We start from the raw sequence: 72,089 nt of genomic DNA on the forward strand, positions 1-72,089 counted from the left end.
AATCTTAATGAATTGGGCTCTGCATGCCACCACATTGGATTTGAAGGTCGAATTCTAAATGGATTTGGAAATAAAATTACATGCCATATGAATGGAGGTATTGTACCCTAGAAGTGTTGCTTCTAGGTGAGAGTAGTTCAGTACATATGGCACCCAAGGCCACATATACAGCTCTGTACAGAGTGTGGAGTACATGGGGCCTACAACTATGTGCATTGAGAGCCATCTGCTGTAGGTAGTCTCTCTGACAGTGTCTGGACAAGCAGTCACATGCCTCGGCTCTGTGGTAGGTAGCCACCAGGGCTGGACTGGGACTTAAAATCAGCCCTGGCATTTTTAAGTACACAGGCCCACCGCAGGCCATAAGCAGCCGCCAGTGTTGGGCTGGGACCACTTTCAGCTATGCAAGACACGGGGAGATTTATTAAAACAGATGTAAATGAAAAGAGGAATAGTTCCTGATAACTCCAATGAATCCACTGCTTTTCCACGAGAATAATGAACATGCACATTATTCTAGAGGATTGCTTTCGCGGAGCCGAAAAAAATTGAAGCAGACTTATTTCCACTGCATGTGAATGTGGTATAAAATAGCTGATTGGCGGGGCAAGTCATTCTGCCCTGCCAATCAACGTAAGGCAGGTAGAATTAGTGCAGGAGGGGGTGGCAGCAGCTGGTTTCTGTGGTGCCGCCTAGGGCCGATTCTAGCTTTTCTGCAGCCTGAGGTGAAAATTTAAATAGTGCCCCCAGATCTTGATTGGCATCCCCCTGATTGTTCTACATTACTATAGGCCTTCTCCCTTGCCTTGTACTCCCCTGGCATGCGCGGTGCAGCGATTAAAGCTGGGCAGAGTACACCTCACTGAATGGTGCGTGCTCATGGAGTACAAGGCAATGGCGCATCCAAGAAAGTTGGAGGAGACTGGTAGTGATGTATAACAGTCAGGGGGATGTCAACCAAGCATGGACATGTCGGTTTGCAGTTAAGACTGATTCTACAGGATAGTGGCACCGACCCATGACCCTTAATAGAGTAATTCGCATATAGTGTGCACTATTTTATTGTATCGGAAACAAACATACAGGTCATGTATTACTGCATGGTGGTTCAAGGGGTTAAAACTACCTGACAGGTTCCCATTAAATATAAAATGAATTGCAACAATGCCATCTGCTCTGCAATTTTGTATTATAAATATGTCCTATATAATTATAGGCCCAGAACCAAGCTAGTTTCTTCAGGCATACACGTAGTTTCTTCAGGCAAATTTCTGAGCGTAAAAAACATGAAATACGCCTGGAAAAATGCTAGCGCCTACAAACCGCTTCCCAATTAATTTAATTTGAAACACTGTGCTGTTCACATGAGGTGTATTTTTACGCTGCTGAATTCAAAAGTTGCCTCGTAAAAAGAAGTACCATGTCACTTCTTGAGACGTTTTTGGAGCGGATTTTCCATTGACACTATGAAAAACGCCTCAAAAGAATGTGTGAACATACCCTTAGAATTGGGAATTTTTAGACTGCATTGCATTCAACAACAGGATGTGCACAGTGTATAGTGGCGAGAAACTGGCACTCTGCTTGCACAAGGTGTGCGAGTATTAATAAATCTCCCCATATAAATTTTTTTCCCCAAATCTTGTTCTAGTTATGTGCTATTTCTTCTCTCTTAGAAGGTCAAACAAGTTAGTCCATTATTTCTTCAGTGCGGTATTGTACATTCAAGCATGTCTCTTTTCCAATTAGAATGGACAGCCTAAACCAGGGCATGTTATTGTACGGACTGCAGTGAAGATCTGAGGCCTTGCTAATAGGAATCCTTGTGAGCAGAGGTTGGAATGAACGCTCCTACAGTTACATTAAACATTCACCACTTTTTAGTCGCTATTATAAGAGCAGGGGTTTGTCAGTGGCCTCACACTTCATGGTTCTGTGATTGTTCCATGGTCTTTATCCCCTGCTGTGGGCGAGTCGAGGGTTAAATAGACAGGAGCTGAAATACGTTCGTAAAAGGATTTCATACTTAACATTTCATGGGGAAAAGCAGCCCATTAGCATATTTTACAGGCAGGGATAAATTTAGTAACACTATGGGGAATAGAAATAGAATTTGGCAGCAGTATATATATATTTATGAGAGTTCTACAGTGTTTCAGGACAGATTGGGTATAAGTTTCCCCCATAAAAAAATGCTTCAACATTTAGATGGTTGCTGATGTCAGAGGACTGGTCCTGCAAGTCTCTGATCTGATGCTGCCATAACTGATCTGCTCTTTATCGGTCTCTTCTGACTTTCCACTTACAGGGGTTGCCCAGTTTAAAAAAAAACTTTTATTATACCCTATCAGGGAATTCTAATAAAGGGGGTCCTCTGTTCAGGGTTCTCTTATTTTCTGAGAGGAAAGCGGTTATAAAGAGCGTCTCTCGATCTGGAGGACATGTCCATGTCATGGAGGCACTGTGTAATGCTTAATTTCCCCTGTGGTGGCGCTGCAGGGAAATTGAGCAGTTTCTGGCAGTTGTCCCCACAGATTACAGCTGATCACTGGTGGTCCCAGCAGGGGGACACTTTGTGATCTGCTTATTGTCAAGGAACCCTTCTAACAAGTAGGCATTGTCAAAATCGGACAACCCCTTTAAAGAGGACTTCTGTTATGCCGGTTTTAGGCCGCATTCACATCGCGTTTGTGCTATCTGCCGGGCGTATATACGTTTTTAAACACTAAAAAAAGTATTGAAACCTATAGCTCGGCGTATACGTAGACTATAATGGGTCAAATGTAGACCAAAATAGCATCCGTTTGGTCTATGTTTGTCATGGTTTACGTTGGGATACTGTTTTTTGAAAGTACTGAAAAGTGTAGTCTGCTGCGCTATTCTGTACTTCAAAAGAAGGCATACGCGATGTAATGATTTTTTTTTAGTATTGATCTCAATGGATGACGTTTTCGAACGTAGTGCTATACGTTTTATATCCGTTTACATAATGTAAATCTATCTATTTAATTTTTTCCTATCAGTGTTAACGTATAGGTTTTTTTTAGGTAAAAAAACTGACAGAAACATATACCGACGTATGAGGATATGCTCAACGTACACGCTATAAACAGACGTAACAGAAAATGGTGCATGTTTTGTATACGTTTTCAATGGTCCACGTTTTTATAAAAAGAAGTATACGCCCGGCGAATAGCACAAACGCGATGTGAATGGGACCTTACTGACATGTCTGTTTTAGTAAATGCTTCTAGTAGCCTAATGGACTACTAGTGATTTGTGTACAAATGAACAAAAGAAATGCCTTAGAAGTCAAGTTTATTTTCTGATTTTATTACACAACAATAACACACAGGAACACTCTTTTTGAATATTATGAACCAAAAATACTTCACTTATATCCTGGGGAGTTTTCGGGTCAAAAATAGGGACAAAGGTAAACAACTGCTTAACACAACCGCGTGACAGGACTCCACCGGACTACAGTGTGAGTGCGGTTTTTATATCCCTTGACAGGTAGACTTCATAGCTAATGTCAACTTAAAACCAACACTAATATTAAATGTCTCTTATCTAATTTACTACTGCTCCTGCTGTTTTAAAAAACTGTAAAACCCACATCCTCTCGTTTGTCTTAAACTATCAAAAGAGGAAATTGCAAAACAATATCTCTTCAAAGCAATATTGGTGGCTGAAAACAGCGAGCTATAGCTTATCTTGTGTTTGCCTTAAAGTGTACCCATGCTTTAAAAAAAAGTTTGACATGTCAGAAGTTTTGATCGGTGGTGGTCTGAGTGCTGAGAACCCCACTGATCGCTAAAATGAAGTGGTGGAAGCGCTCAAGTGAGCGTTGTGCTACTTAGTTTCTGAGTGAGCAGTGTATGGACTCATAGACCTTCTATTGATCCATCAGAAACGAAGTGGCTCAGCTCTCACTTGAGCGCTTTGTCGCTTTGTTTTAGACATTGGTGGGTGTTTCAGCGCTTGAACCCCCAATGATCAAAACTTATGACATGTCAAAAGTTTTTTTTAAAGTATATTTGAAGCAGTTTTACCATAATATTTATCACCTATCCAACCGCTGGGACCTCCACTGATCCCAAGAAGGGGCTTAACTTGCCGTCCCTGTGAGCGCCACCGCTCCATTAATTTCTATGGGGCTGCGGAGCGCTATCTTCGGCAGCCCCAAAGAAATGAATGGAGCGGTGGCCGAGCATGCGCAGAACCACTCCATTCATATGGGACTCACAGGGACGGCAAGCCCGTTCTCGTGATCAGTGGGGGTCCCAGCGGCCGGACCTCCACCGATCAGATATCTATCACCTATCCTTTGGATAGGTGATAAATATTGATTATGGGAAAACTCCTTTAACCCCTTCAGGACCGAGCTCATTTTGGCCTTCAGGACCAGACCCATTTTTACAAATCTGACATGTGTCTCTTTATGTGGTAATAACTCCGGAATGCTTTTACCGATCCAAGCGATTCTGAGATTGTTTTCTCGTGACATATTGTACTTTATGGTAGTGAAAAAATTTGGTCGATAAATTCAATATTTATTTGTGAAAAACACCAAGATTTAGAGAAAATTTGCAAAAATTAGCATTTTTCTAAATTTAAATGTATCTGCTTGTAAAACAGATGGTTATACCACCCAAAATAGCTACTATTTCACATATCCCATATGTCTACTTTATGTTTGCATCGTTTTTTGAACGTCCTTTTATTTTTCTAGGACGTTACAAGACATAGAACTTTCTCAGCAATTTCCTACATTTTCAAGAAAATTTCAAAAGGCTATTTTTTCAGGGACCAGTTCAGTTGTGAAGTGGCTTTGAGGGCCTTAAATATTAGAAAGTCCCCATAAATCACCCCATTTTGAAAACTGCACCCCTCAAAGTATTCAAAACAGCATTCAGAAAGTGTTTTAACCCTTTTAACCATTTCACAGGAATTAAAATAAAGTAGAAGGGAAATTTAAAAATTTCATATTTTTTGCCAAAATTCATTTGTAATAGATTTTTTTCTGTAACACAGAAGGTTTTACCCAAGAAACGCAACTCAATATTTATTGCCCAGATTCTGCAGTTTTTATAAATATCCCACATGTGGCCCTAGTGTGATAATGGACTGAAGCACCGGCCTCAGAAGCAAAGGAGCACCTAGTGGATTTTGGGGCCTCCTTTTTGTAGAATATATTTTAGGCACCATGTCCAATTTGAAGAGGTCTTGTGGTGCCAAAACAGTGGAAAACTCCCAAAAGTGACCCCATTTTGGAAACTACACCCCTCAAGGAATTTATCTAGGGGTATAGTTAGCATTTTGATCCAACAGTTTTTTTGCTAAATTTAATGGAATTAGTCTTTGAAAATGAAAATCTACTTTGTTTCTGAAAAAACATAGAATTTTCTAATTTTTACAAGGAATAAAGGAGAAAAAGCCCCCCAACATTTGTAAAGCAATTTCTCCCGATTACGGCAATACCTCATATGTGGTAATAAACGGCTGTTTAGACCCACGCCAAAGCTCAGAAGGGAAGGAGCGACATTTGGATTTTGGAAGGCAGATTTTGCTGGAATTGTTTTCGGTGCCATGTCGCGTTTGCAACGCACTGGAGGGACCAAAACAGTAGAAACCCCCAAAAGTGACCCCATTTTGGAAACTACACCCCTCAAGGAATTTTTTTAGGGGTATAGTTAACATTTTGACCCCACAGGTTTTTTGCTGAATTTATTAGAATTAGTTTGTGAAGATGAAAATCGACTTTGTTTCTGAAAAAACATAGAATTTTCTATTTTTTACAAGGAATAAAGGAGAAACCCCCCCCCCATATTTGTAAAGCAATTTCTCCCGATTACGGCAATACCCCATATGTGATAATAAACTGTTGTTCAGACCCACAGCAGGGCTCATAAGGGAAGGACTGCCATTTGGAGCGCAGATATTGTTGGAATGGTTTTCGGTGCCATGTCGTGTTTTCAAGGCCCTGGAGGGACCAAAACAGTAGAAACCCCCAAAAGTGACCCTATTTTGGAAACTACACCCCTCAAGAAATTTTTCTAGGGGTATAGTTAACATTTTGACCCCACGGGTCTTTTGCTGAATTTATTAGAATTAGTTTGTGAAGATGAAAATCTACTGTGTTTCAGAAAAAACATAGAATTTTCTAATTTTTAAAAGCAATAAAGGAGAAAAAGCACCCCAACATTTGTAAAGCTATTTCTCCCGATTACGGCAATACCCCACATGTGGTCATAAACGGCTGTTTAGACCCACAGAAGGGCTCAGAAGGGAAGAAGTGCCATTTGGAGCGCAGATATTGTTGGAATGGTTTTCGGTGCCATGTCGTGTTTTCAAGGCCCTGGAGGGACCAAAACAGTAGAAACCCCCAAAAGTGACCCCATTTTGAAAACTGCACCCCTAAGGTATTCACCTAGTGGTTTAATGAGTGTTTGTACCGCTAGGTTTTCATAGCCAGAATCATGGTATTTAGGTGGTAATTTTTTTACCAAATCTATTATTTTTGGTACATGGTTGCCTTCCACAGCATATTAACCCGTAGAAGTGCATTTGCCAGTGTATGTAACAGGAATATTACATTTATATGAAATGATGCTGTCAAATAAAAATTTAATTTTTATCTCAAGTATGCTATTTCAGTGATTCCAACTGACATTATTTTGAAAACTCTACCCTTCAAGGTATTCATCTAGGGGTATAGTGAGAATTTTGTTAGGGGTTTTTCAAAAATATTTTAATTTTGTGTGACCAATTATAACGTGAAACCACGTAGGTATTTATCTAGGGGTATCGTGAGAATTTTGTTACGGGTTTTTCAAACATTTTTTAATTTGGTGTGACTAATTATAACGTGAAGCCACTTTAGGTATTCATCCAGGGGTGCAGTAAGAATTTTTAGTTTTGTTTGGGCTTCTTTTAAATTTTGTGGGCAAAAATTATTTGATATAAAATTACTCTGCTTCAAAAATCAATTTAGAATGGCCAATTTGTAAAATAAACGGGTGTATAAATAAAATAATCTAAAACTCAGTGGAGGTATGGTAAATTTTGAAGCATTTATTGATGCATAGGCTTGGCTTTTTGGGGCATGTCTCACACTGGTAGATAGTGTCTTTCCTAATGCCTTTTTTGGAACACACCCGACATCTTTTCTGGGATCTTGTTTTCTTGTCAGTGGGGGGATTTACTGAGGGAAAGTGCTGGCCTGGGATTATACGGCAACTATAATCTCCCAAAGAAGTGCCCTCGCCTCCTGGGTTGTCAAACAAAAGGGCCTTGATTATTGTCTCCTGAAATTGGAGAAATGTGTTTCGATTGCCTGCGTATCTGGACACCACAAATGCGTTATACATTGCCATTTGGGTGAGGTGGACTGCCAGCTTCTTGTACCAGGTCTTACTTTTACGCATGGCACTATACGGCTTTATGACCTGATCAGATAGATCCACCCCACCCATAAAGCGGTTATAATCCAGTACGCAGGCAGGCTTGGAAGTTGTGGTGCTGGAGCCACGAACTGGAACATTGATGCTGCTATCCTTATGGATGCTAGTTAGAATGTGGACATCTTTCTTGTCCCTATATTTCACTAGCAACATGTTGTCACTGCACATTGCTTTGCTTTCCCCTTTTGGCAAAGTCTGGCCCAGGAGGGTTTTGGGGAGGCCCTTAGAATTTTTTTTGATTGTGCCACAGGCCACTGTCGCTCTTGCCAAAAGGCACTTTTGGAGAGGGATGCTGTTATAAAAATTGTCTATATAGACATGATATCCCTGGCCAAGTAGCGGGTGTACAAGATCCCACACAATTTTTCCGCTGACAGTAAGGGAAGGGGGGCACTCTGGGGGATCGATTTTGGAATCCCTTCCCTCATAAATCCGGAAACAATGGGTGTACCCGGTGGAACTTTCACAGATCTTATAGAGCTTAATTCCATACCGGGCCCTTTTATTTGGGAGGTATTGACGGAAGTGGAGCCTTCCCTTAAAACTGACGAGAGACTCGTCGACCGCAATATTTTTATCTGGGGTGTAGATTTGGGCAAATTTTAAATTCAAATGATTTATGACAGGCCTTATTTTAAATAAACGGTCATAATTTGGATCATTGGGGGGTGGGCAGCGGGTATTATCTGCGTAATGCAGAAATTTGAGGACGACCTCAAATCTTCTTCTGGTCATAATGGTGCCATAAAGGGGGGTATAATATAGGACATCCGATGACCAGTAGTCCCTAATGCTGGGTTTCTTTATGAGGCCCATATTCAGTAACAGGCCCCAAAATTTGCAAAGCTCCTCAGAGTTTGTGGGGGTCCAATTTTGGTCTTTGGCATAGTAGGATGTGGGATTGTTGGCGAGAAATTGTTCCGCATATAAATTAGTCTGTTTGACCATTAAATTTATAAATTCAGCGGAGAAAAATAATTTAAAAAAATCGAACTCTCCAAACCCCGTGGTCTCCACTTGGATTCCCGAGGATGCGGTGAAGTCGGGAACCTGGGGGGCATAACTTGTAGCAGGCATCCATATCGCCTCACTATCGGGGGGGTCAGAACCAGCAACACTTCTGTGCTGCTGGGGGGGCTCATCAGACTCGCTAGACGAAGATGATGTCAGCACGAACTCCATTTCATCTTCGCTAGCAGAGTCTGTATCTGAGCACAGCATAGCGTACGCCTCCTCTGGGCTATAAAATTTCTGTGCCATATTGTAGTAATGGACACTACAATGTAACAGCTCTAATTTTATTGTAACCCTAAAATGTAACTGTCACTAAGAAAAAAAATTTTTTTTTAGAATTTTTTTTTTTTATATATTTTTTTTGTATTTTTTTATTTTTTATTAACTGGAAACAAACTGGCGCTCTCAAAAACGTAGGAGCGGGATGGAACGGACTGGGTCACTGCGTAAAACTGTGACTGTATGTGGCACGGCAACAGTGAATGGTGGCGATCTGTGTGTATCGGACTGGACGCTGACACGGATCAATGTTCTCTCGCTGGGCAGTGAGGGGACGATCTGGGGGTATTTAGGTTATTGCCTAACCTAATATGGCGCAGTATTTTCACTGGGGTAATGGGTGGGCGATTTGGGGATTATTTTCTAACTACTGGGACAGGAGAGATCTGAGGAGATCTGGGAGGATCTGGGGAGATCTGGGGAGATCTAGAAGAGATCTTTATTCACTGTATTTTAACTTTTTGTGTCTGACAGGGCTTCACACGACGACTCTCACAAGCTCTTTGACAGAAATGAGCTTGTCAGAGTCGGCGATGAGGAGAATTCTGTGTGTTTTGTTTACATATGCTGTGATTGGTCATTCATTTTTGAATGACCAATCACAGCCATCGACGTCACAGGACCACTTTGATTGGTCCTGTACCGGCGAGCAGCAAGTGTTTGTTGCTACTCGCCGCCGTGATCTGCCTGCTGTCACCATGTCAAGTGACATGGTGACAGTTTATCGTCTGGACGTAACTGTACGTGATAATGCGGGAATGCACCGCAGATTATGACGTACATTAACGTGATCCGGCGGGAAGGGGTTAAGCAGTTGGCAGTTTCAATAATAATAGCATACAAAATCAAAGGAGCCACACACTTGGTATACTCCACTATACTTCTCTTACATTCCCCATAAAACAACGATTATGGAGTATCTTTTCTTAGAACTCTGTATTGTGCTATCCCTCTGTTATTCCTCCTTGAAATGTATGAATAAATTAACAACTGTGACCATTCCTTTTGACACTGTCTAATCAGTGTCAGAGTGTGCAGGGACAAAAGGGATGATAATGCCAATTTAGGCATACATTTCCAGGAGGAATAATAGAGGAGCACTGCAATCGCAGAGTTTTTAGAAAAGATGCTACAGACTTTTTATTTCATATGGAATACAAGTATTTACTAAAACAGACATGTCAGGAGATATTTTGCCGCTCTAGCCACAAAGGAATAAGTTAGTCGAGCCTTAGCAGGTACGGCAGGGCCACCTGTGCTTCTACAGATTGACTATAACATGCCAGAAATTGGTGTAAATTATTGTGGAAATCATGACCATGGGATTCCAGAGCACATCCAGTAAATATGTTTTATATCCTATTACTGTTACTATGGCTCCCTTGTAACCCCAACTTACCCCACCAGTAAAACACACCTTGATATTAGGTTGGATAAACTTGGCCACAGCAGCCATTTATTAACAAAAACATACATAAAATAACAATTCTTTTGTATAAATAAAACAGAGAGAAAGGGGAGTCCTTGGAGCTCCAATAAATGTGGCGCCAAACTGCCCACCATATAGTATATTTACTACAAAACTCAAGACAGCGCGGTTAACTTTCCCACGAGCATTGCTGAGGCGCGTCACGGAACTAGCATGCCTCCACACTCTACAAGGGACAATTTCGGACCACACTACTATTACCCCGGGAAAACAGGACCAGAGACACAACAAATCGTACTTTATATCCCTAATAAATTCCCCGAAGGGGCGCGTACCCAGGTCATTACCCCCTACATGTAAAACCAATACATCCGGTGCCCTGTCTAGCTGGGCATAACTATGGAAGTCAGGGAGAACCCGATTCCAAACCATACTGCTAGAGCCCAGCCAATGGATTATGGCAGCAGACGTCAGAAAACCCAATTGTCGCCCATTCTGGCGGACATCAGCCCGCACAGCCACCCAGTGCACGTATGAGTGCCCTAGTATCCACACCAACCCAGGGGCCCGATCTACAATGAAAAGAAGAAAAAATTGAAAAGGGGGGGGGGGGGTGACACAAATATATATGTACTCCAAAACAACAGAAAACAAAAACTCGTGCAATCACACAAACTGAGGATGGACATAAGATTGAAACCGCCTGGACTCCCAGCGACCTATCCGTTTTACTACCTCGCCCTAACTCCCAAGCAGCCGCCTCAGTAGCGGCCGCAATACGGAAGGAGTGAGGAGCAAAAACAGACCCGTCCAACCCCATAGAAACTATGCATTTAAAAAAACCCACATAAACTAATAACGAGACAAAAAGGAACCATCCGCGTGACACAAAATCTACACCCCAGCACCACTCCTAACAGTACTATAGCAAGAAAAACAAGAAAACGGGCACATACGTGCTGCAGGAACCGCCTCCAACACCACCAATTTTCCCCTACCCCCTTGATCCGTCTTTGAGCGCCTAATCCATAACTCGACCCTCCTGTCGAATAACAGCACATCCGCCGCCTGCAACCCTCTTGCCCTCTAGTACTAGGCGCCACCACGAAAAGTCCAATCTGTACAAAACTACTTCAAACTCAGGGAAACAAACTCCCAGCAACACCTCCCATAACCGTTCCAACATCAAGAAAGAAACCGGACGACGTCCATCCGGCAAAACCCCGCCTCTACAGTATCCCCTCAGGGCCTGGACCACCAAGAAATCTTATGTGACATCCCGAAGACCTTAAATTTTAGAGCCGAAGGCCAGAGCTGATGCAAAATGAGTTACCTTAGACCCGGCCCAGCCCGTCACAGAGACCCGGCCCATGAACCCCAGCAAAGCCACTACACAATCACCGTCCTCCTCTACCCCTGACAGCCCTCCTAACCATGCCTCCCAGTCCCTCCACGCCACGTCGTACGCCGACCACGTACCAGGCGCTAGAGAAAACCGTATTAATCCTCCTGCTGCTCATAGACCAGCCCCCAAAGTCAGTGCGGGCAAGCGATCCCCTCCAATTCCACTTCCATAGCCAGCTGCCGGAACCGATCCCACTGTAGGCGAGAAAGAGAATCCGCAATGTCATTCTGCACCCCGGTCACATGTACCGCAATGATCCACGCATTAAGGGATTGGCAGTGCAACACCAACTGATGCAACAATCGCACCACCAGAGGAGAAGACGCTGATACATTATTAATGGCCAACACCACCCCCATATTATCACAATGGAAGCACACCTTGCTATCCTGGAACCACTCACCCCAAATCACCATAGCCACCAAAATAGGGAAAAGTTTCAAGAGAGCAAGGTTCCTCACCAATCCAAGTTCGACCCAGTCTGCCGGCCACCGTGCCACACACCATTGCCCCTTACAACAGGTGTCGAACCTGACACTACCAGAAGCATCGGTAAACAGCTCCCAATCAAAATTATCCACCACCGGGGACATAAGACGCGACCATCCATTGCAAATTTGCAAGAACTCCAACCAAACAGCCAAATGCTCCCTTTGCTCCCTGTTCAACCTAACATAATGATGTGGAGCACCTGCCGTTGCCCCCGCTAACCTCCTACAGAACACCCTGCCCATGGATATAATCCGGCACTCAAAATTAAGTTTACCTAGAAGGGATTGTAACTTCTTGAGCACTATCTTTCGCAAGTGTCTTGCTCTCCCAATATCAACCTGCAGGGACTCCAACTTGTCAACAGGAAGGCGACTCTCCATGTTAACAGAATCAATGGTGATCCCCAGAAAAACTAAGCAATTCCAAGAGCACTCCGTTTTGTCAGGTGCCAGCGGCACACCAAAACGAGCTGCTACCCACTCCACCGTGTAGAGTAGAACATACCGACGAACCCGCGGGGCCGATGCAAAGGAAGTCGTTCAAGTAATGAATAACCGACCGGACACCTGCAACGTCACAAACCACCCACTCCAGGAAAGAGCTGAAGGCATCAGAGTAAGTACAGGAAATCGAACAGCCCATCGGTAGGCGCCGGTTGACAAAATAAGCCCCGTTCCAATAACACCCCAACAGCCGCAAGCTGTCCGGGTGCACCGGAAGGAGGCGAAAGGCGAAAGGCTGACTCGATATCTGTTTTTGCCATCAACGCCCCCCTGCCACAATGACGTACCCACGCAACCGCCACATCGAAAGAGGTATTTACTACGGAGCAAAGCTCCAGAGCAATACCATCATTAACAGAGAACCCCCTATAGCAGGGGTCAGGAACCTTTTTGGCTAAGAGAGCCGTAAACGCCACATATTTTGAAATATAATTCCGCGAGAGCCGTACAATATGTTTAAAGGGCCATTGACAGATCAATCGCTCCAATGTTCACTTAGTACAGCAAGGAATGCTCCTCCCTGCTGTATAAAGCCACAACTGGACTGAAACAATGGTAATTAGCAGTAAAAAAATTAAATAAATAACTTACATTGTGAGCTTGCGATGCATGACATCAGTCCAGCAGTCTGGCTTCTTCTTTTTCCTGCGCATGATTGGAAGCTGGCATTCTTCCCACCTGATGTTGAGAGAATGCCAGCTTTGAGGCATTCGCAGAAGAAAGAAGCTGGAATGTTGGACATGTCACACAACGCATTGTCAGTTATGTCAATTATCTATTTTATTATTTTACAGCGAATTATTGTTTAGGTCCAGCGGTGGCTTAGTGCAGCAGAGAGGAACACTCCTTTGTGTACTAAGTGACCGCTGGAGCAATTGTATCTGTCAGTGGCCCTTTTAAAAGTGTTGGTCTTACAGAAAATGAACAAAAAAGAGAGGCTCAGACCCATAGGGAACTAAAGCATTTACTACTTAAAGTGGTACATACAAGCAGGCACACCCAGCGTAATAAATAATTGAACTTTATTAAATAGTCTCACTGTACATAAAGTGCACACATTGACTTGTATTTAATTTTAAAGAACAACAAATCTCCGAACTCTTTTTTTTATAACATAATAACGTTTTAATGCTGTTGCTAACCAACGATGAATAGAATACTTCCTACCGTTAATGTGACTTCTGGTGCTGCATGGATTTGCTGATGGCTTTGTAATCTGGTTCATACGTGGTGAGGTTTAGCTTCATGCAGGCGTTGAGACTTCCATCCGTTAAACGTGAACGTATGTTAGTCTTGATGTGCTTTAGATGTGAGAAAGACTGCTCGCATGCATAGGTAGAGCCAAACATTGTCAGTACAGCAATACCCACACGCTGCAGTGTTTGGTATGTGACAGGAAGTGCATTCCAAGTTTTGACAATCAGCTGGTCTGCATGTTGGAGTTGTTTCATTTCTCTCCACTTGTGTTTGCTTGCCAACTCTGCTTGCTGTCGTGCAAGTTTTTCCAAATCTTCATTAAGTGATTTAAACTTATTCACCCACATGTCTGAAGCCTTCAGGTCAGCAGCTTGTAGCTCAAAATCTCTGATGGAGACACCAGGGATATAACTCAGGTCAGTGCTGTCCAGTGCACACTCATGTGGATGAGTGATGAACTTAAAAAGACGAGTGTGCTCACGAAATTCTCCAAAGCGCGCTTTGAATGATTGCAGGAGATTGGATGTAAAGCCTGCTAGCTGCTGAATATCAAGATGTTGTGCAGGGTCATTTGCTGTGCATGCATCTTTAAACTCTCCCAGTTTTTCAAAGTGTATTAAACTACCTGTTTCAATGTCTGCGATAAACAGTTCCAGCTTATTTTCAAATGCAAACACAGCTTGTTGAAGCGATAAAACTGTATTACCAACGCCTTGCATTTTCACATTGAGCTGGTTCAGATGTTCAGTCATATCTACAAGATAGAAGAACTTCAGGAGCCACTCAGTGTTGGACAACTCAGGATGGTCAACGTTTTTCATTTCAAGAAAAGTTCGTATTTCACTCAGACAAGCTGTGAAACGGCTGAGCACCTTCCCTCTTGACAGCCAGCGCACGTTGCTGTGCAGAAGCAGACCAGGATAATTATTCCCAACTTCATCCAGGAGTGTTTTAAACTGGCGATCATTTAAAGCACGGGCAACAATAAAGTTGACCACCTGAATGACAAGTGACATCACCTCACCAAGCTGCTCACCCAACATCTGAGCACAAAGTGCCTCCTGATGTAGGATGCAGTGAAAACTAAGGATAGGTCTTTTTTCATGTTCACGAAGAAGCGCTACAAATCCTTTGTTTTTTCCTACCATGCATGGAGCACCATCAGTATACACTGAAATAAGTTTATGCATTGGTAGATTTTTTTCTTTAGTGAACTCAGTGAATGACTTGAACAAATCATCCCCTCTTGTTGTCCCTTTCAGAGGCAAAACAGCAAGACTTTCCTCATGTAACGTGTCACCGACAGCATACCTTGCAATGATGCTGAACTGAGATATATGGCTTACGTCAGTTGATTCATCCAAAGCAAGAGAAAAGAACAGAGCTGTATTTATGTCCTTCACTTGGGATGCCTCAATCTGATTTGCCATCATGATGGCACGGTCATGAACTGTTCTTGCTGACAGAGGCATGTCTTTTATCCGTTTGATAATCTTGGCTTTATCCGGAAAATCATCAAAAAGTTCATTGGCAACATCAAGCATAAATGTTTTGGCATACTCCCCATCTGTGAATGGTTTTCCGTTTCTGACAATTGCCAAAGCACCAACAAAGCTAGCCGAATTTAAGTCACCTTGTTGGGTCCAAACTCGAAGTTGCTGCTGACTAGCTTGCACTTTGCACAGCAGCTCTTGACAGGCTTTCTTCCTGCTGTCCCCTGCAGGATATTTCGATGCAAATGAAGCATGGCGTGTGTCAAAGTGGCGCTTTATATTTGACCGCTTCATGGATGCAATTTTATCATTGCATATAAGACAAACTGGTGAACCTGCTCTCTCCACAAAGGCAAATTCGTCTGTCCACTCCTGCTGAAAAGTACGATACTCCTCATCCTTCTTTCTTTTAGCCATCTTCTTCACTAACTAGTTATATTCGTTGTGCTCTGCAGCTCCGACTACCGGGTTGATCCCTGCATCTTACGTCACGCTGCTCCCTCTCTCTCCATAGAGGTAAATGGAATCTGCTGGCAGCGTATGCGCACCAGTGGCAGCACGACGTAAGATGCACGGTTCAACGCGGAAGTAAGAGCTGCGGAGCACAACGAATATAAATGGAGGGGGTTATGAAGCTCATGTCTCCTCGGTTCAGCAAGCGCCGAGGAGGCAGAGCCGGCGGCGCATGCGTGCTAGAGTGAAAGTATATGCAGCGATCCCACACAGATACGTCATCGGGTGGAATCGCTGCATTATGGGAGAAGGTAAAAACAGGGGCTAGCGCCCCAATAACATATAGCACGGGCGCCGTTCCTGAGCGCTTTATTACAGCTCTGGGAGACCTCCAGAGCTGTAAAGAAGCGCTCAGAACAGATTTTTGCCCTGATAGTGGTCCTTTAAATCAGTTTCTTATGCCCACAAGAGATTAATTTAAAGCCCCCAAGAGTGTAATATGGGTGGCAGATGTTTTTTAAGCACATATTTTTTTTTTTTTTTGGGGGGGGGGCTATATAATGGATTATGTGGGATTATTTTCAGGGGTCAAGTGGGAAGGGGGGGTTGGTGGGACACACTGTATTACACAGCCCCTTTATTGATGCAGCTCACTGCTGCTGACCATGAGGCTGTGTAACAATTTCCATGTTATAATGTTCACATTCAAAGCAGCAGCACAGCCAGGGGTTTCTGGAACGTCCAAGGGAGACACAAGGGAGGAGGCAGATGCCGCTTCACTAGGGGACGCAGGTGCGTGCTTGCAGACGGCGCGGCTATGCAGGGAGTTATGGGAAATGTAGTCCATGCTCCCTGCCGCTCACCACTGCCGCCAATGCTTATCAGGCCATCAAAGAACTACCAATATCAGCGTGCACCGCGGCCTGATGGAGCGCGGTGCACGGGCTGATGGAGCGCGGTGCATGCATCCTTCCCATAGACAGGTAGGAGCCCTGTCTGCGAGCCAGATACGGCCATCAAAAGAGCCATATCTGGCTCGCGAGCCATAGGTTCCCGACCCCTGCCCTATAGGATGAGATAAGTGGTGATTGAGCTGAAACGTATTCGGCTCCTTTTTAGGCACCACCCCGAGAGGGGACAAAATCAGATTGAAAAAAGGGATGGTCAAAAACGGGCCCGCCATCCTCCCCAACAAAACTTCCTGGAAAGGACTGACCGAACCGGACCGGGGCTATAACATGCAACCACATTCCGATATCCTTATTATCCCATATGCACTTCCCCGATAGCATCCATATAGCAGAAGAGGGCGGAACAATTTTCCCGCGCCTTCTCACCTATAACGCTCGCCAAAATGGCAATCGCCTGTAACCAATTGCCAAAAGTTTGTGGAATCAATCTATACCTATGCGTTTCCTCCTCTTTTTTGCTCTCTAATCGCTTGCTCTTATCCAAATAAAATTTCTCGAGGGGAGGAAGGGAGAATATCTCGACATATTCGTCCTTCCAAATCTTATCTCTAACTTCCTGCTTCAAATGAGCACCCAAAGAGCCCTCAAAACAAACACCTCCCCTTTGCGTTATCTTTCAACCGTACCCTGTTTACATCCTTATCCTTATCAGTCTGAACTGGGACAGTCACCCCTGCGTTCCTGAGAAGTGCCCCTGCCCCCGAGGGCTGACCACCTACTACAACGTGCCCTACCACCGGCGGCGCCCACGCCAGAACCAGCAAAGAAGCTTGCAACAAACCACCGTCGCAGCACGCAAGAAGTTCCTTTACACATGCCAGAAATTCATGCACTTCAAATCCACCCATACGCCGCTGCTAGCGCCTAACTCCTCCACCGTCCCACCCAGTGAGCCACACTCTACCCCTGGGGACCTAAATATAGCCGGAAAATAACATGAAGGAGATATAGACTCACCGGGCTGCGCAGGTGCTGTGTCCCCACCATCCTCGTCATCCATGTCGTCAGCCTCAACCGAACCAGCCTGGCCCGAATAGGTGTCTTCCACACGACATCCGCGACCCCTTGCAGCAACATCATGGACCTCCACCGCCGACCGGGGCCTTGCCACCCGTCCTCCAGGAAGCACCCGCTCCCCAGCAGAGTGCCAATTGCCGCCACCACGCTGCATCACCTCCGATTGCGGCCCATGCGCAGATCCAGGGACATCCTCCAGACGACCGGCGGGCCGCCGCAGCTCCACAAGTGGGTGGACGGGAGACAGAGGGCGGTCCCAGAGGCAAGAGAGCCAGCCACCCCCATCTCCACAGGACCAGGCCGGTTCCTAGGATTCCTCTCAGACTGGACCCTGCGACCCCGGGCGTTGGGACCGGGGGCCAGCCTGGAGGGTCCCAAGAGGGGCTCCTAATCCTGCGCCTGACCCATGGCTGCACCTCAGGACTCAGACGGACGAGCCCGACTATGGGAGATGACATCACCGGCAGTTCCCCAGCGGTGCGCAGATCAGAGCAGGAGGGTGTGGCCGGAGCAGAAGGCCCCGGCAAGTCCATAGACCCACCAGCCAAAGACACCTCAGACGACATCTCACTGGGACCGGTCCGTCCCAGTTCCTCCTCCAGCCATGCCATCCCCCGCTCAGCGACAGCAGCCCAAAGCTGCACCATCAGCGCCTTCATGAGGTAAGTTCAATAGCAGACAGGGTGATTACAAATTTCTAAACCGTCTGCCTGGTAATGGCGCTCAATTCCCCCGCTCACCCTATATATCCCCTGACCTCGCCCCTTAAAGCCACCCCCTCTAACTCATCCCTAGCTCACACTCCTACTCCTCCCTCTAAAAAGTTAACCCTTTCCTCCTTGGTCATGCCGGCCTCCCCTGAGGCTTTCAGCCTGTGTCCGGCCATTACTTTTCAGTTTGCAATGCACGGACACCCCAAGATGCAACAAATTTAATGAGACGCGTGCGCCTCTTAATAAATTTAACGCATCTTACTACAGCGAGCTTCTAGTTAAGACTGGCATATAAAACGCCAGTCTTAGTAAATCTGGGCCATAATGTCTATAGCCATCTTTTTTTTTTTAATTATTTTTATTCATTCTTATTGCTAAAATATTGACACTATTTTTGCAGTTTACACTGCACATATTCAATAGAAAAAAATAATCACTTTTAATACCTGTCCCCCCCCCACCCCACCCACTCACCCTCAAAGCTGAAAGAGAAAAATGACTTAAGGCCTCATTCACACGAGCATATCCGATTCACGCGCGTGAAAAACACACGTGAATCGGGTCCGTGTGTGTTGTGCTATGCATCAGTGTGCTTTGCGAGGGCCATGCGTTATTCAGACACTCGCAAAGCACACTTTTTTTTCATTTTTATTATTTTCAACTGAATTGATGGGCAAATCACGCACCGCACACGCATGTGCATCCGTGTGCGGTGCGTGGTTTTCACGCACCTATTGACTAAAATGGGCGTGTAGGTGCGTGATAACGCACAAATATAGGACACGCAGTGAGTTTCACACATGTGTGAATGGCCCCATTGAAATCAATGGGTCCATGTGCTGTGCGTTGTTTGAACGCACAGCACACGGACGTGATTCACGCTTGTGTGAATGGGGCCTAAGATCCTAAGGGGCTTTCCGGGAACTAAAACATTGATGGCCTATATCCTTATGTTTACGTCTTGAAATCGTTAAATAATGTAAATGTGAAAGGTTGTTATGATGGCACACATTGTGACTGGAAATTAATTATTTATGGCTGAAATACCCCTTTAAGGTGCCCATAAATGTGCCAGTAATTTTGATGATAACTAGAACAAGCTCTATCCCAAAAGCTGAATAATTTCTTTAACCTTCAGGAAAAAAAAGTCTCAGTCTCTGTACAATTGTTAGCTTTTACAGCATTCGGCCAAGAATTTAGGACACTAAGCGTAAATTTCACGTATCTTTCACCGTAAATATGTCCTTGTCGTAACACATTTTATATGTCCATTCATAGTCACTATTTATATATATATTTTTGTCCCCATACATGGTCATCTTATTATCACATATTCCTTTCCAATTTCCTGGCCCTACTCCCCACTCCTCCCCCCTCCCTTCCCCTTTCTTCCCTTTTTTCCTCCTTTCCCTCTTTCCTCCCTCCCTTGTGTAGTGTACGATATACATACTTGCATTATATAGCACGTACCAAAGTATCAGTATTTATATATTTTTATCCTTAAGGATTGTCATCCTAACATGTGTGTATATATATATATATATATATATATATATATATATATATATATATATATACTTGTTGCATTTATAAATGTTCTCACTGAGTCACTCTTTTTCCTTCCCTCCCCGTTCCCCTCCCCCCCCCCTTTCCCCCTCATTTCACCCCCTCTCTTTTTTTCATATATCATCATCGGTCTTCTATTTTCAGTATCCGTCTTATATAAACACACGTTTGCATACACTTAGGTTGGGTTCACACGACCTATTTTCAGACGTAAACGAGGCGTATTATGCCTCGTTTTACGTCTGAAAATAGGGCTACAATACGTCTTCAAACATCTGCCCATTCATTTGAATGGGTTTGCCGACGTACTGTGCAGACGACCTGTTATTTACGCGTCGTCGTTTGACAGCTGTCAAACGACGACGCGTAAAAATACAGCCTCGTCAAAAGAAGTGCAGGACACTTCTTTGGACGTTTTTGGAGCTGTTTTCTCATAGACTCCAATGAAAACAGCTCCAAAAACGTACGTAAAAAACGGCGCGAAAAACGCAGCGAAAAATGCGAGTTGGTCAAAAAACGTCTGAAAAGCAGGTTCTGTTTTCCCTTGAAAACAGCTCTGGATTTTCAGACGTTTTTGGTCACTACGTGTGAACATACCCTTAGGTTTTGTTTTGCTATTTCCTTTCTTCTTTTGTATATCACGCTAGATGTATTGCTGTTTTAACAGAAAAAACACACACTGACAGATCATAACACTCACTATATCTTCTTTTGTTTACTTCTGTTCGGCTGCACATATCGTTATTCCATTCCGTGGGTCCCGGAGAGGGGCTGGTGCGCTGGTTGAGGGGGGAGTGGCCTCTGCAGCTTTCGGGACGCTGTCTCCTATCAGAGTGGGATGTGGGTGGCGCTGTCAGACAGTGCCTACCCACAGCCTCGCTGATGACGTGGATCCGGAAGCGGGGCAGCGGCCATCTTTGTACCCTCGGCCTGTCGCCGTTGCTCCACCTCTTGGGCTCCCACGGATTGGATGCTATGTTTTAACATCCAACATAAAAGGGAGGGCCCCGTTTGGATGACGCCACCCCCGGACGAAGGCATCCGCCGAAACGCGCGTCGGGTCTGGCGTCTCCTGTATGTGGGATCACTCACTAATTTGGGTATGTACTTCATTACTTCATATCGATGGTACACAATCTTGGATGGTTAACAGCATTCTCCTTTTACAAGAACGTGTTTTACATTGTACTAATGTACTGGTGTTTGCTATATGTCCTGGCCTGCATCCATTTACTTCTTTATTAGTGCTTTGCATTTATATATCTCTCAGAGCACATTAGCCTCACTAACATACCATCACTGGCAAATTGCACTTTATATATATTCTCTTGGTTGCATATCAGGCACAACCAGTACATCTTATGCTCTCATCCTATTTTCTAGCACTTTGTCATCTATACCCTGTATGTATTATTCTGTGTCCCATAATCGGTTGACGCCATTTTTTAACATTGTATGACTGATAATTTTTAATCTTGTTTGTATCTGTCTGTGAATAAAATGAATTTCTATTTATTTGTTACAATTGCATTAGTTTTTTGACTACTCTCTTTATAGGTTCTCTGAAAATGTTATATGAGAATAATTCTTAATATGACTAGAACAGCTTTCCTGTAGTATGTGAAAATCATTCCAATCATATTAAAATGTTACTGCATGTATATGGTTTAAGGCTTTGTTCACACAGGTCGGATACGCTGCGTAAAGGTACACAGCGCATCTGCCTTGGGCGCTGCAGGGAATTCCAGACAAAAAAACGCACCAAATTGTGGTGCAGTTTTTTTACCGAAATGTCCGCTGCGGAAAACTACACGTTAAAAAAACAAAAACAACACACATACTTACCCTGCAAGCCGGCCTCCTGGGATGACATTTAATCCCATTGATCACATTAATCCCATGTGACCGCTGCAGCCTGTGATTGGCTACAGGCAGTCACATGGGATCAAACGTCATCCCAGGAGGCCAGCCTGGACGAAGGAACACAGAATTCTGGGTAAGTATAAAAGTTATTTTTTTCCTGAGTTGAGGTTTTTGCGGCAATATCTCTGTTTTTCCGCCGCAAAAAACGCAACATCTTCTATTTGTTGCGGGTTTACCTCCCCATTGAATTCAATGGGGAAAACCCGCAACAAAATAGCAGCAATTACGCAAATACAATTGACATGCTGAAGATTTTAAAAAAAGCACCGCAGGTCAATTTCTGGCCGTTTCTTCCCGCTTATTATTTACGCAGCGTGTGGATCAGATTTGTTCAGATCTCATCAACTCTGCTGCTACTGTGTAATGCTGCAAATTTTCCACAACTAAGTCCGTCGCGGAAAATCTCCAGTATTTACGCTATGTGTGAACGTGCTCTATGCATGTGTACATTCTTCATGCTACAAATGTAGTACAGCGGAGTTTGTCATTTGGCACACTTACTTGTGATATCAGGATGTGTTGTTATTTTTTTTCCGTAGCCCTGCTGAAACCTACGGCATCACCTTAAATTAGTTCTTACAATAAATGATAGAGGTTTGTTAAAGATATAAAAACAACATGGCTGCTTTCTTTGAGAAACAGCGCCACTCTTGTCCATGGCCTGTATCTGGTATTACAGCTCAGACAAATTCAAGTGAATGGGGCTGAGCTGCGATACCAAATACAGCCTATGAATAAGAGTGGCGCATTTTCTGTAAGAAAGTATCCATGTTTTTTCTAATCTCACACAACCACCATTGGTGCCTCAAAGAGGTAAATTACAAATTCAGCCCTGCTGCACCGCTCTCATCACTAAAGTTAAATCTGTATGCCTATATGTTGCCTGTTTATTTTCTCCTCGGAATATTAAATCTTTCATCCGTTTACATAACACATCTGCTTTATAATCCTATGGCTAGTGATTATTAACAGCAACTAATTCTGCTCCTAAAATTGCTTGTATGACAGAGCTCATTAGGTAAAACAATAATTGTGCTGTCATACTAATGCTATTAGTTTTAATAATTTCTCCTATAATTCGATAAAATGTCAAAGTGTAGGCTCTGCATCCAATAAGCCAGAAACACTTTCATCTATATGTTGTGGAAATGGTCTGCATATCTCTTGACTGTTCTAAACAAACGTAAAATTATCACAAGGTTTATTTCTTGGTCAGAAAATCCCTTATTATTATTATTTCATTATAAAAAAAGCAAAAAAAACATTAACTCTATGATCTGAAATCTATTATGCACTCTTTTTTCTACGGTGCCCCTACAGGAGGAAAAGTCATCACAACCCAATAATAAAATCAATAGAGCTCTATGGATTGCTAAATCTTATTATAGCCGATTCCTCTAGCAGAATCACATACAGACAAAACTGTCAGCTCCAGTTAATGGGGCACAGACCGAGATAGGACAAACCTTGGAGCCTTAGGCCTTATTCGGTCCGTGATATGGGGACCGTATGTCAGTCGTATTTCCCGGACCGACCACAGTTCAGGGAGCTGGGCTCCTAGCATCATAGTTATATATGATACTTGGAGTTCCTGCCTCCCCATGGGAACACTGTCCCGTACTGTAATCATGGTTCCAGTACAGGACAGGTTCGGGAAATATGGCCGACATACAGTCCGTATGTCATGAACCGAACACGGCCGTGTGAATCCAGCCTAATGCAGGGGTTTCAGAGTGCACCCCACCGCCATTGGTCCCTGAAAAGCAGCATGATAGTTGTCGAATGGACATTCAGTCATTTACTTAAGCCATGATGGCTCCCTTAAAATCAATTTCCTAGTATTTATAATACATACTGTACTCCCTATTTCCCTCGATACATGTACAGTTATTAATGCAGAGTCAATTGGCCATCCTACCCACTATCTGTAAGGGCTTGTCCACACACAACGGAATTGCTGCAGAAAATTTCTGCAGCAATTCCGTTGCAAAACGCAGGCATTCCACTGCGGCAAAAACGCACCATTTCCTGCGGTTATTATGGCACAAAATGGTGTGTATTTGGCTGCATTTTTCACAATGTTAGGAGATGGTGACATCTCCTCTGAAAAACGCAGCAATTCCGGCCACTTTGACATGCTGCAGTCCGAAAAATACACACCTCATGGTAATTTCTGCTCACAATTTTTACGCAGCATGTGAATGAGATTTATGAAATCTCACCCACCATGCTGCTACTGTATTCTGCTGCATTTTTTCAGTCCGAAACTCTGGCCGTTTACAACACGGAAATTCCGCAGAATGTGGACAAGCCCTAGTTGGGAACATAGGTTCCTGCAGCTCCTCTCCCGGCTGCTACAATCCCCATACAGTTAGGTCCAGAATTATTTGGACAGTGACACAATCTTCATGATTTGGGCTCTGCTGCCACCACATTGGATTTGAAATGAAACAACGAAGATAGAATTGAAGTGTTTAATTCAAGGAGTTGAACAAAAATATCCTGTGAAATGTTTAGGAATTGCAACCATTTTTCTACACAGACGCCTCATTTCAGGGGCTCAAAAGTAATTGGACAAATTAACATTACCATAAATAAAATGTTTTTTTTTAAAATACTTTGTAGAGAATCCTTTGCAGGCAATGACTGCCTGAAGTCTGGAACTCATGAACATCACCAAACGCTGGGTTTCCTCCTCTGTGATAGTTTGCCCGGCCTTTACTGCAGCGTCTTCAGTTGTTGCTTGTTTGTGGGTCTTTCTGCCTTAAGTTTTGTCTTAAGCAAGTGAAATCCAGCTGGATCGGGTTGCGATCTGGAGATTGACTTGGCCATTGCAGAATATTCCACTTCTTTGCCTTAAACTCCTGGGTTGCTTTCACAGTATGTTTTGGGTCATTGTCCATCTGTTCTGTGAAGCGATGTCCAATCAACCTTGCTGCATTTTGTTGAATCTGAGCAGAAAGTAAATCCCTGAACACTTCAGAATTCATCCGGCTGCTTCTGTCTTCAGTCACATCATCAATAAACACTAATGACCCAGTGCCATTGGCAGCCATGCATGCCTACGCCATCACACTGCCTCCACCATGTTTTACAGAGGATGTGGTGTGTTTTGGATCATGAGCCGTTCCAAGCCTTCTTCATACTTTCTTCCTCCCATCATTCTGGTACAGGATGATCATAGTTTCATGCTGTTCCAGAACTGGGCGGCTTCTTTACATGTTGCTTGGCAAAGTCTAATCTGGCCTTTCTATTTTTGAGGCTGATTAATGGTTTGCACCTTTTGGTGAACCCTCTGTATTCATGAAGTATTATCTTTATGGTAGACTTAGATACTAATACATCTACTTCCAGGAGAGTGTTCTTCACTTGGGAAGATGTTGTGAAGGGGTTTTTCTTCATCATGGAAAGGATTCTGCGATCATCCACCACTGTTGTCTTCCGTGGTCGTCCAGACCTTTTGGAGTTCACGAGATCACCAGTGCGCTCTTTTTTTTTTCCAAGAATGTACCAAACTGTTGATTTGGCCACTACTAACATTTGTGCTCTCTCTCTGATGGATTTCTTCATTTTTCAGTCTAACAATGGTCTGTTTCACTTGCATTGAGAGCTCCTTTGACCTCATGTTGTGGGTTCACAGCAACAGCTTCCAAATGCAAATGCCACACCTGGAATCAACTCCAGACCTCTTTACCTGCTTAATTGATGATGGATTAATGAGGGAATAGCCCATGCAGCCCATTAAATAGCTTTTGAGATAATTGTCAAATTACCTCTAGTCCCTTGAAAAAGAGGCAGCTACATATTAAAGAGCTGTAATTCCTAAACCCTTCCTCAAATTAGGATGTGAATACCCTTGAATTAAAGCTGAGAGTCTGCACTTTAAGCCCATATTGATTATATAACTGTATATTCAATATATTATGTTCAGCAGCTAAAATGGCAAAACTTGGGTCACTGTCCAAATAATTCTGGACCTAACTGTATTTATATATATATATATATATATATATATATATATATATATATGTATACATATATAAGGGTGGCTAGCACCATCCTTGCTTAGCGCTTTAAGCACAGCGCAAGAACACGGGCACCATCGCTCGGGAGCTCGACTCCCAAGCGAAAGATGAGGTGTAGTAGTCATGGCGATTATGTCAAGGACACTGCGTGCTCATGACTCACACACACTCCCACACAGAACGACAAAGCGAAGTCGGAGGGCGGCCCAGTCATGACGTCACCCGGAAGGGCGGGGGCGGGAAGTAGTGTAGGGAGAGAGGGGAAGGGGAGAGCATAGACGTGTGGTGAAGGAGACATGAGAAGGGGGGGTCATCTTGAATATAACAGGAGAGGGAGGCATCAATCAGCATCAGGAGAGAGAGACAGAAAGAGCAGCCAAGTATAAAGAGAGAGAGAGAGAGAGAGAGAGAGAGAGAGAGAGTCAAAGGGGTCTCAGCAGACAACAGGAGGTACCTCCAATCAGGAAACACCAGAGAAGACTCAGGTACTGGCCATTTGCAGTATCCTGCAACTTTACAAACGTTTTTACCCATATTACCCTGTCCCAGTCAAGATCACCGACTTCTCTGCCATGCTGTCTCTGAAGATAACCAGCAAACAGCGGTGGGTCAATACCCTGTGGCCACCACACACGTACATCAAAGCGTAACAGTTGCCTGTGTCCTTGGACTAGTGTCAAGAGAGAATATTGTCTGTATTTCTGTCGCTGTGAAACACATTTTACTGTTAAAGTGAGAACACCGTTGTAAAGTGGGAGCGGGTAGAAAAGCAGGGCAGAGTGACCGAGACTCACATGGGACTTATTGTCAGGACTGCTGAATAACTACACTCATCACCTGTCTGCTTGTTTGCGTGATAGGTGTGCCGAAACACTACGGCTGCCACCTGAGGTTGAGAGAGAGTTTGCCATGAAAGGTAGCGATTAGCATCACAAGGATCCATGGTGGTGTCTGTAGGCCAGGATAGTCCACTAACTCCCACGACGCAACCCAGGGCCGAGAGCGTGGCTCTTACCTTAGGGCTATTCTGGCGCTAATGGGTAGCTCCCACCGTGACTGTCAGAGATGTACGTGTAACAAGCTCTGGTAACGTGGGGGTTAGGCACAACCTCTCTCAGGGGGACTCCAGCAGGATCGACATCCCCAACCTCTGTAGTACTACCTGCTCCACTAAGAAAATACCCTGTCATGTTTTGCCGTTAAGTAAACAGTTAAACCAAGAGACTGTGTTATCTCTTACGCTGCACAAAAACGAGAACCTACCTACATACATACATACATATATACATACATATATATATATATATATATATATATATATATATATATATATATATATACATACATATATATATACACACACACACTGCCACCCGATGCTTGGTTTCTTCAATCAGCCAAAAGTCTATTCCTGTGGTTGTTCTCTCACTAATGCACTAATGGGAAATCCTCATCTAATTGGCTGTGCAAAGAAATATAAAGGCAGAGTCCTGTGGGTTTTTTCCCCCCATAAATTGCACCCCCTCTCCATCGGCAGCCTAGACAACACACCTACTTTGCCTACCCCTTACCCCGGTCCTCGACAAAGGACTCCCAATTGCCAACTGGTGGACTCATCAACAAGGTTCATAATTCTCCACCTCATGCCAACTTTTTTCTACGCCCAGCTCCCAAAACCAAAGGGGGCTGCGATCAGAAAAAAAAGATAAAATATACAGTAATATTACTTTCTCAGCAAAGTTTGCCCAAGCAACTAGCACCACATCTGAAGTGTAAAATTAGATGCAAAAATAGATCAGTTTGCTATATTAACACTACAGATGGACAGCTGACAGTGTGAAAAGTGAGGGGCGTGCATTTTCCTTCTGGAAAATATTTCTATGTGCATGTAATGGGTATATTGCTTATCCCTGCGAAATCTGTGGAAAAGGTTTTCTGCTCTCTCATATTAATGTTCCTCTATATTAAACATTGTGGCCCCCTGGTGATCAGTGCTGACGTGTGTTAGAATAGGTAAGGAAAATCAGTATTCCACTGAGCCTATATATTAAACTAAAGCATAGAGTATCTAGTAATAGAAAACGAAGAATAATGCTGTTCTAGTCTACATTAAAAGATGATACATAACCAGAACCAATGGAGACTGCGAGCTGAGGATGGAAGGACAGATCTCCATGAATAATCTTTTGCTGGTAAAGATGTAGCAGAGTTCAATTTTTCATAAATTATCACTATTCGAGACTAAGGAATATATTGTTTGAGTATAAACACTTAATAAACAAGCAGGGAAATCCAGGAAGGGGATGGTATATATTGTAGGAAGGGAAATCTCTCTTTCTCTTTTATTATTTTTTTCTCTTTCTTTTTTTTCTTCTCTTTTTTAATTCCCTCTTTCTCTCTCTCTTACTCCCTCTTTCTTTCTTTCTTGCTCTTTCTTTTTCTCTCTCTCTCTCCCTCACTTTTTCTTTTTCTCTATTTCTCTCTCTTTCTCTCCCTCTCTCTCTTTCTCTCTCCCTCTCTCTCTCTCTGTCTCTCTCTGTCTTTTTCCTCATTTTGCTATGGATCCCCATGGCCAATTATTATTCCCCTTTTTGGGAGGAACAGTTATCTGATTTTGATAAACTGGCCATTTTCACATAAGTTGTCTTTTTGCTAGGGTCGCAAATATGAAAATTGTTTCATTTAAAAAAAATAAATCCCTACTCATCACTATAATATTTTTCTTGTCCACATTTTAATGGGTGATGAGGACGTGCACATGGATGTGTCTCCACAAATATAGCAACAAAGTGGATAATGTACCTGTGTCATGAAAATGGGATGAAGACAAGAGGACCATCTGTCCAGGGATGTTCTTGGCCTTTTTGAGGCACAGGGCAAGGGATAATAGTGGGGCTGCCCCTGCGCTTCACAAAAATCACAATGTTTTGAGAATTCTATGGTACAGTGTAGGCAATGAAATAGATTTATACCATTCACTTTGCTCTGTTGAAGAATACACCAGCAAATAAATATTTCAATGAACAGTATAGGTGCCATCAATTACTCAACCAAACCCAGCGCCACACTGCCTAGACTGATCTCCACTAGAACAGGTGGACCAACAGCGGGGCGTCAGCTAATTTTAGGGAAAACCAGTTACCAGGTTACCTGGCAAGTCACTAGTTGAAGATTTGTGGAGGTGACCTCATGCTGTCTGTTGGATTTACTAATTTCATGAACACATGATATGTTTAGATACAGGTCCCCGGTAGATAGTATCATATATGATAGGATTAGATACAGGGCCCAGCAGACAGTATCACACAGGATAGGCTTATATACAGAGCCCCAGCAGACAGTATCACTGATAATAGGATAATATACAGGTCCCTAGCAGACAGTATCACACATGATAGGATTAGATACAGTGTCACAGCGGTAAGTGTCCATATACTTACCATCTACACTCCTGAGTCAGGTCCTCTTCAGATCCGGGGCGCAGCACTGGGTCCTCTCCTATTCGGGCGCATCGCTGGATCCTGACTCCATTTAGCATCATGACATTATGTGCATCACGCAGACAACGTCCTGACGCTGAACGGCGTCAAGACCTATCTCTTCGTCCAGAGCCGAAGAGGACCCACTGCTGCGCCCGGATCGAAAGAGGGCATGACTCAGGAGCAGAGAAGCTACGTATATAGAGATGTTACTGTAGTGACAGGGGCTCATGTAGTTTACTACATTTGCCCTAGTTACTATGGTAACTGTTAACAAACATGATGCTCTGCCTAAAGGATTGCCCTCCTCCTGTGGCAGGTCATTAGGAGTGTGGTGGTGTCAAGCAGCTCCTGAAAGGGGCTTCATTTTTATCTTTGCTATCATGGTTCTGTATGTACACCACTGAGGTCAGTTAATGATGAGATCCAATAGATACAAAAATTTTGTCCATTTCCATACAATAATTATTGATTTAATCCAGTATCCTCAGTCAGATCATGGCAGAAAGTGCTACTTATAGAACTAGCCTGAGGTTTTCTTTATTTACATGGTTTAAATTTCTACTAGAAACCAGTTGTTCTCACTGGTCTCACTTCAATTAAACTTCTGCCCTACCTTTCTTTAACACTCACTTCTACTGTGTAAAACTCCTGGTGCTCATGCTTAATTGCTTTGTTCTCGTGTTGTCTAACCTCTATAAACCTGATTCCCAAATCAGCCGTCTGGGACAATCGCACACCACGCTGAATAGAATCTGGCTCATTCTTCCAACACGGTTATATATTTGTCATTTCCTTAGACACTGCAGTTGAATTTCTTTTATATTCAATTCCCTGTTACAGTCACTTTCCCAAGACTTCACCGTGTCTTAAAAAAGTACAACAAAGTCATAATATATGAATTCCAAGTTTTGGGAGTTGTGTCTTTCACAGTAATGCATAATATCCTTTAATATCCATGTAAATGGAAGTATTTAATCATGACTCTCTCTTTCAGAATAAATGTATGAAAAATTATTAAATTAACTCTTTAAATTGTAGTGAATGGTGTGGTGCCAAATGGGAGCTCATCTAATTCAACGGTAGGCCCACCTTTGTAACAATTTTTTTTTTATCGTTCCAGTGCATCTAAACAGAAGAACAAAGTAACTTTGTAAATAGTCTCCTATAGTTTATGTTTACAACGCTTATGCAGACCTATGTGTCTCCATGGTAACAGATGAAAAATAAACCCATTGTAGTCTGACCCTGCAGTCATGCACTCTTACATTTTCTACCTTATTCTTCCTAACATACAATTGGTAGGCTAGCAAGAGAAGAGATGGATGGCAATATGATTGCAGGATCAGACTACACAGGGTTTTGCTTGTAGTCTGTTACAATGGCGACAAATAGGACTGCATTGGAGCTGTACATAAGAAACTATTAGAGATTTTTAATTAGGACTATTTAAAAAGTTTCTTCATTTTTAATTTTAGTTGCATTGGAACAATAAGAAAAATAAAATTGGTTGTGAAGCTTTGTCTGGGCTTATACAGAGTTTGCCAACTTTGTGTATTAAAAGGCCTTTACAAAGTTTAACCACTTTTACTGTAAAAAACACCTTCCTAAGATTATGATGATAACATATTTTCTCCAAATCATGTCCCTTCGCCAATTATACAGGACTTGGAAGTAACACTTGAATGACATGTTGTACTCATCATGTAAATATTATATTTCAGCCAATTGTTGTAAGAGACACCTTAAAATTCACTTGGGACAACACAGGTCCTATTATGTCTGGTGTCAATGGAATACAGCATAACTCAATAAGAACATTGTAGCTGCAGTCAATCATGGTGCTAGTAGTGTGATGGTGTGGGGATATTTTGCTGCCTCAGAATCTGAACATCTTGTCTTTATGGAAAGAAAACAACAATATTTGTACTAAACTAAAAAAGGGGTAATTCATTCATGGAATATCTCCAGATATGCCATAAATGCTTGATAGGTACACGTCCCACCTCGGGGGCCCTTCATCTATCTATTTATCTAATAATGTTCATTATTTGGACAACCCCCTTAAAAGGGATGTCCTATCAGGACAACTCTGTCCATATGCCCTATTAGAACATATGAATGTCATGGAGGGGGACCCAGCTTGTCTTCCAGAATGGAAAGCTGCTCTGTAAAAACGTCTTCCACTTTGGCGGACCCTGCGTGTCTATGTATTACATGGAGAGCCATTCATTAGCATCACCAACATGGATTGCTACATTTCCCCAGTGTGGCTGGCTGCAGCTCCCCCCGACAATAGCAGCTGATAGCCGGGAGTAAAAGAAGCCGGACAACCCCTTTTCAAAAATAGGCTTCTTTTGGAAAAGGGGTTGCCTTCATGAGACAACCCTTTAATGTCTTGACTTGAACCCAATAAAGATACAGGGGTAGGAAACAAAATGAGCAGGTCTGTAAAGAGGGATAATATTCGACAGCGGTGATTGATATCAAACTATAGGAAAAAACTTTCTATTATTTCTGCTAAAGTTATACATTTTAAGGGAATTACCTTCGATATATTTTTTATGGCAAGATTATAATATGTATATAGTAGTAGTACTACACATTAAACTGCCTATACTTTAAAGTTGGATGCTCTAGAGAGAACCTAAGAGTCTATGCCAAAGATCATAAAGAGCACAAATCATGAATGCTTCCAAAAGCCCAATGAGCCAATTTAAGAGGATTTAAAAGTATTTTACGAAAATATACAGAGCTAATAAAGCATTAAATAGGCAGAAAACAGCAAGTCGGACTGAGAAGTAAGAGAGGGACCATCCCGATAATCACAGTGATGGTGCGTATGGCTGTGTAGGCCTCTGCTGTAGGCCTCTATGGGCTGGGAAAGTTCTACAGTTAAAGAAGCAGCAGCTGGGATGTCAAATTGCAATTAGCTGTGCCTTCCAAAATCATATTACTCTGATTTCCTCAATTAGGAACTCATGCTAACCAAAAAGAGAAATGTGTTTCATCTGAACACTCTAAACTAACTCTCGTCAGGTCTTGTCTCCTGTGTATACAGTCAGTGCTTATCAGTTCTAGGCAGCCATTGATTTGACAAGCGTGGAGAAATATTGACTGCTCTTTTCGTTCTCCAGCTGTAGCAGAGCTGCTTGGCAAAGAAGATTATTTCTTACAACTTGCCGGCTTTCTAAGGGAATATGTATACGGTAAGTACGTAAAATACAAACAGAGATATGGGTAAGAGGAAATCTGGCAAAATGCTTAAAGTCTTTGCTGAGAGTTATGATTTGGCTTCTTCCAAATGGATTCATGATTATTATTAATGAGGACATTATTATTTTGGATTTTATAATGTAGCTGTATTTGAGGTAAAGATAGAATTTGTGTTACTGTGTCCAAAGCAAGGTTCTCCGTTAGCTGAGGGGAAGTAGCTAAAGGGGTTGTCCAGTTTAGGAAACCTATTTCGATATACCCTGTAAAGGAAAATCTAAGTTAATAGAGCGGCTTCAAAGATCTTCTCTTGCTCTGGAGTACCTGTCCTGCCTGCATTACACAGACAACCCATTGATATGAATGGACACTGTGTAATGCTTCATTTCCCCTGAGGTGGCACTGCAGGGAAATTGAACACTTACTGCCAGGTTTACCCACAAATTACAGACTATCACTGGGGATCCCAGCAGGTGAACACTTTGTGATTAGATTATTATCAAATGACCCTTCTTACAAATTGAGATTGTCCAAAGTTAGCAACCCCTTTAAAAAGTAAACTTAATTAGGATTCCACAATTAAAGTATTCCTCCAGCTACTTATGCTGCCATGTCTCCCCCCAGAAGTTTTATAGTGATGGTGGTAGATGTAGCATCTGCCAATTTTCTAACATGTTCAATATCTTACATTTTGTCTTATAGGAGGGGCCTTTCAGCAAACTTTGCACCACAGCCATTGTTGAAGGGACCACAGTCTCCGGGATAAACTGTAATATAAGATTAATTTTCAATCTATCATTGACCCAAATAATGTTATGGGAAACTGAGGTGTGTATGGTATTCTTATATGGGGTCCTCAAACTAGAAATCAGCAAGAAATGTTCTTCTAGGACCTATATAATATCCACCACAACACTAATGTGGTGTAGATGCATAATTTGCATATTGGCATTTGTCTTCACTGCTACTTATCCCAATCTCTCAGGGCCCTAAATAATGTTATAGGAAAGTGAGGTGTGTAGGGCATTCTTATATGGGGTCTGCAAACTAGAAATGAGCAAGAAATGTTTTTCAAAGATCGATAAAATAGCCAACAACACTAATAAGGTGTAGATGCCTGATCTGCATATTAACATTTGTCTTCACCGCAACTTAAAGAGGACCTATCAGCTCACCTGACTTGTCTGTTTTAGTAAATACTTGCATGCCACATAAAATAAAAATTCTGGAAAATGTTCTTGGAAATCGTTGTGCCGTTCCTCTGTTATTCCTAATGGCAATGTATAAAAATGCACGCTCTCCTCTCTCCAGCTCTTGTTAGACAGTGAAGGAAAGACTCCTCGCCATTTACACGCCCCATTGACAGTTCAGGGGGTTATTTACACATTGGGCGCCAAATGTAACGGCACCGATATCTAAATAACGGAGGAGGCTAGAATTTTTTTTTAAAGAGAGACAGGATTTATGCAGCAATGCCCATTACATGCTGCACTCAGCTGCACATGTATGGGCAGGTGAGAGATTCTCTTTAAGATATGTTACGAAATTAATCAGCACAGAATGTTGGACCAAAAAATTACATGATGATAAAAAAATGGAGATTCACTTTAAGGTTTTATTATCCACAAATTATTGGGTCCCAATGATGCCACATTAAAGGAATTGTACTGTTAGATTTTATCATGTCAGCTTTTTTTGTAATGTTCTTTTTCTCACATAGCCTACATAAAACAAAAAGTATAACTGAGAATAAATTAAAGAAAGAAGGCTATGATGTTTTATTTCCTGAAAGTGACTTAGGGCCAAGAACTACTTTACATGATAGATATTCATTGTTTTATTTTTAGCCTTTGACCAACTGAGTTCAATTAGAATAGAAAATTGTATTGCCAAATATGACGATCACAGATAAGAAACTGCAATTTATAAAAAGCACATTGGGCGTAATATATCAAAAGGTTTACGCCCGTTTTCTGGCATAAAAAAGTTGCTAAATTTGGTGCACGCCATAGTTGCACTGAAACTTGCAACTTTAAAAATTTTCTTGCCACTTTCGCAAAGTGGCAGGAAAAGGGAGCGGTGTTTATCCGAATGGGGCGAAGCCTCCGCCGGGAACGACAGATTTATCATAATTCATAGCGGAAACTTGCGAAAGTTATTGCACAAATCTACACCTGCTCATGGAAGGCATAGATTTGAATTTCTGTTGCACGGACAGCCATAGATGTGCCAAATATAGTAAAGGTGTTTTCCCATCAGGAACATTTATGGCATATCCACATATCCTGTATGAGCGGCTACCACTCTGGTGGACTTGACCCTGTCCATGCATTATATGTAATGCTGCAATATACATATCCTCATGCTCCTGCTGCAGGGGAAATGTATAGCCAGTAGTGGCTTTCCCTAGAGACAACAGTGGATCGCCGATGTAATAAAAGCCGGAGCTGAGGCGATCAGAGGATCGCCACATTGGCTTACATCTAAAAAAGTGTTGTCTTGCGAAGACACAATTTAAGTACAATTGTCCCTGTAATTTCACTCATCTATAATTTGGAACATTTTCTTGTAAGAATTTTCTAGATTTTAATAATGTATTTACAAAAAAAAGTAAATAGTGTAAAAAGAAGCCAAGTGACATGAAATCCTTGTATACTAAGTGAAGATATAATTGTTGTGTAACATATGTTTTGAATGGACAGAACAGGGTTTACTAAACTTTCCATCTGCTCTACTGTTTTAGTAAATGAATTCGGATCATTATTTACTACAGCAGTAAATTAGAATAAAGAAGAGGTGTTAAATCCCCCTGAGCATGTGAAGTCTAAAGCACAGCTGTTACAAAGCGTTGTGTGACAGTGACATTGGTTCATGATACGATCACAAGTGACTTGTCTTTGCTTAAAGCTTAGAATGTGAAATGAGAATATTGCTTATCTATAAATCTGAATGTTAATTATGATGAGCGCTACCTGGTTGATTGGTAACATCTGGCAGTGCTATTATGTGTGCCATCACTCCCCCGCTATAGGGTACAGCAAACATCATACAACGCGGAGGTGACTGGCAGGTGTAAACTAAAAGCTTGCACATCACTGGCCTATTTATTATCTTTTAATTGTCAAAGTGTTGATCAAAATCTATCCCCAGTAGCTGTGGACACTGATTAGACATGAGCTCCACAGCGTCATGTCGTCGCCCGCAAGTCACAGTAAAATCAATGTTACCCTATGGGCACATTCACATGGAGCGATAATGGTGTTATAGGTGGCAGCACTATTACTATTGTAAAAACCACATATTTTAACATTTATTTTTTTATGCCGTGTCAAAAACGACCCATATTTACACATTGCAATCATGGTGCATAATTTGGTGCATAATTTTTTTTTAATCATGTTCCTTTATATGTTGTGCTCTGCAGCATATAAAGGAACATGATAAAAAAAAAATCCCCCCCCAAAAAATCGTATGTATTCAGGGGCGTAACTAGGAAAGACTGGGCCCCATAGCAAACTTTTGACTGGGGCCCCCCCTCCCCTGGGTGTCACACAACCCCCCCTTGTAGATAGTGCCTTTTTTACAGCCCCCCCTGTAGATAACGCCATACAGCCCCCCCTCTGTAGATAGCGCCATACATCCCCCTGTGGAGAAAGCCATACAGCCCCCCTGTAGGGAACGCCATACAGCCCCCCCTGTAGGGAACGCCATACAGCCCCCCCTGTAGGGAACGCCATACAGCTCCCCCCCTGTAGGGAACGCCATACAGCCACCCCCCCCTGTAGGGAACACCATACAGCGTCCCCCCCCCTGTAGGGAACGCCATACAGCGTCTCCCCTCCCAAAAAAATGTGACCTACAGTGTGTCCTACAATAGACATGTATCCCCTCTCCACAGGATAGGGGATACATGAGTGATCGCTGGCAGCGATAGGGAGAACGGGGGACTGAAAGTCCCCTGAACTTCTCCATGACAAACCTCTGACTTCCGGCGTCTGCGCAGCTCAATAAAAATGAAAGGAGCGCTGGTCACGCATGCGCACAAGCACGACCGGCGCTCCATTCATTTCTACGGAGCTGCCGACACAGAGCCCGGAAGTCCGAGGTTTGTGATGGAGAACTTCAGGGGACTTTCAGTCCCCCGTTCTCCCTATCAATGCCAGCGATCACACATGTATCCCCTGTCCTGTGGAGATCCTGTGGAGAGGGGATACATGTCCTGTGGAGAGGGGATACATGTCCTGTGGAGAGGGGATACATGTCCTGTGGAGAGGGGATACATGTCCTGTGGAGAGGGGGGGGGATACATGTCTTTTGCTCTATTTTGCGCCTTCAGGACCAGACACCGTTTAGCCATTTTTAGCACGTGTTAGTTAAATGGCTATAACTTTTTTATTTGTTGGGCTAACGACGTGATTTTTGCGACGTTTTTTCCGTAGACAATGCAGGTTTCATTTTTTATCGTTTTTATACACACCTTTTTTGCTATTTTCGAATTTTTATTCATAAAGTTTGAAAATAATAGTAAAAACATAAGCTTTTTTACATTTCAGCTATTTTTTTTTGGTAATAACATAGTTTTACCCTAAAATAGACCTTTTATTTGTGATCGTCATTGTCTACCGTAAATGTTTATATATTACATGTCTATATTAGGGTAATTGGGTCAGCGCTAGCGTTACAACAATGATTGGCGGGGGGGAACGTTTTTTTTTTGGGGTGGGTATTTTATGTGTATTTATTATTTACATTTTTTTTGCACTTTACTTTATTCTTTTTTTATTACTATGGTCTGTCCCCCAAAGGTCAAAGAAGACCTTTGGGGAACTTTATATATTTACACCATGTTTTTCCACTGTAACTGGAGCTGCACAGCAGCCCCAGTTACAGGGGAATCAGCCCTCTCATAGTGACGATTGTCACTAACTGGGCTGTGCTGGGTCTAGTAAGACCCAGCAGCAGTCTGTCACTAACGGCACCCGGCGATCATGTGACCAGTCACATGATCACCGGGAGGAATAGAGACAGCGCCGCTGCTGCTGTCTCTATTCCTGTACACAGCGCACATTCAGCGCTGTGTACAAGTGATCAGAGAAGACAGAAGCAGCTAAAGCTGCTTCTATCCTCTCCTCAGGGTCCCCGGCAGTCACTGACAACCGGAGACCCGACATTCAGCTGCCCGATCGCGCGGGCAGCAAGTTAAAACCCGAGCCGTAGAAAGTCTATGGCTCGGGTTTTAAAGACCCTGACCGCTGGCCGTAAAAATACAGCCAGCGGTCGGGAACCAGTTAATGGCAGAGCGGGGAGATACCTCCCTGCTCTGCCGTAGTGTTCAGTGGCGTCCCGCTGTAGCAGCCATAGCGGCTGCTAGCGGAGCCTCCGGCCATGGTGGGGGCCCGTGCCGGCGGGCGACACGGGACCCCTCATGCCGCGGGCACCGTAGCAGCCGCTACTGCTGCTACGGCGGTAGTTACGCCACTGTATGTATTCATATGTATTAGTGAGAACAAACCTCAGTATGCCGCATAGTAAACACAGATGTACCTCAGTAAACTGAATATGGATGAGCTGCAATACCAGACATGGACAAGGGTGGCACTGTTTCTGGAATAGTAAGATAGGCTCCTAAAATGTATTGATTAATATGAACAGTTTTGAATACATGTAACATAATATAATTTAATATGTATTAAATGCCTCAGTAGAACACAGCCTCTAAACACACATGGGATTAGTCTTTGTCTATTTTTAATGTAATGGATATTTCAGAGCTTAATTGTAGCATCAAAGTAAGTGAAACATTAACTGGTATTTTATACAGTAAGCATTACCTTACCCGCTCTCTTCGATCGCTCTATGTATCATTGTGTCTTGTTTGCATCCTGCTGGTGTTTTACCTGCCCTTGTATCCGTAAGTATGGCCTTTTTCAGTGATTTTATTCTATACAGTGAGCATTACCTTACGCGCTCACTTCGATTAGAGATTTAACAGCATTTCTTAAATGGTCTGGTAAATAGAATAGAGAGGAAATACCATATAACAGAAATAGAGGCCTTGCTATGTTCCCTACCTTAAGTTGAATGTGTTAAAAGGAACAGACAAGACCATTGAATTTAATACAAAAAACTTGTTTTAGTAAGTGCGATCTATAAAGCTTTAGGCATTTCTTGTTTGTAGAATGAAAAATAAAATGCAATCCAGAAATCGTTATAACATTTCAGCTGGATGTGCAGTTTATATTCCGCTTATCTCTTGGTTCTCGGCAGAATCTTTGTGTCCTTGTAAGTAATCCTGGTTACTTTTCCAAAAATACAAATGTATAGTCATCACTTTTCACTTGGTTTATGTTTTTTTTTTCTGTTTGGATTACAATTAACTTGAAAGGTAAAGAGCTCTGGGGTAACTTTGTATAAAGAATGTACACATAGATGAAGAGGCCCGTAGCAAATATCAAAACAGGGCCCCTTTCCAGGGGCAGGGGGGCTCAGCATTTATTTGCCTATTATCCCTAACCCTCTAATAAAAGGTTGTCCCATTGCCCTTAGGCTAGGGCTTTAATACACCACCCGCATGTTGCGGTAGAATCGTTACATTCGCAATGTCAATGCTTTCCAATGGAAACAAAAACATTGGTGTACAGGGAAAAAATAAAGTTGCAGGCAAGTTGCGGCAATCCTGTGATATTGCCACTACACACATGCGATGTCATATTGCCTAGACTAAATAAGAACCCTCTCCTGATGATTATTGCAAGTGGAATTTGCAGATAGTAATGTGGAATAACATGGCACCTATTCAAGTATTTGGCTGACCATGTTATACTGCACCTCCGTGTGCCTTCAGGTGATTTCTCATATAAAACCAATGGGAAAGAAAATCATGGCATGCTCCAATATGCGCACAGAGGCACCATACAATGGAACACAGAACCATAGGGACTCTGAGTCCTTTTGCAAGGGAGTACATACCTTAGAGGCAACCATGTGGCTTCTATTAGAGCCAGAGGGAAAGGTGGCCAAGCCCTGGTTGGTCCCATCCCATTACCTGTGCAGGACGTCCCTCAAACAAGGGGTGCAACCCAAATTTATTTTCCCATTATTTTGCACAATGAAGGATTTAGGCTCCAGAGGTAATATCAAGCATATAAACAATGTGCACATCATCCACATAGTCTTGACAAATGGCTAATAAGTAAAAAAAAATTATGACGTTTATAAGCAGTTGTGGGAGAAGTCTCGAATATATAGTTATGGGTTATCTACAGCTCAGGAGCTTCTTGAAATTTTACAAAATAGTCATTTAGCTAAAGTCAGGTTAACAGTGAAAATAGGATCCAATTCTTATTACCGTCATTAGAGAAAAGGAGTGATTGACTTCTATATTGTATTGGATGGATTATGGTAATATTTTATGGCAGTTTAGGGATTCTTGCCAGAAGTTTAAGTGATTTTTTATTATCATAATCTAATCTAGTTCTATTAATAGATGGGTACATTTCCAAATCTTTACGAAGACATGAAAGAGAGCAATGTACAGCAGGCAAAATCTTCACTGACTGCGATGTGAAAGCTTTATTCTCAATGTTCTTTATGAGTAGATGACCTACAAGTGAGAGATCGTTGTCAAAAACTCCCATCTACTAGCCAAACACCAGAGACGTAACTATAGAGGGTGCAGAGATAGCAGTCGCACCCTTGCTCTGGTGCCAAAGGCCCCTCTGCCACATAAGAAGACACCAGTAATATAAATGGCACATAGTACGGGGGTGTCCCTGCTGCAGATTTTGCATTGGGGCACAAGAGCTTTAAGTTACGCTTCTAAGCAACACAAAGGCCATAGTCCTCATAATTCCAGTGGAACCACATGAGACTAGCTGAACAAATATGACCTATGACGCTCTAATTTTGCATTCAGCCCTGGTAAATGATTGGTTATTTTGGGAAACATCTTTAGATTTTGGTGGCTTGTTTTTTATGCGTAAGGCCTAAAATGTTGTTTCAGTCGTCCATATGTCCATACGTACATTTATCAATCCTTCTTCTTGAGGTTGAGCAATGGGCTAACTTTTCACTTTGGATATTGCCATTGGCTTTTATACATTGTATTGTTGCCTGTGTCCGGTGCTCACCCCATACACTTAGGCTATGTTCACATAGGACGGATACGCTGGGTAAAACTACACAGTGTATCCGCACCGGTCGCTGCAGAGAATTCCGTGCAAATTGTGGTGCAGTTTTTTTCCGGCATGTCCGCTGCGAAAAACTGCACATAGAAAAAAACATACCCTCTGACGTCCCGCAGCCCAGCCTCATGGAATGACGTTTAATCCCATGTGACGTGTGTGAAACGTCATCCCAGGCGGTCGGCGAAGAATTCTGGGTAAGAATAAGATTTTTATTCCTCTGAGTTGCATTTTTTGCGGTAGAGTCGCTGCTTTTCCGCCACAAAATAATGCAATATCTGCTATTTGTTGCGGGTTTTACCTCCCCATTGAATTCAAAGGGGAAAACCCCCAACAAATAGCAGATGTTGCATTTTTTTTAGATTCTGCCATACAGTCCACCTTGTAGACAGTGCTATACAGCCACCCTGCAGATAGTGTCACACCAGTCTTGTAGATAGTGCCACACACAGCCCCCTGTAGATAGTTCCCCCTCCCACCTTATAGACTGTGCCATACAGCCCCTCTTTTATATAGTGCCCCCACCTCCCCCTTGTAGAGAGTGCCCCCACCTCCCCTTTGTAGACAGTGCCATACAGCCCCCCACCTCAACCTTGTAGACAGTGCCATATAGCCCCCACCTCCCCCTTGTAGATAGTGCCATACAGCCACTCACCTCCCCTTGTAGACAGTGCTATACAGCCCCCAATCTCCCCCTTGTAGATAGTGCCATACAGCCACTCACCTCCCCTTGTAGACAGTGCTATACAGCCCTCACCTCCCCCTTGTAGATAGTGAATACAGCCACCCACCTCCCCTTGTAGACAGTGCCATACAGCCCCCCACCTCACCCTTGTAGACAGTGCCATATAGCCTCCCACCTCGCCCTTGTAGACAGTGCCACGCAGCCCCCATCTCCCCCTTGTAGATAGTGCCATACAGACCCCCACCTCTCCCTCGTAGGCCGCGGCCCCCAAACAAATAAAACAAAAAATTTACTCAACTAGGCCCCGTTCCCACGACGAATGGAGTTGCTACACAACGCCGACAGGGTCATTGCATAGGCCGGCGTGATCTAGTGACGTCATGACGCCAGCCTGCGAAGGGATCCTGTCCTTACACCTGATAGGCTGCAGCAGGGGCGTTGCTAGGGTCTTAAAAGATCAGGGGCACAAGCCCCGAGTTATATATCCCCCCCCCCCTCAAAAAATATATATATTTTTAGTTTACATATATATCGAAGATAGCATATCTATAAGGGCCTTGTTTTGACAGAATCAATAGCGCAGTCGACTGCCCTATTGATTCCGTCAAAACAACGGAACCCGTTTACAGCAGTGACAAACGGAAACCATTAGCAAAGTTTCCTTCACCATTGAGATCAAAGGTGATGCAAACGGAAGCTAAGTATTCCATTTGCCTTTTCGTTGAGGGGTTAACCCGACGGAAACCTCCGACGCAACCCCTCAACCGAAGGGCAACGCTGATGTGAACAGGGCCTAAGACTAAGGTTCCTATAGCTACACCGCTGGATAGAATTGGTTGCATTGTCTCAGCAGACAGTATCATACATGATAGGCTTAGATACATGGCCCCAGTAGACAGTATCATTCATACAAGATAGGCTTAGATACAGGGACCGAGTATGCAGTATCACACATTATAGGCTTAGATACAGGGACCCAGTACACAGTATCACACATGATAGGCTTAGATTTAGATACAGGGCCCCAGCAGATAGTATCACACATGATAGACTTAGGGCTCATTCAGACGAGCGTGAATCTCGTGAACCAACGCACAGCACACGGACTCGTTGATTTCAATGGAGCTATTCAGACATGCGTGAGTTTTAATGCAGCAAGTATCCGTTGCGTGAAACTCACTGCATGTCCTATATTAGTACGTTTTCACGCACCTAGTCGTCCATTGAAGTCAATGGGTGAGTGAAAACCACGGACAGCACACTATACAACGCAGCCATTTAAACAAGCATAGAGTCAGTGTAAGGCCACATTCAAATGTGGCAGAGTTTTTGCAAATTTTCTCTGCCGATTCCACACTGAAAAACTGCAATAAAGTACTGTACAATCAGTGGCGGATTAAGTAGACCATGGGCCCTGGGCTGTTAGCCAAACTTGGGCCCCCCTTCCTCACCGCCGCTCTGCCGCGCCGTAACAATTTTTAACACTACCTTTTTGGGCAAGCATTAACAGTGTAAGGCTGGGTTCACACAAGCACATTAACATCCGTAATGGACGGACGTATTTCGGCCGGAAGTCCCGGACCGAACTCAGTGCAGGGAGCCGGGCTCCTAGCATCATAGTAATGTACGATGCTAGGAGTCCCTGCCTCTCCGTGGAACTACTGCCCCGTACTGAAAACATGATTACAGTACGGGACAGTTGTCCTGCAGAGAGGCAGGGACTCCTAGCATCGTACATTACTATGATGCTAGGAGCCCTGCTCCCTGCACTGAGTTCGGTCCGGGACTTCCGGCCGAAATACGTCCGTCCATTACGGACCTTAATGTGCTCGTGTGAACCCAGCCTTACGATTTCCCTTGTCACAGGGCTGTGTCCATACATACTGAGAGTATCACACTGTGCAGGGACACAACCTCCTGACAAGGGGAATTGTCTATCAGTCCTGGACTGCAGAAAGACTTTTTGTGAAATACAAGGATTCCTATAATAAACATGTCAGGAGAGGTGACAGATTCTCTATAAATCTAGTGACTCACAGGTGACGACGTCTTAGATTCTAGTAGTTTTTTTCCTCTTTTCTTCTCCATCCGGTCCAGCGCTCATGACGACTTCTCCCGGCCATGACTCATTTCTGCAGAATTTGCCACTCAGACGTCTCCTCACTTTTCCAACATTTCCATACCTATAAACGAAAATAAAGTTATCATGGTGCCACATACTGTGCCCCTAAATATAATAGCACCAAACACTGCGTGCCTGAATATAATACCACACACTGTAAAACGCCACATACACACAGCCCCCTGTACATAGTGCCACACACAGCCCCTGTAGATATTACACACCCCCATAGATACCGCCATACACAGCCCGCTCTATATATCACATCCCCCCCGTAGAGAGCGTTACACACAGCCCCATATAGATAGTGCCATACAGCCCCCTGTAGAGAGCGCCACACAGCCCTCCCCCTCTTGTAAATAGCACCAAAAAGCCCCCCCTATAAAGAGCGCCACACACATACCACTGTGGATAGCACTACACAGCCCCCCTTGTATATAGGGCCACACAGCGCTCCCCCTTGTATATAGTGCCACACAGCGCCCCCCTTGTATATAGTGCCACACAGCACTCCCCTTGTATATAGTGGCACACAGCGCTCCCCCTTGTATATAGTGGCACACAGCGCTCCCCCTTGTATATAGTGGCACACAGCGCCCCCCCTTGTATATAGTGGCACACAGCGCCCCCCCTTGTATATAGTGCCACAAGGTTATGTACACATTTAAAAACTTTATATCATAATTTTATATATATATATATATATATATATATATATATATATATATATATATTAGTATGTGTGTGATTGATTGATTTTATTAAAAAATATTTTTACTTTTTGAGATACAGCTGCTTTGTATCCTGTATCCGTCAGGTCAGCAGGACTGACAGGATCAGTGACACGCAGGATCCACCTCAAATCTATCACATCTAAGATTATAATTTAGCGCAGGGCCCGCTTCACTGATCCCGTCAGTCCTGCTGACCTGACGGATACAGGATACAAAGCAGCTGTATCTCAAAAAGTGAAAATATTTTTTAATAAAACGTAATTACAAAGTTGCACCAAACACACATTTTTATAAAAAATAAATTAAAACGACGGGATTTTTGCGACGTTTTTTTACGTAGACAATGCAGGTTTCGTTTTTTATCGTTTTTATGCACACCTTTTTTGCTATTTTAGAATTTTTATTCATAAAGTTTGAAAATAATAGTAAAAAAATAAGCTTTTTTACGTTTCAGCTATTTTTTTGGGTAATAACATAGTTTTACCCTAAAATAGACCTTTTATTTGTTTTTCTTTATTGTCTACCGGAAATTTTTATATATTACATGTCTATATTAGGGTAATTGGGTCAGCGCTAGCGTTACAACAATGATTGGCGGGGGGAACATTTTTTTTGGGGTGGGTATTTTATGTGTATTTATTATTTAATTTTTTTTTGCACTTTACTTTATTCTTTTTTTATTACTGTGGTCTGATCCTCAAAGGTCAAAAAAGACCTTTGGGGAACTTTATATATACTTTTTCTTTCTTTTACACCATGTTTTTCCACTGTAACTGGAGCTGCACAGCAGCCCCAGTTACAGGGGAAATCAGCCCTCTCATAGTGACGATTGTCACTAATAGGGCTGTGCTGGATCTAGTTAGACCCAGCAACAGTCTGCCACTAACGGCACCCGGCGATCATGTGACCAGTCACATGATCACCGGGAGGAATAGAGACAGCGCCGCTGCTGCTGTCTCTATTCCTATACACAGCGTTCATTGAACGCTGTGTAAGAAGACATCGGAGAAGACAGAAGCAGCGAAAGCTGCTTCTGTCTTCTCCTCAGGGTCCCCGGCAGTCACTGACAGCCGGAGACCCGACATTCAGCTGCCCGATCGCGCGGGCAGCAAGTTAAAACCCGAGCCGTAGAAAGTCTATGACCCGTCCCTGACCGCTGGCCGTAAAAATACAGCCAGCGGTCGGGAACCAGTTGGGCAGGAGGATAAGCCAACTAACCTCAGCGCCGGTGACCGCCCGCCTGGCTCTTCTTGCAGCTTTAGAGTAACAGAACAGCCATCCGTCACTGTTCTGTTACTCTATGGCGGCGCCCGCACTTGTCAGGGAGGCGTGTCCTACCCCTGGATCCCGGCCAATTCTCTGCTCCTCCCCTCCTCATCTTCGGCTTGTAGCAGCGCTAGCGCGCTGAATAGGTTTGTAAAATGATGTGCGGTTCGGGCTGCCATGGGCCCCCTGGGAGCCTCGGGCCCCGGGCGGCCGCCCGAATCGCCCATATGATAATCCGCCACTGTGTACAATACAATTCAATTCACACCTAGAAAATTTTTCACACATAGCAAATTTTTCTGCTACGGATTTGAGGGAATGTTGCGGATTTTCATATCTGCAGCATGTTTATTATGTTGCAGAAAATCAGTGGAGCTCTGAAAGCTGTTGAAAGGCACATAAAGTCCCTGTGGCTCTGCTCTATGTACTCTTGCTTTAGAGGACCCAGCTTGTCCATGCATCACACGGGCAGCCAATTGTCAATGGTCAGCATGCCATACTTATTTTTCCCCATGGTGGAGAAATGAGCACTTGCTGGCAGATTACAGCTGATCACTGGGGGTCCTAGCAGCGAGACGACCTCTGATCCTCTTGCCATCGGGGTATCCTTCTGACAAACCAGGATTATCAAAAGTTGACAACCCCTTTAAGTATGTTCAAGGGTGGCATTCAGATTTTTTAACAACAGGTTCCCTGTTTTGCGGACACAGACATACGCGTCAGGGGGCTGGGGATCTGTGTGTTTTGCGGCACATCGCGCCATGGAAGATGATTCTAGTAATGGAATAAAAAATTACGATTTTCCAAATACAACCTATAGTAATGTGGACTCTAAATAAAGAAATTCCCTATCCAGAATGTTTAACTGGATTTCCACATTATGTTTATAATTATATAAGCGTACAAACCTACCTACCGACACTCATATTAAATGCACCCATTACGTATAGACCTATATGCGCACATTCTATATCCTAAGCGTGCTCAGCCCATTTAGTTACATTGTGCTCAGTAAGAAGTGCGGCCTGCGCAGTAAGTTGCGACAAATCTCCCGGCTAATGAACAGATACAGTACCAGAACAAAGCTCAGTAAATGTATACACAACACCAGAACAAAGCTCAGTAAATATATACACAACACCAGAACCAAGCTCAGTACATATATACAGCACCAGAACAAAGCTCAGTACATAAATACAGTACCAGAACAAAGAGCAGTACATATATAAATACAGCACTAGAACCAAAATCAGTACATAAATACAGCAACACAACCAAGATCAGTACATATATACAGAACCAAGCTCAGTACATATATACAGCACCAGAACAAAGATCAGTACATAAATATAGTACTAGAACCATGCTCCATACATAAATACAGTGCCAGAACCAAACTCAGTACATATATACAGCACCAGAACAAATCTCAGTACATAAATACAGTGTTAGAACCAAGTTCAGTACATATATACAGCACCAGAACCAAGCTCAGTACATATTTACAGTACCAGATCCAAACTCAGTATATATATACAGTGCCAGAACCAAACTCAGTACATATATACATCACCGGATACAAGCTCAGTACATAAATACAGTGCCAGGGCCAAGCTCAGTACATATATACAGCACCAGAACAAAGCTCAGTATGTAAATACAACCCCAGAACCAAGCTCAGTATATAAATACAACACTAGATCCAAGCTCAGTACATATATACAGCACCAAAGAGAAGCTCAGTACATATATCAAACTCCAGAACCTAGCTCAGTACATATATACATCACCAGAACAAAGCTCAGTACATAAATACAGCACCAGAACAAAGCTCAGTACATATATACAGCACCACAACAAAGCTTAGTACTTAAATACAGCACCAAAACCAAGCTCAGTACATGTATATATGTTTTGAGCTTGGTTGTTATGATGTATATATGTAATGAGCTTGGTTTTGGTATTTATGTACTGAGCTTTGTTCTGAAGCTGTATATATGTACTGAGCTTTGTTCTGTGCTCTATAGATGTACTGAGCTTGGTCCTGGTGTCGTATTTATGTACTGAGCTTTGTTGTGATGCAGTATTTATGTACTGAGCTCGATTCTGGTGGTGTATTTGTATGCTGAGCTTGGTTCTGGAGTTGTAAATATGTTCTGATCTTCTCTTTGGTGCTGTATATATGTATTGAGCTTGGTTGTTATGATGTATAAAACTCCAGAACCAAGCTCAGTACATATATATACAGCATCAGAACCAAGTTCAGTACTTAAATACAGCACAAGCACAAATACAGCTCAGTACATAGATCATTTTCAAATTCTGTTTAACCCCTGCCATATACGTTTGTATGGCATAAAACTACAGCTACCAGTATAGCCAGAACAATAGTAAGGATATGCTGGGAGTTACTGTTTCACAAAAAAGAACGATACACCCATCACCTCGCTGCAGATCATACAGTGAATACAGTACTGATCAGTCACAGGGAGAATACACATTTACATTTAGTGACTCACTGGTGATGTCTTCTCAGATTGGGGTAGTTCTTTTTCATCTGGTCCAGAACTCTATGATGACGTCTCCTGGCCACGACCTATTTCTACAGAGTTTGCCACTCAGATGTCTTCGGAAGCTCACTTTTCCAAGCATTTCCGCACCTATAAACGAAGATGAAATTCTCATGGTGCCACACTCTATGCTCCTAAATATAATAGTATCATACACTGTGCCCCCGAATATAATAGTGCTACACACTGTGCCTCTGAATATAATAGCACCATACACTGTACCTCTAAATATAATTGTACCATACACTGTGCCTCTGAATATAATAGTACCATACACTGCGCCCTGAATGTCATACTACCATACACTGTGCCCATGAATAAAATTGTGTCAAACACTGTAAAGTAATGCACCACACACACACACACACACACACACACACACACACACACACACACACACACACACACACACACACACACACTGCCCCTTGTAGATAGTGCCCCTCATAGAGACCCCTGTAGATATTCCTCCCCAAAGAGCCCTCTGTAGATAGTGCTCCCCATAGGGCCCTCTGTAGATAGTGCCCCATGTAGCATCCCCTGTAGATAGCGCCCCCTGTAAATAGGACTCCCTGTAGCGTCCCCTGTAGATAGGGCCCCCTGTAGCATTCCCTGTAGATAGAACCCCCTGTAGCGTTCCCTGTAGATAGGGTCCCCTGTAGCGTTCCCTGTAGATAGTGCCCCCTATGGCGTTCCCTGTAGATAGTGCCCCCTGTAACATTCCATGTAGATAGTGCCCCCTGTAGCATTCCCTGTAGATAGGGCCCCCTGTGGTGTTCCCTGTAGATAGTGCCCCCTGTAGCATTCCCTGTAGATAGTGCCCCATGCAGCATCCCCATGTAGCGCTCCCTGTAGATAGTGCCCCCTGAGGCGTTCCCTGTAGATAGTGCCCCCTGTGGCGTTCCCTGTATATAGTGCCCCCTGTAATAAGTCCCCCCTGTAGATAGTGCCCCCTGTGGAATTCCCTGTAGATACTGCCCCCGTGGCATCCCCTGTAGATAGTGCCCCCTGTAGTGTTCCCAGTAGCTAGTGCCCCCTGAGGCGTTCCCTGTAGATAAGGCTCCTATATAGTCCCCTGTAGTTATGGCCCCTTATATAGTCCCCTGTAGATAGAGCCCCCTATATAGCCCCCTGTAGAAAGTGCCCCCTATATAGTCCCCTATAGATAAGGCCCCCAACACTGCCCACAGTAAAAGGGAAAAAAAAACATATGCTTACCTGTGCCCGTTCCTGCGCCATCCTGCATCGACGCCAGGTCTGTGGAACAATGACGTCATCACGTCGACTGCATCATTGCTGAAGCACCGAATGGCGAGGCATATCAATTGGCAAATCAATTGTATCCGCGTCCTAAGGACATGGATACAATTGAGTGCAGGGGACCGGTTCCGGTTTTCCGCTTCACCCCGGCCCTGCGAACCGGCTTTAATTTTAACAACTGGTTCGGGAGAATCGGGCGAACAGGCCGTATCCCGCCCCTGGGTATGTCCACACGTAGCATAAACACGGCAGATTTTCCGCAATGGATTTTGCGGATAAACCATAGTGTAATACAGTAGCAGCAGAGCGGATGAGATTTGGACAAATGTCATCCACACGCTGCATAAAAAATCTGGCAAAAAAACTGTTCATAAACAGACCTGCGGTGCGGTTTTTTAATCCACCGCATGTCAATTTATGCCTTGGAATTGCTGCTCTTCTGTTGAGGTAAAACCCGCAACAGATACCAAATGTTAGCAAGAAAATGAGAACTAAGAGTCGCAATGCTACATATCATATAAAAGGTATAAATTTTATTGCATACAATTATATAAACACACAAAATACTAAAAACAGAGCGAGGTTCTAAAAAGGAATTTGTGTGTGGATTACTCCAAAATTACGTACAACCAAAAGGTATGATATCAATGCTACGCCATGACAAAAGGACGTGTATATAGTAGACAAAAAACACAAACCACTAAATTAATTGGTTTATAAAACACTGTATATCAAAAGGCTCTGTTGTCTATAACTATACAATGTCACAGTACCTTATCTAAAGATATAAGACAAATGTCAAATAACACTTAAAGAGGGTACTCTACCCACAGTACCGTACATAATACAGGGGAAAATACCCTGAGAACGACCTGTGGTGTAACATAATGCCAACCTGGAATCACCAGGAAGAGCCAGTGTATCAAGTCTTACCCATGGAGATGAGAGTGAGTCAGTGCAAAAATCGCAACTCAGAAAAAAAACTTGTTCTTACCCTGTTCTCTATACTTCACCGTCCATGCCAGCCTCCTGGGAGAACTTTTTATATCATGTGACTGCTGCAGTCATTCACAGGCTGCAGCGGTCACATGGGATGAAACGTCTTTCCAGGAGGCCAGGTTGCATGGACAATAGAGTGTCGCGTCGCCATGTCTACGGAAAACAGGGTAAGTATAAGCATTTTTTTTAGACTGCTGTACCACAATTTGGTGCAGGTTTTCAGATGGAGTTCCCTGCGAGTTCCAGGGCGATTACGCTGTGTACTGTTACGCAGTGTATCCACCCTGTGTGAACATGGCCTTTAAGTTTCCAAACAAGGTACAAAATCAAGACCTATTCAAATCATGGGATGGCACGAGTACATACATTTTAGCAAGCACTGGCAATGACAATGACTTAAAAATGTATTTATTTTGATATTACCAGGGTCTGATAGATGCCACATTATAAAAAAAATCCGGACTATAGGGCTGTCATAGAAAAGTATTTAAAATTTACTTCTACAGGTAGCGAGACATCAGTCAGTTTTATCATAGGAGTCTTAGAATTGCTTCTCTGTTCTTGGTCTTCTGGTTCTGAGAATTCCAGATTACGGCAGTTTTGTGTTGAAAACAAATGTCATATTTCCAAAATTTTACAGTATTTGTAATCAGAAAATAAATTCTGACATTCAGTTTTGGCAGTTCTTGTAGGACTTTGTTTTTATTCGAATTATCTGATAATCTGGACATTTTTAATCCTGGGAGCAGGAGGCTACAGTAAGTGGAAACAGTCAGAGAAGAGTACTCCTCATTTTATGTTGGAATTATTTGATTTGGGGCAAATTTTTCTTATTTATCTTTTCCTGGCAAACATCCAAAGTTCATCAGGACTGAACAAATTTCTACAGAGGTAAGGACCATTGGAAATAATTTTGTAATAGAGGTCACCAAGCATTGCTTGAAAATCTCTGCATGAAATGTAAAGTTATTTGTGCTATGTCCAGGGATTGAAGATGCATTTGGAGAAAAAAAGACTGCTTTACTGTTCATTTTACTTACATCACTAGATGGCGCTGCTGATGAAAGCATAAACTGGTAAAACAACCTGGAAATGGTTAAGACAACAGCAAAAGATTTATTTAGATTAGATTATATTTTCGTCTCAAATTTCTTGTAATCCACATAAAAAAGTAAAGATACTCGTTTTCCACATACAAATTATATAAGAATACAGGTTACAAATAACCAGCTAAAATGCAACTGATTATAGGATAAATTGTGAAAATTACATCCACATCACAGATTTATATAACATATGGCGATTTATTTATTTTTGCACATTTTTTCTGTTCTTCATCTTAAAGAGGCTCTGTCACCACATTATAAGTGGCCTATCATGTACATGATGTGATCGGCGCTGTAATGTAGATTACAGCAGTGTTTTTTGTTTATTTATTTATTTTTGACGGAGTTATGACCTATATTAGCTTTATGCTAATGAGTTTCTCAATGGACAACTGGGCGTGTTTTACTATGTGACCAAGTGGGCGTTGTACAGAGGAGTGTATGACGCTGACCAATCAGTGACCAATCAGCGTCATACACTTCTCTCCATTCATTTACACAGAAGATAGCGATATAGCTATATCGCTATGTGCAGTCACATAAACACACTATAACGTTACTGCAGTGTCCTGACAATGAATATACATTACCTCCAGCCAGGACGTGATGTGTATTCATTCTCCTGACCACTTCTGTAGCGTCTCTGTGATTTACAGCACAGTAGGGCGTAGTCTCGCGAGATTACGCTGTAAATTGTCATTCACAGCGAGATCTCGCTGTGCTGTGCTGTAAATCACAGAGATGCTACAGAAGTGGTCAGAAAAATGAATACACGTCACGTTTTGGAGGGAGGTAATGTATATTCATTGTCAGGACACTGCAGTAACGTTATAGTGTGTTTATGTGACTGCACATAGCGATATAGCTATATCACTAGCGCAGTGTAAATGAATGGGGAGAAGTGTATGACGCTAATTGTTCACTGATTGGTCAGCGTCATACACTCCTCTGTACAACGCCCACTTGGTCATATAGTAAAACACGCCCAGTTGTCCATTGAGAAACTCATTAGCATAAAGCTAATATAGGTCGTAACTCAGTCAAAAATGATCGTTTTTCTAAATAAAAAACACTGCTGCAATCTACATTACAGCGCCGATCACATCATGTACAAGATAGGCCACTTATAATGTGGTGACAGAGTCTCTTTAAAGGACACACATCTAACTTTGAACACAATTTTTAAAAATGTGAGTAACTTTTGTTTTTTAAAATACATTAAGAATAAGTATTCATTATTTTGTACTGACCTGGAGTTCTAGCCTGTATCATAATTTAGAGCTGCAATCACGATTCTGCTCATCCTCATTGGAAACAGTCAGCAAGATTGTTGTCAGAAGCAACTTTAAAAGCTTAGCTGAGCCACTATAATGCAGGGGGTCAGTTCGTTTTCTAACATTACATTAGTGTATAGTGCTTGGAGTAAGGATTATATTTGAAAGAATTTAAATCAGAAGAGAAAGCTCCGTGCAGACTTGTCAGCAAGGAATGCTGGGAGATTTTAGCTCTGTGTTTGCAGAATTGAAAACGCAGCTATGGGCAGTATAAGTATTAATGCAATGGATTTAGAAAGTTAATCAACTTTTTATGTGGATTAATTCTATATGTAAACTGTACAAGAGGCTTAGGCCCTGTTCACATGGAGTTTTTTTGATGGCCGAAATTGCTTCCCATTGATTTCAAAGGGATGTGGAGGCATTTTTTTCCCACGAGCGGAAAAAAACGCTCGCGGGCAAAAGAAGCAACATGACCTATCTTGAGGTGTTTTCCGCCTCAAAAACCCCATTGAAATCAATGGGAGACTAAAAAAAAACGCTGCGAACAGCCGCTGCTTTTTTTTTTACGCGTTTTATGGCAAAAAAACCTGAGTTTTTTTCCTTTGCCTGTTGAAGAAAGAGGTAAAAAAAACGCGTCAAAAAACGCCTGTGGTGCAAAACAACTTTAAAAAAAAACGGAGCTGATTTTTCCAGGCAGAATTTTCTGCCTGCAAAAAACTTAGTGTGAACAGGGCCTTTGTCTGTCACTTTTTTTTAAAATAAATAAGTTATTTTAAATACAAATCATGCAGTAAAGTGTCCTCCATAAGGGGAAAAAGTCTAAGACCTTAGCGACACCGGTGCGAAATCCATGAGGAAGACATCCATCTTGAAAAACCCTTGAACATGTAACCCGAACATAATAGTTGGACCATGGACTAAACTGGGCTTGGAACGGGTCGATGAGCGGATCACTCCACAACTCGCAATAAATGCAATTTTATTGACGCATAGGCTTTTTAAAGGTCATTAGTACACTATAAGGCGGGGGTATCTCTTTATTTATATAATTATGGAAGGTAGACACAGCTAGGAATATCGTATGGCAGACTGTAGCATCTGGCAATCTGAAAATGCATTCATGAACAGGATGTAGAGACAGTCTGAACAGGGATCAATAATATAAGCAAATTTGGGGGCTAAGCTGCGATAGTGACAGAGGATTCGTCTGACGTTTTTGAAAAATTCCTCAATTTAAATTTGGCTCTTTTTTTTAGGTCTCTGAGGGACCTTCACTGCACATGAGCTGTAACTTTTTCCTGTGGCACAGATGTAGGTACACAGGTAACACAGGTAAGTGCTAACAGGATACAGAAGAAAGATGACTGTATTATTTCATTTGTCGTTGCAAGAACAATTCATTTTGCTTCATGGCAACACAAATAGATTGAAATGCTCAGAACTTTGGCTCCTTAAGTACATAGTAAATGCCATAATAGTCAAACTGCCTGAGTCATAATTTCATTAAATTGCAAATGATTATTCTTTTAGTGCAAATTATTTCAGTGCACACTGGCCAACACTGCCCTTAAATGAAGTTGTATTGAATTTATTCGTCATTTCTTTGTCCCCTTTTGTGATTGCGTAGGTAACGGCGTGGATGGAAATTCAGCTCGGAAATATAATCTTTCATTAGCCACTTGTCATGAGTGACAAGCCTTTGCCAGGAATGCAGAAAATAAAACCTTCTCCTTATATTACAGGAGCTAAAATCATTCCTTACTGAGTAAATTACACTTATGTTTCTCCATTGGCCTTGGCTTTTCCTGAAAATTTAAGCAGGTGCTTTAACCGGTACACGGCGTTTTGTCCAGACAAGTGCCACTAAAAATAAAATAATGGGGATAGTTTTTCACTTGGCTTTGATGAGAACAATCAAATTTGAACAGGTCCCTTGTATAGATTGCACAGAGCTAATGTCTCTTGGTTAACGCTCAATTGAGGGAAGTAAGTTTTATACTCAAGTACTGAAGGAAACGTCCAGTTTCATTTTTAAGCACTTTCCCTTCCATAATATTGATGATGATTATCATCACCATCATCATCATCATATTGTTTACTTACATTAGACTTCCATTGATTAAATTAAAAAGAGCGTGTGTTACGGAGCATATAATAAAAATTCAAATTTTTTCTTGTTTAGGGAAAATCCTGTTTGTAATAACCTGTTTTTTTGTTCCAGGATATGTTCGCCACTGAATTTTTCAGACATTGTGATATAAAATATCTAGGTACAGTCTTGCCAGGACCTTCCTCAACCAATGATATTACCATTCTACAGTTCCCTTAATTTTTTAGTACAGTATTTTCCAACCAGGTTTCCCTACAACACTCAGGGACCCTGGAACTTTGTCAGGTGCTACTCAGAAGACAGCAGCAGCAAGTGGCATTACTTTTAGGGCTAGCTCACACTGAGTTTTTTGGCACTGCATTTGGCTCGTAAACCACGTCGAAAACCGCACCCAAAAATTTCTGAAATTGCCTCCCATTTGCGTGAGCAAACAAAAAAACGCTCACAGGAAAAAAAAGCGACATGCTCTTTCTTCCCGCGGTTCTGTCTCTGAACTCCCATTGAAATCAATGGGATGCAGAGAAAGCGTTTTTCGTGGGATTTTTTTGCCCGCGGTGCTCAATGGACGTGGCATAGATGTAGGAACACAGGCCAAAAAACGTTACGAGAATTGTCGCAAAAATGTGGCAAGAAAGTTCGGGCAGGGCAAAATTTGCTTAAAAATTCCTGAAGGAATTTTGAGTCAAATATTTCTGCCTACAAAAAACTTAGTGTGAACATACCCTAAGGCCATGTTCAGAAGTGGCAGAATTTTTCCGCTGCAAATGTTGGTGCAGATTTGGGGCAATTCAGCACCGCAGCCTAATTTCCGCACAGTTATTTTCTGCAACGTCTGAACTAAGTTTCCTAAAAATGTATAAAAATAAATTAAAAAAACGGCTGCTGCAGAATTCCACTGCGGACTGTCCGCAGCGGAATTCAACAGCAATTCTGCCACGTCTGAATGTGCCCAAACAGAAGATGTTTACTGATTTCAGCATGCAGGTAGGCCAAGCAATAACAAATTTCACTCAAAATCTAGCACTAGGTTACAATTATAGAATGCTTTTCTCACCCCCCCCCCCCCATACCAAGCTTCTTTAGCGAATGTACTGAGAGTAGGAGTTCCCAAGTAGTGGCAACATTTTTCAGGGGTTCCCCAGTATTAAGGTTGGGATTTATTGCCTGAAAGTGGTTCGGTCAAATTTTTATGCTGCCCTATTTGCTGTCACTTAATTAATTAATCACATTAACTGGTGGTTCTGCAGAGAGTGCTCTCTCAGTCTGTGTGTGTTCTCGCGGGAGGGAACACAGCGAAAGCCACCCTGACACTGTCCGCAGCTGATTGGACAGTGTCAGAGCGAAGAGATCACGCCCCCTTGCCATTTAGTTAGATAGAAACGCCCCATAGACAGTTCAGGGACTTATTTACATATCGGGCGCCAAATATAACGGCACCGATATGTAAATAACGGAGCAAGTTAGAAAAATTATTTCAAGTGAGACAGTGTTTGTGAAGCCCGGCCTATTACATGCTGCGCTCAGCTGCACATGTATGGGCAGGTGAAAGGTTCTCTTTAAATTCTCCCACCCGATCTGACATTGGGTGTGGGGAGACACAGGGTGCACGTTAGGTGATATTAGAGTAGGACCCGTGCACGAGACTCTCCAGACAGTTGACTAAGCAAATTACCACGCCACACATCAGATCAGGTGGAAGAATTGAATCCCCCTACTGCCATACTCTCTGTGATCATCTCTAGGAAAAATAAGAACTGTGCTAGAGATTATTATCCAAAGAGATTTATGCACTTTACCGAGGCTTGTGCCACATGTTTTAGGAACAGAACACCACTTTTCCTATTGAAATCAATGGGCAGATGTTTGTGGGCGTTCTGCTTCCGATTTGTCAGCCGTTTTTCGGGACGTTTACGGGCCGAAAAACGTCTGAAAACACTCTGTGTGAACATACCCTTAGGGTATGTGCACACACAAAATCAAAAACGTCTGAAAATATGGAGCTGTTTTCAAGGGAAAACAGCTCCTGATTTTTAGACGTCTTTTATTCAAAGTCGCGTTTTTCACAACGTTATTAATGGCCGTTTTTAGGGCTGTTTTTCTATAGAGTCTATGAAAAACGGCTCCAAAAACGGCTGAAGAAATGACATGCACTTCTTTTTCACTGCCGTTTTTTTAAGTGGCCGTTTTGAAAAACGGCCACGAAAAAAAGCGCCCCGTCGGAACAGAACGCAGTTTTTCCCGATTTTTACGTTTACGGCCTGAAAAACAGCCGATAATAGCCCATGTGAACATACCCTGATACATTATAGCAAATCCTTAGAACAGGAGTGAGCTTTTGATGTGTTTAGGATTGCCAAAACTGGATACATTGTAACAAACACTCAGTTATGAGAAGTTTTAGTTCTATAGCGGTTAAGGATTTTCTACTTTTGGAATAATGTTTCTATTCACTGACAACTTGAAAAAAGTGAGGGATTTAAACACAAAGTATATTGGAAGGTTGCTTAGATTCTTATTAAATAATAATAATATTTTTTTTAGTGTTTTTACATAAGACTGGACAACCCCTTTAAATAAAGGCACACATTTTTAGGCTTATCAAACATAAAACCATACAAAAGGAGTGTGAAAAGATCTAAAAAGCATGAGCAGGTGTATAAAAAGTCTTAAAGACCTCCAACCCATGTCAAAACACACTGTTATTTCTTGAGGGACAAAGCTTGGGGTTAGGAGTTTGGGGTTGGGTTTACAACTTTCATAGCTAAATATTTCCTCAATGATCCCTGCTGTGGACGGCGCTGAGTACTATCCTGCACCTAGAAAACACTACTAAACTATATAACATTAGTTCTGGGTCAGGTCACACTGAGTTTTTTTGACACTTTTGTGACACGGAAACCACGTTGGAAAACGCGCCAAAAAACGGCCGAAAATGCCTACCATTGATTTCAATGGGAGGCGGAGGCGTTTTTTTCCCACAAGCGGAAAAAACGGCTCGCGGGAAAATGAAGGGACATGCCCTATCTTCGGGCGTTTAAATCTCTGACCTCCCATTGACATCAATGGGAGGCAGAGAAAGCGTATTTCACTGAATTTTGCACGCGACGCTCAATGGCCGTGGGCAAAAAACGCCCTGAAAATCGGCGTGCAGGCACAGCAAAATCTGCCTCTAAATTCCAAGCGGAATTTTGAGGAAGATTTTCTACCTGCAAAAAAACTCTGTGTGAACCCAGCCTTAGGTACCACTACTTTCTGGAAATTTAAATGGCTTACAACTCACACAAGATACTGTTTTGGGCATAATTAATATTTTATGTGTGTGGTTTGATACTGAGTTTTATGACTTTATTAGAGTCTACAGTTTTATTATAGTTTTCTGATGCTGCAGACTGAATATATTGGGGTTTTTAACAACACGACTTTCAAACACTATTAAACTGAAGCAGAAAATCTAAAGAGTTTATTTTATTTTAGTTCAGTACGAGATCTTATTAAGAACAAGAGAACAAATATATTTGACTTGTCACTTTATGTTAAAATATATGATAGTAATAAAGTTAGAATAAAAGGATGATAAAAGCCTTTGCAGGTATAGTTTAGAGATCCGCAGGGATCTTAATATTATGTTACGTAAGTAGATATGGATAAAACAAATAACTAATTTATTAGTCATAGCAGCACTATAAACCTTTTTTCTGCAGTTCTTGAGGAATAGCAGTGGAACATCTGCAGAAGACATCATGTATTGCTGCTTGTTGTATGAAATTATTAAAACATGACTGCTTTCTTCTAAAAACAGGGCCACTCTTGTCCATAGGCTGTGTATGGTAGTACAGCAAAGCCCCATTCAAGTGAATCGAACTGAGCTGCAATTCCAGGTACAGCCCATGGACATGAGTGGTGCTGTTTCTGGCAGAAGGCAGCCATGTATTTTAAACCCTTTAACTATATATAATGTTGAAGTGACTGCAATTAACCCTATTTGCGGAGCTGTAGAGTTACTTTAGCTGTCCTTTGCCCTCCTGTGAAATGGTGGATACAAGCGGTTACTCTACACAAAGGCACTATTTTGTCAGGCCTTATACACACGAATCTATTACATACCAATTACAGATTCTTAATATGGTGTCCACAACTTGATATGTGCACATATTGTACCTTTGTGTGCCACCGATTTATTCATATATGGTGGCTCACCAAGGCACGATGCAATGGCACATGTCCCTACTGGTCCATACTATGGACCCATTGCGACTTTATGTGCTGCTATCAGGGGCGGATTATAATAGGGGCAATCTAGGCAAGTGCCCGGAGCCTGAGGCTGGAAGGGGGCCTAGTTTGCCCCTGTTCTCCCATACCGGCTGTTAAAATTACAGCCGGTTCAGAGAACCGGAGTGAAGCGGGACCTCTCGCCCAATTGTATTCACATCCTTAGGATGCCTTAATAATAACACAGTGGGCGCGATGATGTCATCACACCGACTGCGCCGTTACGATAGATGACGCCGTCTGGTCTCTGACCACTCCTGCGGCGCTGGAGGAAGACGCGGGAACGGGGACAGGTGAGAGTGTTTTGTTTTTTTCTCGGCAGCATTGGGGGCAATAGCTAGAAGGGGCATTATCTATATTGGGCATTGTAACTATCTACAGGGGACATTATCTACAGGGGGCATTGTAGCTAGCGCTATCTACAGGGGGCATTATCTACAGTGGGCATTGTAACTGGCGCTATCTACAGGAAACATTATCTACAGTGGGCATTGTAACTGGTGCTATCTACAGGGGGCATTATCTACAGTGGGCATTGTAACTGGGGCTATCTACAGGGACATTATCTAAAGTGGGCATTGTAACTGGCGCTATCTACAGGGGACATTATAAACAGTGGGCATTGTAACTGATGCTATCTACAGGGAACGTTATCTACAGTGGGCATTGTAACTGGTGCTATCTACAGGGGGCATTGTGACTGGCGCTATCTACAGGGGGCAATGTTAGTGTGTGGTGTTTTACTTTACACTATTTGACACAATTTCATGGGCACAGTGTATACTACTATTATATTCAGGGGCGCAGTGTATAGCACTATTATATTCAGGAGTGCAGTGTATAGTACTATTATATTCAGGAGTACAGTGTATAGTACTATTATATTCAGGAGCACAGTGTATAGTACTATTATATTCAGGAGCACAGTGTATAGCACTATTATATTCAGGAGTACAGTGTATAGTACTATTATATTCAGGAGTACAGTGTATAGTACTATTATATTCAGGAGTACAGTGTATAGTACTATTATATTCAGGAGCACAGTGTATAGTACTATTATATTCAGGAGCACAGTGTATAGTACTATTATATTCAGGAGTACAGTGTATAGTACTATTATATTCAGGAGTACAGTGTACAGTACTATTATATTCAGGAGTACAGTGTATAGTACTATTATATTCAGGAGTACAGTGTATAGTACTATTATATACAGGAGTACAGTGTATAGTACTATTATATTCAGGAGTACAGTGTATAGTACTATTATATTCAGGAGTACAGTGTATAGTACTATTATATTCAGGAGCACAGTGTATAGTACTATTATATTCAGGAGTACAGTGTATAGTACTATTATATTCAGGAGTACAGTGTATAGTACTATTATAAGGTCAAGCAAATAGTAGGAGCAGCACAGTGTAAAAAACCAAAAACGGCTGGTGCTAGCTTCAAATAGAGGAGTGACGCGCTCCTCATGAATATACAAAAAATAGTGTCCAGAAGCAGCACTCAAATAGCAAAAAATGTGAATTTATTCACCCAACAAAGCAACGTTTCACTTCCTAAGTGAAACGTTGCTTTGTTGGGTGAATAAATTCACATTTTTTGCTATTTGAGTGCTGCTTCTGGGCTCTATTTTTTGTGTATAGTAATATTATATTCAGGGACACAGTGTATAGTTCTATTATATTCAGGAGCACAGTGTATAGTACTATTATATTCAGGAGCACAGTGTATAGTACTATTATATTCAGGAGCACAGTGTATAGTACTATTATATTCAGGAGCACAGTGTATAGTACTATTATATTCAGTAGTACAGTGTATAGTACTATTATATTCAGGAGCACAGTGTACAGTAATATTATATTCAGGAGCACAGTGTATAGTTCTATTATATTCAGGAGCACAGTGTATAGTACTATTATATTCAGGAGCACAGTGTATAGTACTATTATATTCAGTAGTACAGTGTATAGTACTATTATATTCAGGAGTACAGTGTATAGTACTATTATATTCAGGAGTACAGTGTATAGTACTATTATATTCAGGAGTACAGTGTATAGTACTATTATATTCAGGAGTACAGTGTATAGTACTATTATATTCAGGAGCACAGTGTATAGTACTATTATATTCAGGAGTACATTGTATAGTATTATATTCAGGAGAACAGTGTATAGTACTATTATATTCAGGAGCACAGTGTATAGTACTATTATATTCAGGAGTACATTGTATAGTATTATATTCAGGAGTACAGTGTATAGTACTATTATATTCAGGAGTACAGTGTATAGTACTATTATATTCAGGAGCACAGTGTATAGTACTATTATATTCAGGAGTACATTGTATAGTATTATATTCAGGGACACAGTGTATAGTACTATTATATTCAGGAGTACAGTGTATAGAACTACTATATTCAGGACTCTGTACAATGTATAATATTATATTCAGGAGTACAGTGTATAGTACTATTATATTCAGCACAGTGTATAGTACTATTATATTCAGGAGCACAGTGTATAGTACTATTATATTCAGGAGCACAGTGTATAGTACTATTATATTCAGCACAGTGTATAGTACTATTATATTCAGGAGCACAGTGTATAGTACTATTATATTCAGGAGCACAGTGTATAGTACTATTATATTCAGCACAGTGTATAGTACTATTATATTCAGGAGTAGAGTGTATAGTACTATTATATTCTGCACAGTGTATAGTACTATTATATTCAGCACAGTGTATAGTACTATTATATTCAGGAGCACAGTGTATAGTACTATTATATTCAGGAGCACAGTGTATAGTACTATTATATTCAGGAGCACAGTGTATAGTACTATTATATTCAGGAGTACAGTGTATAGTACTATTATATTCAGGAGTACATTGTATAGTACTATTATATTCAGGAGCACAGTGTATAGTACTATTATATTCAGGAGTACAGTGTATAGTACTATTATATTCAGGAGTACATTGTATAGTACTATTATATTCAGGAGTACAGTGTATAGTACTATTATATTCAGGAGTACAGTGTATAGCACTATTATATTCAGGAGCACAGTGTATAGTACTATTATATTCAGGAGTACATTGTATAGTACTATTATATTCAGGAGTACAGTGTATAGTACTATAATATTCAGCACAGTGTATAGTACTATTATATTCAGCACAGTGTATAGTACTATTATATTCAGGAGTACAGTGTATAGTACTATTATATTAAGGAGTACAGTGTATAGTACTATTATATTCAGGAGCACAGTGTATAGTACTATTATATTCAGGAGCACAGTGTATAGTACTATTATATTCAGGAGTACATTGTATAGTACTATTATATTCAGGAGTACAGTGTATAGTACTATAATATTCAGCACAGTGTATAGTACTATTATATTCAGCACAGTGTATAGTACTATTATATTCAGGAGTACAGTGTATAGTACTATTATATTCAGGAGCACAGTGTATAGTACTATTATATTCAGCACAGTGTATAGTACTATTATATTCAGGAGTACAGTATATAGTACTATTATATTCAGCATAGTGTATAGTACTATTATATTCAGCACATTGTATAGTCATATTATATTCATCACATTGTGTAGCACTATTATGTTTGGGGGCAGAGTGTATGATATTATTATATTTAGAAGCATAGAGTGTGGCATCATGAGAAATTTAATCTCCATTTATAGGTGCGGAAAAGTGAGGAGCTGAATAAATCTGAGCTGCAAACCAGAGAAATGGGCCGTGCCTGGAAGAAGTCTGGACCGGATGGAGAAAAAAAGAGAAAACGAACGAAAAAGAATCTGAGACATCACCTGTGAGTCACTCAATGTAAATGTTTATTATCCCTGTGACTGATCAGTACTGTATTCACTTTATGATCTGCAGTGAGGTGACGGATGGTAGCATTCTTTTTTGTTAAATAGCAACTCCCAGCATATCCTATTCCTAACCATTGTTCAGGGTATACTGGGGGCTGTTGTTTTATGTCGTGCAAATTTATACAGCAGGGGTGAAACTGAATTTGCAAATGATCTCTATACTGAACTGTATTTGTTCTGGTTCTGTATATATGTACTGAGCTCAGTTCTGTTGCTGCATATATGTACTGAGCTTGGTTCTGGGTCTGTATATTTGTACTGAGCTTGATTCTGGGTCTGTATATATTTACATTCTCTTAAGGTAAAAGTAGATGTTAAAATCTACTATTACCTTGAGAGAAGGTAAATATATACAGTAAAAACTAAACCCAAAAAACCATGGAGGAATCTCAGTTTTTTCCAATTCACCCATTATATGGTACTTTACATGGTGCCAATAAAAACTACAACTCCTCCCGCAAAAAAATAATCCTTCACACACAACTCCATTGACGTAAAAATAAAAAAGTTATAAAGCTCCTGACCACTTTAGTGTCTCAAAATATTCAGCTTTTTCTCTTCTGTATGGCTCATTCTGCTTTTACAGCTAATTCAAAACTGTGCCAGATCTGTGGCCGCCTAAACAGAAATCTGCAAATATATATATGGTACAGCGTCTTCAAAGTTCTGCCTTCAGAAGTTGAGGGGGGGGGGGGCGGCAGACTTGAAAAAGTGCCCGGGGTCCATGGTATCCTTAATCCGCCCCTGGCTGCTATATATTGTCGAGAAAACCTTTAGTCCAGGAAAAAAGGATGATGTTATAACCTCAATGTCCCCCAAGTGACTGATAAGGCAGTTTTATTGTATGAGGACCCCACCAAACAAATCTTATCTCATCGTCCTGGACCTCTGTGAGTATGCCACATGGTGAAATAGGATACTAACGTCAAACTTTGGCTTCGGAAGTATAATTTATTATATGACAAAACTGATGACCCCTTAGCGGAAGCAGCAGGCGGAGTATGGCATCATTTGTACTACATTGCAAATATTGATCTTGGTGCCCAGCTGAATGGTGTTAGCACTCTATAATGATTTTATTGGGACAGTTTCCAGGAACTCATTGGAGTGTGACAAGAGACTATGGGGATCATACTATGTCTTAAAACACTTTGAATTCATGCAGCCCTTGTTATTTTTCTCTAATCCCTTGAAATCTATAATGAAATCATTCATCATTCTCAGGCTGACATTCTAGCTTTATTCGTTTTTCACGATATTTTTACCCAGCGTAAAAGTTTTGTCATATATTGTAGTTAAATTATTAGTTTTCAAAATGTTATTTTGTGAAAATATTCAAATAAGAAGAAAAATGATAATTCATGGCAGTAACCTGCAATTATTATGTTCTAAAGATACATTTATTTCCATATAAAAGAAATACCGACAGCTTCGTAGCACAGTTTCCTTACCAACAGCGGTTTCACATGGACGTCACATAGAGATTTATGTTGACCCAGACCTATTAATGATATAGAAGCTTAATTTTTTTGCAGTTTTAATTGCGTTTTATAAAAATAAACAACTAGCATTCATTGAAACTGATTTTAAAGTGATCCTCAGAGGTGTAACTTCTAGCTCCTGGGGCCAAATGCAAAATCTATAACATGCCCTCCACCTACCGTGTGTAATTTTTAATACTGGTGTCTTCTTATTTGGCAGAGCTGCCTTTGGGCCCCCTCAAGCACTAGGCTCCTAGTGCGACTGGTACCTCAGCCCGCCATAGCTCATGGCCCACGGTATAGCTTACTCTATATGAATGACGTGCAGACATTCAGGGCCGTCAGGGCAGTACAGCTGGTACTCCAGTCAGGGGCCCGGCCACAAATATCAAAAAAGGGACTAGTCCACCACTGCTGCTATCCACATAAAGTTATCCCCAGCTGTAATTAGTTTGAAGAAAGGAGCGGACCCCATTCTAATGCAGGGCCCGTTGCCTATTCCAAAATAACTAATGTTGGGTCCATACTTCACCAGTTCCTGATGCTGGTCAACATCAGGACATTGTGTGTGGCAGCGCATACAAAATTGTGACACGCTGTATGCACCGCCACAGACACTGTCCTGACAATATTGGCCAGCGTCAGGACCTTGTAAAGCAAGGACCCAGCATCGGGATCATGAGATGTGAGTGCCCAAGAGTGAAGAGGTGCCTGAACAGAAGGCCTGTTTAAGAAATAAAAACACTGCGCTCCATAGTGAAGAAACCTTTTGGTATGTTGAGAATGGACAGAGAAATATATAACTGCTCACCTGGGCGAGATGTGCTAATAACAGGCACAACTCTGTACAGTAGCTTTGAGCAGTTTAGGACCAGCTGCAGCTCCTCCTTGGCCGGTTGTGCATAAAAGCATCCGCAACAAGTAGCATAGATAAAGTTTGAAAAACAAGGATATCTTGGTGTTGCTGGATGAAGGACATAGACTGGAATCCGTTTAAAAAAGTTTTTTTAATTCATAGGGCTACGCATTTCAACACGGATCAGGTGTCTTCCTCAGGCAAATTTTAAGAAGAAAAGAGGCGACTGCCGGAAAGTGGAGCCAAGAGGACCCGGGAGTGGTAAGTACATAGGGGTCTGGTCTGGGGTCTGAATTTTCTTTTTTTGGTCTGGTCTGGAGTATAAATTATTTTAGGGGTCTGGTCTGAGATCTAAAATAAAATTGGGGTGTGATTGGGGTGTAAATTAAATTAGCGGTATGGTCTGGGGTCTGAATAAAATTGTTTGTATAATTGAGGTTATAACTTAATTTAGCGGTCCGGTCGGGGGTCTGAATTAATTTAAGTATCTGTTCAGGGGTCTGAATTAATTTAGGAGTCTGGTCAGGGGTCTAAATTAATTTAGGGGTCTGATTTGGTTGTGTATTAATTTAGGGGTCTGGTCTGGGATCTGAATTAATTTAGGAATCTGGTTGAGGAGTCTGAATTAATTAAGAGGTCTGATCTGGGTCTGAAATAATTTAGGGATCTGGTCGGGGGTCTGAATTTATTTTGGCGTCTGGTATCTACACAGGTGACAGGCGTGCCATGTGTATGGAGGAGGCATACTGTGGTGGAGGAAGATCCATGAGTCTGCAGGAGCCAGAAGCCGCATTTAGTACTGCAACTTGATGAGTGTCTACTGTCACGTAGCGGAGTAGCAGCTGGCCAAACAAGAGTCAAAGATAGTCTTTAGGGCAAGAGTACCTGGATTGAAGACTTGGCAAACACTTGACTTGGCAGACGCTAGACTTGGCAGACGCTACACTTGTCAGACGCTACACTTGTCAGACGCTACACTTGTCAGACGCTACACTTGTCAGACGCTACACTTGTCAGACGCTACACTTGTCAGACGCTACACTTGTCAGACGCTACACTTGTCAGACGCTACACTTGTCAGACGCTAGACTTGGCAGACGCTAGACTTGGCAGACGCTAGACTAGACTTAAACTTGACTTGAAGTAGCATAGTTGTCTGGGCCCACGGGCCAGCACGTGCACTGAGCACAGATGGTGAACTCAACTCCGACACTAGACTTCGTCCTGGAACTAAACACAATTATGGGATACAGGATTCAGGAAAACAGGATACAGGATACAGCTAAGGAACCATTTGCAGAACAATCATGGGTAGACAAAACAACGCTCAACCATCATGGAAGATTTCAGAGTCCTTTTAAAAGTCCAGGGTACGCTGGGATTGAGTAAGGACAAGTTTACTGGTGCTCGCGCTGGCCTTTTAAGGCTGGGAACGAGCACGCACGCACCCTAGAGGAAGCAGTGGAAAGCCGCAGCCGCGTGTGCCAGCGTCTCCGGGGAGGGAGACGCCGGCAAGCTTTGAGTTACCTGCGGTCGCGGCTGCCGATGAGTAGGACATGCCGATTGTCAGAGACCGCAGGCATTACACCTACCAACTCTCTCTGCCCTGTCCCTCAACATAGCACCTGCTAGTATGCATCTCATCCCTGCCCCCATCCCAGCACTTTCCGTTGCCACCCTCATCCCTCAGTAACGGGTGGGGGGGGGTGACACCCTGATTATACAAATTCCAGATATTTCTGATGGCATCTCGGCATACACTGATGCCATTGTCTATGTTAGGGTTTCTCAAGCAGAGTTCCCTCAAACTCTGGAATACCTTGAAACCTGGTCAGTGGTTCTCCACAACAAAGCATTAGGAGCTGTCACTTTAAGGTCGGGTTTCAATGGGTGCGTGATGCGAGAACAACGCACAAATATAGGACATGTCGTGAGTTTTTCGCAGCGGACTCACGCTGCGTAAACATCTCGCAACTGTCTGCACGGCCCCATAGACTAATATAGGTTCGTGCGACGCGCGTGAAAATCACGCGCGTTGCACGGACGTATATCCCATTCGTGTAAACAAGCCCTAATAGGAAGGGGTGGCAAACTAATTTTAGCTTGTATATGGATAATTGGCACAGCGGTCAACAAATGCCCCTACTCCAAGCTTCTTTGAGGTAGAGGTTCCCTGGGAGTGGAAACATTTTTACTGGTTCCTTTGATAAGATTGAGACTCACTGGACTATGAACACAGCTAGTAACTTCTATATGACTTTTTTTTTATAGAGTGAACTGTATCAACCATTCTCAAGTCCTAGTATTATAAATGTGATAAGTAATGCTAGCTAACATATTATGACATAATTTTTTTGCTTTTGGCATCTTATAATCATATCCAAATGGAGCTAAACAGGTGGTACTGTAAGGGTGTAGAGTAGCCCCTCCTGTGTGAAAATGACACTTTAACCCCTTAACATCCAGGCCTTTTTTAGGCCCTAATGACTTTTTTATAAATTTTCATCCAAGCAGTCAAAGAGCCATAACTTTTTTATTTTTCTGTCAATGTAGCTGTGTGAGAGCTTGTTTTTTGTGCGATGAGTTGTGTTTTTCAGTGGCACCATTTTAAGGTACATATAATTTATTGATTAGCTCTTATTAATATTTTTTGGCACGAAATGCAAAAAAACAGCAATTCTGCCGCTGTTTTTTGCGTGCTCCCGCCCCCACTTACCGAGTGGTAATAATAACATGTTAACATTATTCTAAAGGTCTGTACAAATGCGGTGATACAAAATATGTATCATTTTTTTTTTTATGTTTTAGTACTGTTGCACAATAAAAATATGTTTTGTGGAAAAAAAGTAATTTCCTAATCGTCCTTGGCAGCACGTGAGGGTCTTTTTATGACCCCATTCCCAAGGACAGAACATAAACAGCATACAAATGGTTAAGCAGACAATGAATTAATTAACCACTGGCAGAAGACTCAATAAATACACTAACTGAAGCACTAGATGTGGTTTTTTCCTTTCAGGTTTCTTTAGGACATAGTTAGTTTTAGGGTTAGCAGATGCTCCATCCTGACTAAGGCTATGTTCACACAAGTGTGACAGATTTATGCTTAAAAAAAAACATTTTGCATTAGTGTGCTTTGCGAGTGGCATGTGTTTTTCACGCACTCGCAAGCACATTTTTTTTACAATGTAATTGATGCGCAAAAGATGGACATCACACGGATGTGCATCTGTGTGCTGTCTGTGGTTTTCACACACCCATTAACTTCAATGGGCAGCTAGGTGCGCGAAAACGCACCAATATAGGACATGCAGTGAGTTTCACGCAACGGTTACTTGCTGCGTGAAAACTCCTGCATGTGTGAAAAGCCCTATTGAAATCAATGGGGCCGTGTGCTGTGCGTTGTTTTAATGCACAGCACCAAGATGAGATTCACGGTCGTGTGAATGAGCCCTAAGGGTGTCTAGTCAGTAAGGGAAAGTGGGGATAGATCCATGTGGAAAGGGTTCTCGTCTTGTAATGACGGGGTAGGGAGACAGACTGGTGAGCCCCAATCTACCCGCCACTCAGTCCCTGCCTACTTCCAACGGCCTGTCCTAGGCGACGGCGTACAACTGGGCGACGGTCCCTACGCTCAATAAGTGCACGACAGACAAACAGACAAGGGTACACAGAAGCTAAGGGAAATGGGGCAGTTGCCCACGGCAACACAGTGAGCAACAAGAGTAGTGAACGAGCCGAGTCAAACCAGGAGTGCACGAGGTACAAATCGCAGAGCAGGAGCGTAGTCAGTAAAGCCAGGGTCAAAAATGAAGCAAGGTCAATAATCATAGCAGGAGCAGCAGAGCCAGGAAACAGAAAATAATCACAGGCAAAGGAGGAGCAGGAAATGCAGGTATAAATAGACAGAGGGCGGGAGCTAGCTCCGTCTGGCCAGGCTGTGATAGGCTCTCCCACTCCTCAGCCTCCCAGCCTGACTGGTAGAAGATCGTGTCACTCTCTCAGACTTAGGATCAGGTGCAGACTGATTACCCACGGGCGTCGACACAGAAGCTGTGTCTGGCAGATCCTTTACACGTCTGTAGCCATTTCCTGAGCCTTTTTTCTGTTCCCCAGTAGTTGGAATGGCCTGGTTGCCAGAGTTGTTAACTCTTGCAAGGGGCAACTTTTAGGGGTCTTCCTCAAACTCCAAACCTGCTGTTTCAGTACAACCTATATCATCAGAAACTTGTCAAGTTACATGTGACGGTATGGAAACTGACAGAATGATGCTGTCTAGTGTAAGCATTTCTTAAGTACTTCTTTCAGCAAGAAGACCATCAAATCTAAAGGTGTATAACAGTCTGGGGAATCTTCTTAAAATGGTGTACTTCTTTAAAGGTGTCAAAATTTTGTGAGATCGACTTCTCCATCATGGAATTTATTCCTCTTTTTAAAATACCTCATGGACTCACCTTTTGAACCCCAATCTAAGTCTTCTTTCCAACTGTTGTACTTATAGTGTGTGGAAAGCGATAAAGTTGAGATACCTGGGTTGAGTTGCCAAGGAGCCTCCCCGTGAGAGAGTTCACTGAGCAGTGGGTGGAAGTTGCCAGGCAGCCTCCCCACATGTGAAAGAAAGTGCTAGAGAGAGAGAGAGAGAGAGAGAGAAAAGGCCTAGTGATAAAGAGGACGTTACCCCTGTACCAGGGAGGAGTGAAGTCTCTGCCCAGAAGTCAAGTGGTGAGCCCCCATTGCCCACCTGAGCCTGCAATTTACCGCCAATTATTTGCGTAATGTTTAAGAGACTTACCTCTCCGCTTAGAAGGTGTTTACACCCCCTTGTAGCCATTTGTGGAGACCACCGGCTTAGAAAAAGAACTGATGTTATTGCCTCAAATTATACTCGGCTTACATTACCTAGGTATTGCAATAATAACTCTTTATTATTTCATATTCCTTCAGATATAGTGCCAGTTTTAAACAAAATGTGTTCTTGGGAAACGAGCAGTTCATGCCCCCCCCCCCCCCACTGCTTATCGTTTTTGGACATTTTAGTCTTGTAATTTTAGACAATGTAAAACTGCCCTATCGTGCAAAGATAATACTGCCATATACAACCCACATAATATCACCATATAGTGTCATTATATACAGTATCCAAATTGTAATTCCTTAACCCCTTCCCGACAATTGCCGTATGGTTATGTCATGGAAAGCTAGTGCTTCCCGCATTTTGCCGTATCCATACGACAAATGCATGGCACCGGCTCAGAAGCTGAGTCGGTGCCATTATTGCCGGATGTCAGCTGTGTATTACTCCTGACATCCAGGTGTAATGGCGGGGACCAAAATTAGCTTAGAACCCCGCCATTAATCCCTTAAATGCAGCGGTCAACAGCGATCGCTGCATTTAAGGTGTTTGCAGCTCATCAGCACCCCAGCAATGAAAAAGCAATCGCTGCATCTTAGGGGTTGCTAGCAGATTGGCAATCAGGGCTGCCGACTGCTGCTGTGGCAACAGGAGGCCTAACAATGGCCTCCTGCTCGGCCTGCTGTCAGTGAATGACTGACAGATCTAATACATTGCACTACACAGGTAGTGTAATGCATTAATGCATTAGAAAAACAAACAGACAGTTCGCACTTCAAGTCCCCTAGTGAGACTCAAAAAAAAGTAAAAAAAAAGTGAAAAATACGTTTTAAAACATATAATTAAAGTTTCAAGCAATAACATAAAACACAATCCTCCTTTTCCCTTATCAAGTCCTTTATCATTGAAAACAATAAATAATTCATACATATTTGGTATCGCCGCGACCATATTGGCCTGAACTATAAAAATATTATGTTATTTATTGCACGCGGTGAACGGCGTAAAAAAAAACCCGTAGAAAACTATACCAGAATTTCTGTTTTTTGGTCACTTTGCCCTACAAATATTGAAATAAAAAGTGATCAAAAAGTCGCATTTATCCAAAAATGGTACCTATAAAAACTTTAACTCGTCTCCCAAAAAACAAGCCATCATACAGCTCTGTCGACTAAAAAATTAAAACTTTATGGTTCTCACAACTTGGCGACAGAAAAAATACTTTATTTTTACAAAAGTTATTTTATTGTGCAAAAAGTTGTAAAATATAAAAAAGTGCTATAAGTTTGGTATCGCCGGAATCATACTGACCCGCACAATAAAGTTAACATGTAATTTATAACACATGGTGACCACTGTATAAAAAAAACCCCTAAAAAACTATGCCAGAAATGCAGTTTTTTGATCACCTGGCCTCCCAAAAAATAGGATAAGAAGTGATCAAAAAGTCGCATGTATCTCAAAATGGTACAAATAATAACTACAGCTCGTCCTGTAAAAAAACAGTTCTCATATCACTACGTCTATCAAAAAATAAAATTAGTTAAGGCTCCAATAAGTCAGGAAATAAAAAAATATGCAACTGTGCAGGCCCGAGGGAAACATTTCTTAAGTTTCAAGAGGCGAATTATCAAGGCCCTAAAATTAGGGAACCAGGAAGGGTAGGGTCCAAACATATCTGCTGGAAGCGAGGGTGCCCATATTATACCAGGACAATACTTCCCCCAAACTGCAAAGGTGCGGAGTGTGGA

The 72,089-nt window shown here is 42.3% G+C and overlaps 1 protein-coding gene across 1 annotated transcript; it reads right to left on the bottom strand.

Annotated features, from left to right (window-relative positions):
- Positions 1–13,757: 13,757 nt before the first annotated feature.
- Positions 13,758–15,695, bottom strand: LOC142656630 (protein FAM200C-like). The gene has a single exon (XM_075831555.1). The coding sequence runs from the start codon at positions 15,693–15,695 to the stop codon at positions 13,758–13,760; it is 1,938 nt and encodes a 645-aa protein (XP_075687670.1).
- Positions 15,696–72,089: the final 56,394 nt, after the last annotated feature.

The sequence above is a fragment of the Rhinoderma darwinii genome, chromosome 6 (assembly GCF_050947455.1).
Source record: "Rhinoderma darwinii isolate aRhiDar2 chromosome 6, aRhiDar2.hap1, whole genome shotgun sequence".
In the NCBI taxonomy this organism is placed as follows: domain Eukaryota; kingdom Metazoa; phylum Chordata; class Amphibia; order Anura; family Rhinodermatidae; genus Rhinoderma; species Rhinoderma darwinii.

Bases quoted from the DNA above. Each gene is read 5' to 3' on its own strand.
- LOC142656630 (XM_075831555.1), bottom strand. From the start codon at position 15,695: ATGGCTAAAAGAAAGAAGGATGAGGAGTATCGTACTTTTCAGCAGGAG.